Source organism: Pinus tabuliformis, chromosome 4_1 (genome assembly GCF_031772625.1).
Source record: "Pinus tabuliformis cultivar Carrire ecotype Pingquan chromosome 4_1, CPIR1, whole genome shotgun sequence".
Lineage (NCBI taxonomy): Eukaryota > Viridiplantae > Streptophyta > Pinopsida > Pinales > Pinaceae > Pinus > Pinus tabuliformis.
The window spans coordinates 666,166,937-666,239,025 of NC_142303.1; the positions used below are offsets into that span (position 1 = coordinate 666,166,937).

The 72,089-nt window shown below is 36.4% G+C and overlaps 1 protein-coding gene, 3 long non-coding RNA genes and 1 pseudogene across 7 annotated transcripts; 1 reads left to right on the forward strand and 4 right to left on the reverse strand.

Moving 5' to 3' along the window:
* Positions 1-19,905: 19,905 nt before the first annotated feature.
* Positions 19,906-36,851, reverse strand: LOC149177865 (uncharacterized). Of its 4 annotated transcripts, XR_016258144.1 has the most exons (5): positions 36,667-36,851; positions 36,321-36,578; positions 26,557-29,674; positions 26,020-26,277; positions 19,906-21,238 (listed from the first exon to the last, which is right to left on the reverse strand). It is a non-coding gene; the product is annotated as an uncharacterized LOC149177865 (long non-coding RNA). The 4 variants fall into 4 exon arrangements; XR_016258145.1 differs by lacking the exons at positions 36,321-36,578; positions 36,667-36,851 and adding an exon at positions 32,229-33,212 and having other exon boundaries at positions 26,557-32,016; XR_016258143.1 differs by having other exon boundaries at positions 19,912-21,238; positions 26,557-26,698; positions 36,371-36,851.
* On the reverse strand, positions 22,100-26,004 carry LOC149177866 (uncharacterized). Its single transcript, XR_016258146.1, has 2 exons — positions 23,789-26,004; positions 22,100-23,598 (listed from the first exon to the last, which is right to left on the reverse strand). It is a non-coding gene; the product is annotated as an uncharacterized LOC149177866 (long non-coding RNA).
* A 6,988-nt stretch (positions 36,852-43,839) lies between the features above and the next one.
* LOC149177867 (uncharacterized) lies at positions 43,840-45,086 on the reverse strand. Its single transcript, XR_016258800.1, has 4 exons — positions 44,976-45,086; positions 44,649-44,746; positions 44,203-44,279; positions 43,840-44,019 (listed from the first exon to the last, which is right to left on the reverse strand). It is a non-coding gene; the product is annotated as an uncharacterized LOC149177867 (long non-coding RNA).
* A 13,478-nt stretch (positions 45,087-58,564) lies between these two features.
* LOC149177868 (uncharacterized) lies at positions 58,565-59,254 on the forward strand. The gene is made up of 2 exons (XM_089421905.1): positions 58,565-58,991; positions 59,079-59,254. The coding sequence occupies exons 1-2, from the start codon at positions 58,565-58,567 to the stop codon at positions 59,252-59,254; spliced, it is 603 nt and encodes a 200-aa protein (XP_089278031.1).
* A 4,056-nt stretch (positions 59,255-63,310) lies between these two features.
* LOC149177869 (calcium-transporting ATPase, endoplasmic reticulum-type pseudogene) lies at positions 63,311-63,991 on the reverse strand (annotated as a pseudogene).
* Between the last annotated feature and the right edge of the window lie 8,098 nt (positions 63,992-72,089).

The window sequence follows — 72,089 nt, forward strand, 5'->3', positions numbered from 1 at the left end:
CCTCTTTAAGATGTTCAAAGGCCTTTGTTGCTTTTGGAGTCCATGAAAATGCATCTTTCTTCAATAATGTTGTTAGAGGTGCTGCTATTCTCCTATAATTCTTAACAAACTTGTGATAATACCCTGTCAACCCGAGAAATCCTCACAGATGCTTTATGGATGTGGGGATTTTCCATTCCTTAATGGCTTTAATTTTGCTAGGGTCTACCTTAACTCCTTCATGAGATACAATATGACCCACATATTCCACCTCTTGTACTCCAAAGAAACATTTGGATCTTTTTGCATATAATTGTTTCTCCTCCAATAGTTGTAGCACCCTGTCAACATGTTCAACATGATCCTTCCAAGACTTGCTGTAGATTAGTATATCATCAAAAAATACTAACACAAATTTTTTAAGGAAGGGTTTGAAAATGGAATTCATCAAACCTTGAAATGTAGAAGGTGCATTGGTAAGGCCAAAAGGCATGACCAAAAATTCATAATGACCCTCATGAGTTCTAAATGTTGTTTTTGGAATGTCTTCGGTCTTCATTCTGATTTGATGATATCCTGAATGAAGATCCAACTTGGTGAAGTAAATTGATCCATGCAATTCATCCAATAATTCATCAATGACAGGAATGGGAAACTTATCTTTAATAGTGAGCTTGTTGAGCTCCCTATAATCTGGACACATGCGCCATGATCCATCCTTCTTGTGCACCAATACTACTGGAGCAGAGAAAGAACTTTGACTAGGTTGAATTATACCAGCCTCTAGCATTTCTGTAACCATACGTTCAATTTCACTCTTTTGGGCATAGGGATATCTATACAGCCTGATGTTTGGAGGAACACTTCCTGGAATCAGATGAATAGCATGATCATGATCACGAATAGGTGGGAGACCTTTGAGAGTCTCAAATACCTTGGAATGATTGTCCAAGACTTTTTGGAGATCTGGAGAAATAGATGATTCCAATGTGGAAACATCTAGTGAAAATAATTGTGCAATTACACCTCTTTGTTCCTTTTTTAGAAGCTTTGTCATACCGTTAGAGCTGATTATCTTTCCCGGTTTCCCTATAATACCCCTTAATTCAACTTCCTTTCCTTCTGCAGAAAATTTCATGAAAAGTTCTTGAAAATTAAAAGCTATTGTACCCAAGGATTGTAGCCATTGGACTCCTAGTACAACATCAGCACCTCCCATTGGAATGGAAAGCATTGGGCTAGTCAATACATATTCTCCCATGGATAGCTTGATATTATGGCACTTTCCAGAGCAATTTATCGTTCCTCCATTTGCAATCATCACTTGACACTCTGGTGCTGGATATAGGAAGCAATTCAATTCTTTTGCTACCTTACAATGAATAAAATTGTGGGTACTTCCTGAATCAATCAACACTATTACCTTTTTCTTCTTGATTTGTCCTTCTATCTTGATGGTTTGAGGAGTGGTAATTCCAGCCAATGCATTACAAGATATGGTCGGATTCATTTCTTCTTTATCTAGGCTTTTTTCCTGGAGTATATCCTCTTCCTTTGACCTTTCTTGCTCCTTTTCTTCTTCCTCTTCACAATCTATGTAGAATAATTTCTTCTCAGCACACTTATGACCTTTAGTGTATTTGCTATCACAATTGTAACAAAGCCCTTTTGCTCTTTTTTCTTCCAATTGTTGTGGTGTCAACCTTATAGGTTGTGGAAGGCTAGGGGTAACAACACTTCCATCTTTATAGTTGTGACTGGTATGCTTCCTGGTTGCCATAATTTTTCTTTCCATTTTTCTTGCTAACCTGAATGCCTTCTCTAATGAATCAGGTTCCCAAAGGCGAACATCATGTTGGATATTATCCTTTAAATTCCCTATGAACACATCAATCCTATGCTCCTCTGGAATATTTTTTACCCTTATGTTCAATTTTTGGAACTCCTCAATGTGCTCCATTATTGAACCCTTTTGTTTGAGACTTATCAATTGGCTAAAAAAAGTGTTGCTTTTTGTATCCTCATAATGTGCTGTCAATTCTTCCGTAAAAATTGCCCAAGTGATAATTTGTTTACGAGAGCAAAGCCATTGATACCATACAAACTGATTTGGTTCCAAATATAAAGTTGCAATACGTACCTTTTGTGTGTTTTGCACATTTTTGAGATCGAAAAATTGCTCCATCTGTAATATCCATGTTGTGGGATCCTTGCCATCAAACTTCCTCATATCGATTTTTGGAATATGGTGGGTCTTCGATCCAACATTAGAGTCTATGGAATCATGATTAACATTTCTTTTGTTCTCATCATGAGTTTCCTTTACTACCCTTTCACCATTAGTGACCATTTCTTGTAGCAACTTATTCATATTTATCTTCAATTCTTCCATGTCTGTCTTCAAATCGTCCATCTTAGCTTCCACGTCATTCATCTTAGCTTCTACGCCTTTATTTAAACAATCCATCTTAGCTTCTACGCCTTTCTTTAAAACATTAATCTTAGCTTCTACATCTTTCTTTAAACCATCCATCTTAGATTCTGTTCCTTTTTGTGCAAGTGACACTTGTTGCACTTGGTCTCGTAATTTTGATATATCATGTTGCATTTCTTCCTCTTCTTCATGAGTCATGCTAGAGCTTTCAGGTTGCTTACTAGGTGTTTGCATTTTCTTTCCTCAGGGCATCAATTACCGATAATAATGCTTTACTATGCCCTTTGAATTCCTTCAAACTAATTTTTCAAACCAATCTTATTGAAAAATTTAAAAAAAACTACACACATTTTTTCACTTTGTAGGAGCCTGATATTGAATCTGATGTATCTCTGCAATTTCGAATCATCCAGTTTTGAAATTGCGATCTGTAGTAGCCCTCTGTGTCCTCTTTCCAATGCCACCAATCTGAACCAAATTGGACTCTCCAAGAAATAGTTATGCACAATCTCCCACAGTGACCTGATTATAGACTAGTTCAGTAGAGCGAACTTGTACGACATGCCACGAGTCACTGTTTCGACTTTTGGCTCTGAAAAATATATACAAGAAACTACAGTCCATCCTCTTTCTGTACCTTCTTATGAAATTTCAATCCAATGCTCAGAAAGAAGTTTATGACGATTTTCCCGAGGTCATCTGTTTGGAATGTAATTCAGGAGTCTGCAAAAAGACCAACTTCCTCAAATCATATCTGCGCAAATATAGTGCGAAAAGCTCTGAAATTTGGACTCGAGATTCAACGCGAATTCTTCTCAAATGGGTTTTTTTAGCTTCTGAAACGTCACAGAAAAAAAAGTTATAGTGAAAATGCCACGATGACCTGTTTGGAGCAGCGAAACCCTAGAATCCAAAGCTCTGATACCAAATGTTATGAAACCAGCTCAAGAAAAAGATAGAAAAGATAGATCAACGCCTTAGAATTCAGCCTCTTCGAGGGAGAAACCTCCTTTACATTTCATAAATGAGCAATTCTTGGATGATTCAAATGACAAAACCTCCTTTCTATATATAGGAGTCTAAGGAGTCACAATATAACCCAGCCGACCTAACAATAATAATATAAAGCCACAAAAATAACAATAGAGGGATTCTATGGGGCACAGTAATAAAAATATGGGGACAATAGGGGCACAACAATATTAATAAGGGATACAATTACAATAGTAATGGGGTAATCACTAGTATTATAGGGACCTATCACACATCCTACAATGGAACCGCTGATAATGCCCTAATTTGATGATACAACCATAAGCTGGAGACATGAAAATCCAGAGAACCATTTGATTTCATGGATATGTCAAAATGAATTCGGAATTTTTCATCACTACCTACCAATCCTAGCTAGATTAGGCCTTGGGAAATCTCCTCTTAGGTAAACAATGCTTTGAATCCTTCCATTCACGCCCAAGTCCACCATCAAGTGGAATCCTTATTTTAACAGAGCTACTATGGATAGGCTTCCCTTCAAAGTTATGAAGATATTCATAAAGTCTGGATGTGACTAGAAATTCCGTGTGCTTTTGGATATGTTTTTCCATTTAGTTAAAATTCTTAACCCCTAAAAGTCACACTAAAGCTAAATTTTGGATGGTAGTCTTATGACTTTGTTTTGGTGCAGGTAATGCAACCCCTTGAGCACCTGCTTGGTGACCTCAGCCAAATAGTGTTTTGGGACTTTTGAATGGCAACATGTGGCCTGAAATAGCTATTATGCAGTAATATGACTTTGCTAATCTACTAAAGATTTTCCAAAGCACATGCCTAACTTTTGAGAGACACTTTGTGTAATTGTTAACATTGGGTGGGAAGAAACCAAGCTATATTTCTTTGGAATATTGTTTATAAACCTATAATCAATAATACCTCTGTTTCTAAAATCTTTGAATGATACAAATTCTGCCCTACTGTCTTCTCTGTGTTTAAACAACAACGATAGACTCATGATCTAATTCAGTCAACTATGGAAGAAATAATTAACTGCTTTTTTCATATCTCCCTGCAATCAATTCTAATATATTCAAACCTTTAACAAGTCTTCTAGCAACGTCTTCCACCAAATCTTAGGATTTCTCAAGTGTTTCAACCTTCAATGTATAGGTCCCCCAAAAGAAGGTTACATGGATCGTGTGTGCTGACTTGGATTGACATGATTCTATTGCAGATGTGGTAGCTGTCTCGAAATTACGATTAGTTAATTGCCACTTTAATTGTTTTAGTTAAATATATGTATATGGAAACACCATAGAAGTTAAAGATCAAAATGTCTTGCTTTCAGGTTCTTATTATTTCTATTGTCTATAGATTATTAGACAAAGAATAAAGTATTAACCTATCAATATAATTTGAATTTTAAATTTCTAGGTAAATAAATGTCATATTTCGTATTTTTCCATTTCAAAACAGTTTCTAAGGAATGAAAGGTATATTAAGCTTCACAATCAAAAAATACATCATATAATCAAATCAAATTTGTCAATTAAAATCCATATATTATCCAGTTAAAATATCAATGGTAAATGGAAAGATAAGAAAAATAACAAAAAATGGATCCTATCCAAAACGCTGCATGAATCCAAAACCATAAGTTGGAAACATGAAAATCCTCTTAGGTAAGGAAGTCACTTCTTAGCCTTAAAGCAAGAGGCAAGGCCACTGAGGTGACAGTGCATGACTTGCCTGGAATTATGGGGAAGTATGAGGGAGTATCTAACTATAGTTAATCTTATAACTTTTACACCTAAAAACAAAGAATTGACATAGTCTAACTTGTCAGTCAATTTACTTGGTCTCATCTCCCATAGAGAGAGGAGAGGAGGATAGGTCTACAATAGTGACTGTGTAAATGAGATGTTAAAATGTCAATGGTAAATGGAAAGATAAGAAAAATAACAAAAAATGGAGCCTATCCAAAACGATGCATGAATCCAAAACCAATACTACCTATCATTTATATTAAGACAAACGTATATAAAGTAGGATATTAGCATGGCTTGTAGCAACTGTGTCATTTCTCATGCAGCCTATGCTAGGAAAGTAGCCAAGAGTTTTCACATAAGCACTCCATCTTACATTAAGGATGAAATTGACTCAAATATGGAAGAAATAATACAAGAGAAACATACCTCGGTTTCTAAAATCTTTGAATAATACAAATTCTGCCCTACTGTCTTCTTTGTCTTTAAACAACTAGGAAAATAGCCAAGAGTTTTCACACAAGCACTCCATCTTACATTAAGGACGAAATTCAGTCAACTATGGAAGAAATAATGCAGGGAAGAAAATAACTCTATTTCTAAAATCAAGGTGAAGAATTAAACATTGCTTCGAATCCTTCCATTCACGGCCATGTCCACCATCAAGCAGAATCCTTATTTTAACAGAGCTACTATGGATAGTCTTCCATTCAAAGTTATGAAGATATTAATAAAGCTAAATTTTGGACAGTAGTCTTATGACTTTGTTTTGGTGCAGGTAATGCAAGCCCTCTGTCTTTAAACAGCAGCAATAGACTCACGATCTAATTCAGTCAACTATGGAAGAAATAACTAACTGCTTTTTTCATATCTCCCTGAAATCAATTCTGATATATTCAAACCTTTAACAAGTCTTCTAGCAAGGTCTTGCTCCAAATCTTAGGAGCTCTCAAGTGTTTCAACCTTCAATGTATAGGTCCCCCAAACGAAGGTTACATGGATCATGTGTGCTGACCTACACTGACATGATTCTATTGCGATGTGGTAGCTGTCTCGAAATTACGATTAGGTAATTGCCACTCTAATTGTTTTAGTTAAATATATGTATATGGAAACATCATAGAAGTTAAAGATCAAAATGCCTTGCTTTCAGGTTCTTATTATTTCTATTGTCTATAGACTATTAGATAAAGAATAAAGTATTAACCTATCAATATAATATGAATTTTAGATTTCTAGATAAATAAATGTCATATTTCGTATTTTTCCATTTCAAAACAGTTTCTTAAGAATGAAAGGTATGTTAAGCTTCACAATCAGAAAATACATCATATAATCAAAACAAATTTGTCAATTAAAATCCATATATTAGCTGGTTAAAATGTCAATGGTAAATGGAAAGATAAGGAAAATAACAAAAAATGGATCCTATCCAGAATGCTGCATGAATCCAAAGCCATAAGCTGGAAACATGAAAATCCTCTTAGGTATGGAAGTCCCTTCTTAGGCTTAAAGTGAGAGGCAAGGCCACTAAGGTGACAATGGGTGGCTTGCCTATAGTTATGGGGAAGTATGAGTGAGTATCTAACTGTTGTTAATCATATAACGTTTACACCTAAAAACAAAGAATTGACATATTCTAACTTGTTAGTCAATTTACTTGGTCTCATCTGCCATAGAGAGAGGAGAGGAGGATAGGTCTACAATAGTGAATATGTAAATGAGTTGTTAAAATGTCAATGGTAAATGGAAAGCTAACGAAAATAACAAAAAATAGAGCCTATCCAGAACGCTGCATGAATCCAAAACCAATACTACCTATCTTTTATATTAAGACAAATGTATATAAAGTAGGATATTAGCAAGGCTTGTAGCAACTGTGTCATTTCTCGTGCAACCTAAGCTAGGAAAGTAGCCAAGAGTTTTCACACAAACACTCCATATTACATTAAGGACGAAATTGAGTCAAATATGGAAGAAATAATGCAGGAAAAACAATACCTCTATTTCTAAAATTTTTGAATGATACAAATTCTACCCTATTGTCTTCTCTGTCTTTAAACAGCTAGGAAAGTAGCCAAGAGTTTTCACACAAGCACTCCATCTTACATTAAGGATGAAATTCAGTCAACTATGGAAGAAATAATGCAGGGAGAAAAATAACTCTGTTTCTAAAATCAAGGTGAAGAATTAAACATTTCTTTGAATCCTTCCATTCACGGCCATGCCCACCATGAAGCGGAATCCTTATTTTAACAGAGCTACCCTTCCATTCAAAGTTATGAAGATATTACAAAAGCTAAATTTTGGACAGTAGTCTTATGACTTTGTTTTGGTGCAGGTAATGAAAGCCCTTGAGCACCTGCTTGGCAACCTCATCCAAATAGTTTTCTGGGACTTTTGAATGGTAACATGTGCCCTGAAATAGCTAATATGCAGTAATATGACTTTGCTAATCTACTAACGATTTTCCAAAGCACATGCCTAACTTTTGAGAGACACTTTGTGTAATTGTTAACATTGAGTGGGAAGAAACCAAGTTATATTTCCTTGGAGTATTGTTTGTGAACCTATAATCAACAATACCTCTGTTTCTAAAATCTTTGAATGATACAAATTCCGCCCTACTGTCTTCTCTGTCTTTAAACAACAGCAATAGACTCATGATCTAATTCAGTCAACTATGGAAGAAATAATTAACTGTTTTTTACATATCTCCCTGCAATCAATTCTAATATATTCAAACCTTTAACAAGTCTTCTAGCAAGTTCTTCCTCCAACTGTCTCGAAATTACAATTAGGTAATTGCCACTTTAATTGTTTTAGTTAAATATATGTATATGGAAACACCATAGAAGTTAAAGATCAAAATGTCTTGCTTTCAAGTTCATATTATTTCTATTGTCTATAGACTATTAGATAAAGAATAGAGTATTAACCTATCAATATAATTTGAATTTTAGATTTCTAGGTAAATAAATGTCATATTTCATATTTTTCCATTTCAAAACAGTTTCTAAAGAAGGAAAGGTATGTTAAGCTTCACAATTAGAAAATACATCATATAATCAAAACAAATTTTCCAATTAGAATCCATATATTAACCGGTTAAAATGTCAATGGTAAATGGAAAGATAAAGAAAATAACAAAAAATGGATCCTATCCAGAATGCCGCATGAATCCAAAACCATAAGTTGGAAACATGAAAATCCTCTTAGGTAAGGAAGTTGCTTCTTATCCTTAAAGCGAGAGGCAAGGCCACTGAGGTGACAATGCGTGGCTTGCCTGCAATTATGGGGAAGTATGAGTGAGTATCTAACTGTTGTTAATCTTATAACTTTTACACCTAAAAACAAAGAATTGACATAGTCTAACTTGTTAGTCAATTTACTTGGTCTCATCTCCCATAGACAGAGGAGAGGAGATTAGGTCTACAATAGTGACTGTGTAAATGAGTTGTTAAAATGTCAATGGTAAATGGAAAGATAAGGAAAATAACAAAAAATGGAGCCTATCCAAAACGCTGCATGAATTCAAAACCAATACTACCTATCATTTATATTAAGACAAACGTATATAATGTAGGATATTGGCAAGGCTTGTAGAAACTGTGTCATTTCTCATGTAGCATATGCTAGGAAAGTAGCCAAGAGTTTTCACACAAGCACTCCATCTTACATTAAGGACGAAATTGAGTCAAATATGGAAGAAATAATGCAGGAAAAACAATACCTCTGTTTCTAAAATCTTTGAATGATATAAATTCTGCCCTATTGTCTTCTCTGTCTTTAAACAGCTAGGAAAGTAGCCAAGAGTTTTCACAAAAGCACTCCATCTTACAATAAGGACGAAATTAAGTCAAACATGGAAGAAATAATGCAGGGAAAAAAATAACTCTATCTCTAAAATCAAGGTGAAGAATTAAACACTGCTTTGAATTCTTCTATTCACGGCCATGTCCACCATCAAGCAGAATCCTTATTTTAACAGAGCTACTATGGATAGGCTTCCATTCAAAGTTATGAATATATTAATAAAGCTAAATTTTGGACAGTAGTCGTATGACTTTGTTTTGGTGCAGGTAATGCAAGCCCTTTGTCTTTAAATAGTAGCAATAGACTCACAATCTAATTCAGTCAACTATGGAAGAAATAATTAACTACTTTTTTCATATCTCCCTGCAATCAATTCTAATATATTCAAACCTTTAACAAGTCTTCTAGCAAAGTCTTCCTCCAAATATTAGGAGTTCTCAAGTGTTTCAACCTTCAATGTATAGGTCTCCCAAATGAAGGTTACATGGATCCTGAGTGCTGACCTGCACTGACATGATTCTATTGTAAATGCGGTAGCTGTCTCGAAATTACGATTAGGTAATTGCCACTTTAATTGTTTTAGTTAAATATATGTATATGGAAACACCATAGAAGTTAAAGATCAAAATGCCTTGCTTTCAGGTTCTTATTATTTCTATTGTCTATAGACTATTAGATAAAGAATAAAGGATTAACCTATCAATATAATTTGAATTTTAGATTTCTAGATAAATAAATGTCATATTTCATATTTTTCCATTTCAAAATAGTTTCTAAAGAATGAAAGGTATGTTAAGCTTCACAAGCAGAAAATACATCATATAATCAAAACAAATTTGTCAATTAAAATCCATATACTAACCGGTTAAAATGTCAATGGTAAATGGAAGGATAAGGAAAATAACAAAAAATGGAGCCTATCTAGAACATTGCATGAATCCAAAGCCATAAGCTGGAAACATGAAAATCCTCTAGGTAAGGAAGTCCCTTCTTAGCCTTAAAGCGAGAGGCAAGGCCACTGAGGTGACAGTGGGTGGATTGCTTGAAGTTATGGGGATGTATGAGCGAGTATCTAATTGTTGTTAATCTTATAACTTTTACACCTAAAAACAAGGAATTGACATAGTCTAACTTGTCAGTCAATTTATTTGGTCACATCTCCCATAGAGGGAGGAGAGGAGGATAGGTCTACAATAGTGACTGTGTAAATGTGTTGTTAAAATTTCAATGGTAAATGGAAAGATAAGGAAAATAACAAAAAATGGAGCCTATCCAGAATGCTGCATGAATCCAAAACCAATACTACGTATCGTTTATATTAAGACAAACGTATATAAAGTAGGATATTAGCAAGGCTTGTATCAACTGTGTCATTTCTCATGCAGCCTAAGCTATGAAAGTAGCCAAGAGTTTTCACACAAGCACTCCATATTACATTAAGGACTAAATTGAGTCAAATATGGAAAAAATAATGCAGGAAAAACAATATCGTTGTTTCTAAAATCTTTGAATGATACAAATTCTACCCTATTGTCTTCTCTATCTTTAAATAGCTAGGAAAGTAGCCAAGAATTTTCACACAAGCACTCCATCTTACATTAAGGATGAAATTCAGTCAACTATGGAAGAAATAATGCAAAAATAACTCTGTTTCTAAAATCAAGTTGAAGAATTAAACATTGCTTTGAATCCTTCCATTCATGACCATGTCCACCATGAAGCGGAATCCTTATTTTAATAGAGCTACCCTTCCATTCAAAGTTATGAAGATATTACTAAAGCTAAATTTTGGATAGTAGTCTTATGACTTTGTTTTGGTGCACGTAATGCAAGCCCTTGAGCACCTGCCTTGCAACCTCAGCCAAATATTGTTCTAGGAATTTTGAATGGCAACATGTGGCTTGAAATAGCTAATATGCAATAATATGACTTTGCTAATCTACTAAAGATTTTCCAAAGCACATGCCTAGCTTTTGAGAGACACTTTGTGTAATTGTTAACATTGAGTGGGAAGAAACCAAGTTATATTTCCTTGGAATATTGTTTGTAAACCTATAATCAATAATACCTCTGTTTCTAAAATCTTTGAACGATACAAATTTTGTCCTGCTGTCTTCTCTACCTTTAAACAACAGCAACAGACTCATGATCTAATTCAGTCAACTATGGACGAAATAATTAACTGTATTTTTCATATCTCCCTGCAATCAATTCTAATATATTCAAACCTTTAACAAGTCTTCTAGCAAGGTCTTCCTCCAACTGTCTCAAAATTACGATTAGGTAATTGCCACTTTAATTGTTTTAGTTAAATATATGTATATGGAAACACCATAGAAGTTAAAGATCAAAATGTCTTGCTTTCAAGTTCTTATTATTTCTATTGTCTATAGACTATCAGATAAAGAATAAAGTATTAACCTATCAATATAATTTGAACTTTAGATTTCTAGGTAAATTAATGTCATATTTCATATTTTTCCATTTCAAAATAGTTTCTAAAGAATGAAAGGTATGTTAAGCTTCACAATCAGACAATACATCATATAATCAAAACAAAGTTGTCAATTAAAATCCATATATTAACCAGTTAAAATGTCAATGGTAAATGGAAAGATAAGGAAAATAACAAAAAATGGAGCCTCTCCAGAACATTGTATGAATCCAAAATGTTAGGTAAGGAAGTCCTTTCTTAGCCTTAAAGTGAGAGGCAAGGCCACTGAGGTGATAGTGGGTGGCTTGCCTGCAGTTATGGGGAAGTATGAGTGAGTATCTAATTGTTGTTAATCTTATAATTTTTCACCTAAAACCAAAGAAATAACATAGTCCAACTTTAAACATTGCTTTTAATCCTTCCATTCACGGCCATGTCCACCATGAAGCAGAATCCTTATTTTAATAGGGCTACCCTTCCATTCAAAGTTATGAAGATAATGCTAAAGCTAAATTTTGGACAGTAGTCTTATGACTTTGTTTTGGTGCAGGTAATGCAAGTCCTTGATCACCTGCCTGGCAACCTTAGTCAAATAGTGTTCCGGGACTTTTGAATGGCAACATGTGGCCTGAAATAACTAATATGCAGTAATATGACTTTGCTAATCTACTAAAGATTTTCCAAAGCACATGCCTAACTTTCGAGAGACACTTTGTGTAAATGTTAACTTTGAGTGGGAAGAAACCAAGTTATATTTCCTTGGAATATTGTTTCTAAACCTATAATCAACAATACCTCTGTTTCTAAAATCTTTGAATGATACAAATTCTGCCCTATTGTCTTCTCTGTCTTTAAACAGAAGCAATAGACTCATGATCTAAGTCAGTCAGCTATGGAAGAAATAATTAACTACTTTTTTCATATCTCCCTGTAATCAATTCTAATATATTCAAACCTTTAACAAGTCTTCTAGCAAGGTCTTCCTCCAACTGTCTCAAAATTACGATTAGGTAATTTCCACTTTAATTGTTTTAGTTAAATATATCTATATGGAAACATATTAGAAGTTAAAGATCAAAATGTCTTGCTTTCAGGTTCTTATTATTTCTATTGTCTATAGACTATTAGATAAAGAATGAAGTATTAACTTATCAATATAATTTGAATTTTAGATTTCTAGGTAAATAAATGTCGTATTTCATATTTTTCCATTTCAAAACAGATTCTAAAGAATGAAAGATATGTTAAGCTTCACAATAAGAAAATACATCATATAATCACAACAAATTTGTCAATTAAAACCCATATATTAACTGATTATAATGTCAATGGTAAATGGAAAGATAAGGAAAATAACAAAAAATGGAGCCTATCCAGAATGTTGCATGAATCCAAAACCATAAGCTGTAAACATGAAAATCCTCTTAGGTAAGGAAGTCCCTTCTTAGCCTTAAAGCGAGAGGCAAGGCCACTGAGGTGATAGTGGGTGGCTTTCTTGCAGTTATGGGAAAGTATGAGTGAGTATCTAATTGTTGTTAATATTATAACTTTTACACCTAAAAACAAAGAAATGACATAATCTAACTTGTCAGTCAATTTACTTGGTCTCTCCCATAGAGAGAGGAGAGGAGGATAAGTCTACAATAGTGATTGTGTAAAAATTATTCACTTTATAGTGATGATTCTTGGGGAATATCCCCATACTGCCTTCTTGAGGAGACAACTTACAGAGGGATATGCAATATCACAAGAAAAAAAATCAAGAAAATAATACTACCTATCGTTTATATTAAGAAAAACGTAACAAGGCTTGTAGGAACTGTGCCATTTCTCATGCAGTTATCCTTGCAATAAAATATTAAGACACAATAGTGAGAATGTAACAATCCTGCATTGTAATGAGTTGAGTGAACCTCATTGCAAAAATTATATGAAAGACACAAGCAATGAGCTGTTAAAATTTCAATGGTAAATGGAAATATAGGAAAATAACAAAAAATGGAGCCTATCCAGAATGTTGCATGAATCCAAATATATTCAAACCTTTAACAAGTCTTCCAGCAAGGTCTTCCTCCAAATCTTAGGAGTTCTCAAGTGTTTCACCCTTCAATGTATAGGTCCCCCAAACGAAGGTTACATGGATCGTGTGTGCTGACCTGGACTAACATGATTCTATTGCGGATGTTGTAGCTGTCTCGAAATTACGATTAGGTAATTGCCACTTTAATTGTTTTAGTTAAATATATGTATATGGAAACACCATAGAAGTTAAAATTCTCAACCCCTGAAAGTCACACTAAAGCTAAATTTTGCACAGTAGTCTGTCACAAGCTTATAAAGAAGCAATGAATTGAGTGAACCTCATTGCAAAAATTATATGAAAGACACAGGCAATGAGCTGTTAAAATGTCAATGGTAAATGGAAAGATAAGGAAAATAACAAAAAATGGAGCCTATACAGAACGCTGCATGAATCCAAAACCATAAGCTAGAAACATGAAAATCCTGAGAATTAGAGTTTAATCTCAATTATCGTCTTCACTTCTACATCCTATAATGGAACCGTTGATAATGCCCTAATTTGATGATACAACCATAAGCTGGAAACATGAAAATCCTGAGAATCATTTGATTTCATGGATATGTCAAAATGAGTTCAGACTTTTTCATCACTACCTACCAATCCTATAATGTTATTATTATAGGGGATATCAGAGCTAACGAATGAATGCCAAGTGGAGATTGAGGGATACGAACGTATGCCTGACAAGTGGCTCGACGGCAGGACACATCTGTGCCTAAAGCTGGTCGTAGCTGTCAATGTGGGATACATGGACAATGCCCTTGTTAGCTTCTCACGCAAATACACTTTACCAGCGCTGCATAGAGGTTAAAATTCAGAGTTTGTGTATTAATACAAGATGTTATCCTTTACTGCTCTGGAGCACATCTGTTTCAATGGATTATTGTTGAATGGAAGCTTGGTTTAATAAATGAAATAAACACCCGCGAACTGGGATAGGTTAGCTCAACGTTGAGAGTAGGTAGGGGTAGTGTGGAAACGATGGATCGTTACTCTCCGTCTTATTTATCCCGTTTTGAGCTTTCTTCAATCCCATATAGCCCGCTAAGAACAAACCTATTTTAAAGTGAATTATTATTATAAATTATAAATAAAGAGGAAATTTTAAAGTGAATTGTAAAATGTATTAGAAAATAAATTTAATGATATTTGACTATCAATGAATTGCTAACGTATTTGGCCTTTTCTTTTTTCTCACTTATCGGTGGATTTATTCTTAAACATTTCATATTGATAAAGGGAAATCTTTTTAAAATTGGTACCTGTCGATGTTTGTAGGAAACTAATCTAATTGGTGACAACAATAAAGATGAAAATGAACGCATAAAAACAATTGTTGATTAGTTCTTAAACTTAAAGCTATGAATCGAGTAAAAAACAATGTATAATTATTTCAACCAAAATTAAGTACATGACCTTGTAGCAATCAATTAGCATGAAATCAAGAGCAAGAAAAATGTCTCAATTGGTTCTTAAACTTAAAGAAATGACTCAAGTTACAAGAGGATATGTATCATTTTTGCAACCAAAATTAAGTACATGACTTTGTAGCAATCAAGAAGCATGAAAAACACATGTATCATGTATCATTTTTCCAACCAAAATTAAGTACATAACTTTGTAGCAATCAAGAAGCATGAAAAACACATGTATCATCTAGGTTTAGGTTTATGTTGTTGATCTTTTAATTGTTTGTTTTCATTCATTAATTTTATCTCTGAATATAATGATGTATAAACTTTAAGAAAAAATTTAAATTTAAAACCTAAAACACATTCAATTGAGTTAAATAAAGACACAGGTGGGTGGGCTACCTTTAAATTAGTTGTCTTAAATTTCTTCCATTTTATGTGTCATCCATTTAGCTAATTAGCTAGCATTGATCTTTTTCTACTTAGTTCTCTTTATCAATGAGTTGGCTTGGTGAGCGTTCTTCATTAATCCCACCTACGATCCCTATCCCTAGAGTTCTTTTTTATTCAATTTAAGATAAAACTCTCATTTTTGAGGAGTTTTTTTTGTCTCACTAAAGCTAATTTTTCTAAAAAGCATGAGAAATTTTTTCCCTTACCTCCTTTCATAAATAGCATTTCTCCTTTGTTGAAACTTAGTTGTTAAGGAGAGTAGGCTCTCTAACTTAGCTTGATGAGGACATAGACAATTGGACACTACTTACTATCATTGTAAAACATGAGTTCATGCCAGACAATTGGACGATGCTTACTATCATTGTAAAACATGAGTTCAAGTGTGCAAACAGTAGATCAAAATTTCAATTAATTACAAGCTTAAATGACATTAAATTTAATATAAGCAAACTTATTATATATTTATTCTCAAAAAATGATAAAAATGGTGCTTACAAAACCATGAATCATAAATTGCAATCCATCAATCTGGATCAATACATCTCGTGGGGGAGACGTAAAGAAAACGACTACTAACTAATATACTTGTTTCCATCAAGTAGCTACGAGATGCTCCCTGGGTGATGGATAGGTCCAGCAACAACTACTCTTGGGGAATAGTTTGTAGAGAAGCAGCTTGACAAGTCATGTCTTTTTGGGACACATCAATTTCTTTCTTCATAAAGATGTTTCTTTGGTCTCAACACATGTTTCATACTTATAGTTTTGAGTTGGAGCACTGGGTTGCATGGAAGTTTATGTATTTTCTTAATTCACTGCTAAGTTATATTTGTGTATTGATCTTTTCATTGTTTTGAATGCCTTTGAGAAAATTTCACCAAATAGAAACCCAAATGTAGCACATGTTCAAATGCCCCATAAAACTTAAGCATCAATTCAACACACATAATGTAATGTTAAAAATATATAATGTGATGTTAAAGGAACATGTGTCCAATGGCAAAATAGCTCTTTGAAAATAGATTATACAACCATGAATCATCAATTATGTTTACAAGTGAAAATCATATATCATTAAATCATGAGAGACCTCCAATAAAGTAACTCTATTTCAAGATAAAAGTAATTGCAACATTAAATATTAATCTTCAGTGCAAGATTAAATATTGATCTTAGTAACACTTTATCTGAACGAAGGAAAACATTGATTCATAAATATTGATCTTAGTAACACTTCATCTAAACCAAGGAAAACATTGATTCAATATACATTTTAAAGTGTGAAATTACATCTAAGTTACAGACCATGTTCATTATGACGATCAAAATTGTTTTTTAATGATGTCAATGATGTCTTATATTTCTAATATTTATGACCGTGTTCATTATGATGATCAAAATTGTTTTTTAATTATGTTAATGATGTCTTATATTTCTAGTATCAAATATTAATGATGTCAATGACCATCTTATGACATTCCAAAGTTCATGTAAATAGTGATTAACAAAATGCTTAATATTTCTAAAGTTCATATAAATAGTTATTAACAAAAAAACTAAATATTTCTAAGCACTCCAAAGAGTTAGTGTGAGGTAACTAGCGTGAAGTAAATAATGAAAACAAAAGGCTTAATAGACACCAATATCAAAACACTTATTATCAGTGTACTTCAGCACAGATTGTAATTACAAAGTTGCAACTACAAAAGCAGTGAATATCAAAACACATTTTTATCATGGTGCTTTAGTGAATATTAAAACACTTGTTATCAATGTGTTTCAAACACTTGTTATCAGTGAACGCAGATTGTAACTGCAATTAACTTCAAAGCAATGAATATCAAAACACTTCTTATTAGTGTACGGAACTTATACGGAACATATAAATAGTAGAATATATAATAGAGAAATGCACAGGAAATGCACTGTAAATTGCATCCATTATAACAGACATTGCCGCTGCACTGCTTTGATTGTAAATTGCATCCATTATAACAAGGAACTTATATAGAACATAGAAATAGTAAATTATATAACAAACAAATGCAGAGGAAATGCACTGTAAATTGCATCCATTATAACAGACATTGGCGTAATGGAAATGCGTTGCTTTGATTGTAAATTGCATCCATTATAACAAAGACATTACCTCATTGTGCCGACAATTGTTCATTCTTAACTCATTACACCGACAATTACCTCATTGTGCCGACAATGGTTCATTCTTAACTCATTACACTGAAAATTGTTCTTAAAAAACCAGCGATGTTTACAATAACGAGCAACGAAAGTAAGTTCCATAATATTTTTTTGTTTCTAAAAAAACAGAAAATCATTATCATAACCAAAGCAATTAGAACTAATTTCAGTGACATATTATGGTTTGATTTGCATCCTAAAAATGAGGAATGTTTAATAGAACTATTAAATCTATGTCAACATCAATAGTCATGTCAGCTTCAATAGACAAATTTATTAAAGCTATGTCAACATCAATAGTCACATCAGCTTCAATAGACAAATTACTTCAAATGGTTATGCCCTTGCAACGCAACAACATTACTCAGTTTAAGTTTCTATATATAATTCCAAACATTCAATTACATTACAGCTTCAATAGTCAAATTAATTCAAATGGTTATGCCCTTGCAATGCAACAACATACTCAGTTTAAGTTTCTATATATAATTCCAAACATACTTCAAATGGTTATGCCCTTGCAACGCAACAACATACTCAGTTTAAGTTTCTATATATAATTCCAAACATACTTCAAATGGTTATGCCCTTGCAACGCAACAACATACTCAGTTTAAGTTTCTATATATAATTCCAAACATTCAGTTACATTAATATCTAGGAATATACATGAGTAAACCTATTAAATTAAATTATCGTTTAAGCTATGACAGATACTAACAAGTCCTATCTATTCTAAAGCTAAATCAAAAGAAGTGAACTTGTATGTGCTTATAATCCCTGAAAATAACCTTAACAGCCTAAAGAACCTTAAAGGCTCCTATCTATTCTAAAGCTAAATCAAAAGATGCTTATAAACCCCGAAAATACTTAGCAGCCTACAGAACCTTAAAGGCTAAATAGTTTAAGGAAGCAAGATGACAAATACCGAAAATTTCTATATATTCTAATAGATAAATAAGACAAGTGAACTTAAATACTTGTAAATCCCGAAAATAATTGGCAGCCTACAAGAAATCACTAACTTTAGTTGTCGACTGTGCTATTTCTATTTGAAACCTGAAACTTCAAGGATCCCATTTAAGACACATTAGGAAGTGATGTTAACAAGCTAAAATACTTGTAAACTCCATTCAAGACACATTAGGAAGTGATGTTAACAAGCTAAAATACTTAAAAACTCCAAAAATACTTGGCAGCCTACAAGAAATCACTAACTTCAGTTGCCAGCTGTCCCATATCAAGACACATTAGAAAGTGATGTTAACAAGCTAAAATACTTATAAACTCTGAAAATACTCGGCAGCCTACAAGAAATCACTAACTTCAGTTGTCGACTGTCCCATTCAAGACACATTAGAAAGTGATGTTAACAAGCTAAAATACTTATAAACTCTGAAAATACTTGGCAGCCTAGAAGAAATCACTAACTTCAGTTGTCGGCTATGCTATTTCTATTTGAAACATGAAACTTAAAGGATTTCTATTTGAAACATGAAACTTCAAGCATCCCATTCAAGACACATTAGGAAGTGATGTTAACAAGCTAAAATACTTCAGTTGTCGGCTGTGCTATTTCTATTTGAAACATGAAACTTAAAAGGATTTTTATTTGAAACATGAAACTTAAAAATGATTTTTGTTTGAAACATGAAACTTCAAGGATCCCATTCAAGACACATTAGGAAGTGATGTTAACAAGCTAAAATACTTTATAAACTCCGAAAATACTTGGCAGCCTACAAGAAATCACTAACTTCGGTTGTCGACTGTGCTATTTGTATTTGAAACTTGAAACTTCAAGGATCCCATTCAAGACACATTAGGAAGCCATGTTAAGAAGCTAATCATGAAACATTGCTACTGAAGTTATTGATGTTGATATGCTAATTGCACAAATTTGTATCAGAATTTTCAATCTGAAATTATTGATGTTGATATGCTAATTGCACAAATTTGTATTAGAATTTCAATCTGTATTAAAATTTGAATCTGGATGAGCAGAGGAACATTAACACACAAAGGTAATCAAATATAATCAAGGGAAAAGGTTAGGGTGGTTACACAAAAGAGAGATCAAAAAAATTTCTGGTTTGTCTCATCTATGTAATTGGATATACAATTATGGAATACATCTTCTGATGTTTAGGAATAAATAAGCAAACATGTATCTACCAAATAGACCAAAAGAACTTCTTAATGTAGACAATAAACCCTAAACCTCTCTTAAGCAGGCTCGCACTAAATAAAAAAATGTTTCCAATAAAAAAATATTGACCAAGAACCACAAGAATAAGGAAGACAAAAAGGAACCATGCTGGATCACTGAAATCTAAGATACATCAGTCATGCGTAGGCAACAATCTATGGGCATTAACAATTCTCGAAAACAGAGTCCCATTGTGATTCATAGTCATAAATACACACCACAATAATATTATCTTGCCACACAATCATTTCTCGTAAGCATAAATCATACATGAAAATGTGACACTTGGACGTTGGAATGACAAGGCTGCTGCTTTCATAATAAAGATATAAATATTTGGTGAAATATCTGTTACTCTGACTCCCCAAAAGGGTGATGGCTTAAACTTGAGTACTTTTCAGGAGCCCATCAGCACCATATTACCCAGCATGATCAAGTGCTATATTCATATCTTAACTTCTTAATACATCTGCAAAACCATAACCTGAAATTACTAGGCCTGCAGCGATATTTATTCGAAGTAGTGCTGGCTTGAATCTTGGCCTAAAATCAGGTCTCCAGTTAGTGTCAAAGAACATTACAAGGAAAGGCAATTTGCAAAGAGGTTTCCCAAGCTTCATGCTGCGGAATTCAACTAACCTGCTCCCCAATCAAATCAAGGCCAACAAGGAGGAAAGAAATCCCTTCAAACAGTGAAAAGTAAAAATGAATTCCTTGAGCAGACAATAATCTCCTCGCAGAGGTTAAAAGAAGAAAAGATAAAGCCAATTTTTCTAATAAAGCCGATTGGCTAAGCTAAAGCCAACTCTTTCCAATAAAGCCGAGTGGCTTTCCTTTTAAAGGGCTGTTTCTGTTGTTGGGGTTGTTTCTGCTGTTGTTCGCTCAATTTGTTGAGTACATCAAGGGCCGACTCTGAAGCAACCCAATGATACTTTGGGTATTCTAATTGAGGACATGATTCCTTCTCCATAAAAGCAATTGAATCAGCGTCAGATGATCTGCCCAACTTTTTGGTCACCACCCATTCAAAAGCACTGCCAAGTTGAAAGGGCCCAGAGATCATGGAATTGAATTTTTTGTCACCACCCATTCACAAGCGCTACCAAGTTGAAAGGGCCCAGAGATCATGGCATTAAATTTTGTTACAGACATTTTGTTTTCAAAGAGAAGATATGGAACAATGAATGGGGAAGGGCCCAGAGATCATGGCATTAAATTTTGTTACAGATATTTTGTTTTCAAAGAGAAGATATGGAACAATGAAAGGGGACAATCTCAGCGCAGGAAGTATAGCAGGCATATAGCATATGACCCAAGATGGCAATTGAGCTTATGTCAAAAACATAGTCATTGGAAGGATGATGCAAAAATGAGTGAATGAATAAATAGAAAGGAGGAATGAGCTTTCGCAGCAACACAAAAAGGAATATTAAGTTCACCTTCTTTGAGAAACAAATCTGCAGACACAACAGAAAAGAGCAAAGAGTTGCAAATAAGAAACAAGAGGAGAGGAAAACCCATTCAGCAATTAAAATCAAAATAAACAACTTACAACTTCACCGCATAAATATCCATTAAAGCATATTGCGAAAAACATCTCCTTAATGTTTTAGTTTTCCTTAAAGCATGTATTATGGACTAAAAACAACCTCCTTAGAACAGATTATGTCTGGTTGACACTAACGGAATAACTGCATTTGACCCCAAGTTGTTATATCCAATAACCTTCTCACCAAAGCAGGCTGTGCTGCAATGTCGCCCAAGAGCCAACTCCAGAGAACAAGAAACTGGATACCACTGCTAACAACTACTCCAATATCTTCATCCTCCTTGGCAGAATAAGAAAGCTGGCTATAAAAGAACTGCTAACGACTACTCCAATATCTTCACCCACCTTGGCAGAATAAAGCTGGCAGTAAAAGACATTTGGGATCGAGTCTGGCGAAGATAAATAAGTATGGAAAATAATATTTTGAGATAAACACTGACATGACATGCTCTAGATTTGCACTGGAACGCTCAAATGACCCTCAGCTATTTTAGTTGAAATCGATAATCAGCATGCCTCTTCTGTCATAGTTCGAATCCCATATTAACTATTGGATAAAAGGCTAAAAGACTCTTGGAGTCGATAATCAGCATGACTCTTCTGTCATAGTTCGAATCCCATATTAACTATTGGATGAAAGGCTGAAAGACTCGTGGAATTGATGACAGCTGGTGTTTGAAATGCTATTCCCATATAGTAGAAGATAATCACTACCTGTGTGACTTGGTGCACTCCCTTTTATCATTCCCATATCGTAGAAGATAATCACTACCTGTGTGACTTGGTGCACTCCCTTTTATCATTTTGTATTGCATCAGATAATAATTGGATATACAAATATGGGATACATCTTCTGATGTTTAGGAATAAATAAGCCTACATATATCTGCCAAATAAGCCAAAAGAACTACGTAATGTAGACAATAAACCCTAAAACTCTCTTAAGCAGGCTCGCACTAAATAAAAAAATGTTTCCAATAAAAAATATTGACCCAGAATCACAAGAATTATGCTGGATCACTGAAATCTAAGATACATCAGTCATGCATAGGCAACAATCTATGGGCATTGACAATTCTCGAAAACAGAGTCTCATTGTGATTCATAGTCATAAATACAGGCCACAATAATATTATCCTGCCACACAATCATTTCTCAAAGCATAAATCAGACATGAAAATGTGACACTTGGACATTGGAATGACGAGGCTGCTGCTTTCATAATAAAGATACAAATATTTGTGAAATATCTGTTACTCTGACTCCCCAAAAGGGTGATGGCTTAAACTTGAGCTCTTTTCAGGAGCCCATCAGCACCATATTACCCAGCATGATCAAGTGCTATATTCGTATCTTAACTTCTTAATACATCTGCAAAACCATAACCTGAAATTACTAGGCCTGCAGCGATATTTATTTGAAGTTGTGCTGGCTTGAATCTTGGCCTAAAATCAGGTCTCCAGTTAGTGTCAAAGAACATTACAAGGAAAGGCAATTTGTAAAGAGGTTGCCCAAGCTTCATGCTGCAGAATTCAACTAACCTGCTCCCCAATCAAATCAAGGCCAACAAGGAGGAAAGAAATCCCTTCAAACAGTGAAAAGTAAAAATGAATTCCTTGAGCAGACAATAATCTCCTAGCAAAGGTTAAGAGAAGAAAAGATAAAGCCATTTTTTTCTAATAAAGCCAATTGGCTTTCCTTTTAAAGGGCTGTTTCTGCTGTTTGGGTTGTTTCTGCTGTTGTTCGCTCAAATTGTTGAGTACATCAAGGGCCGACTCTGAAACAACCCGATGATACTTTGGGTATTATAATTGAGGACATGATTCCTTCTCCATAAAAGCAACTAAATCAGCTTCAGATGATCTGCGCAACATTTTGATCACCGCCCATTCACAAGCACTACCAAGTTGAAAGGGCCCAGAGATCATGGAATTGAATTTTTTGTCACCACCCATTCACAAGCACTGCCAAGTTGAAAGGGCCCAGAGATCATGGCACTGAATTTTGTTACAGACATTGTGTTTTGAAAGAGAAGATATGGAACAATGAAAGGGGACGACTTTGAAGCAGGAAATATAGCAAAGAACGACATACGACATGATAGCAGGCATATAGCATATGACCCAAGATGGCAATTGAGCTTATGGCAAAAACATAGTCATTGGAAGGATGATGCCAAAAAGAGTGAATGAATAAATAGAAAAGAGGAATGAGCTTTCGCAGCAAAATGAAAAGGAATATTAAGTTCGCCTTCTTCGAGAAACCAATCTGCAGACACGACAGAAAAGAGAAGAGAGTTGCGAATAAGAAACAAGAGGAAAACTCATTCAGCAATTAAAATCAAAATAAACAACTTACAAGAACTTCACCACATAAATATCCATTAAAGCAGATTGCAAAAAGCACCTCCTTAATGTTTTAGTTTTCCTTAAAGCATGTATTATGGACTAAAACCAACCTCCTTAGAACGGATTATGTCTGGTGGACACTAACGGAATAACTGCATTTGACCCCAAGTTGTCATCTCCAATAACCTTCTCACCGAAGCTGAGCTGCAATGTCACCCAAGAGCCAACTCCAGAGAACAAGAAGCTGGATACCACTGCTAACAACTACTCCAATATCTTCATCCTCCTTGGCAGAATAAGAAAGCTGGCTATAAAAGAACTTCTAACGGCTACTCCAATATCATCACCCACCTTGGCAGAATAAAGCTGGCAATAAAAGACATTTGGGATCGAGTCTGGCGAAGATAAAGGAGTATGGAAAATAGTATTTTGAGATAAACACTGACATGACATGCTCTGGATTTGCACTGGAATGCTCAAATGACCTTCGGCTATTTTAGTTGAAATCGATAATCAGCATGCCTTTTCTGTCATAGTTTGAATCCCATATTAACTATTGGATGAAAGGCTGAAAGACTCGTGGAATCGATAATCAGCATGACTCTTCTGTGTTGAAATCGATAATCAGCATGCCTCTTCTGTCATAGTTCAAAATCCATATTAACTATTGGATGAAAGGCTGAAAGACTCGTGGAATCGATAATGAGCATGACTCTTCTGTGTTGAAATAGATAACCAGTATGCCTCTTCTGTCATAGTTCGAATCCCATATTAACTATTGGATGAAAGGCTGAAAGACTCGTGGAATCGATAATCAGCATGACTCTTCTGTCATAGTTCGAATCCCATATTAACTATTGGATGAAAGGCTGAAGACTCATGGAATTGATGACAGCTGGTGGTTGAAATGTCATTACCATATGGTAGAAGATAATCACTACCTGTGTGACTTGGTGCACTCCCTTTTATCATTTTGTATTGCATCAGATAATGTTGTCTGTCTGACTTTCTAAAGATTAATTTTGAAAAACATTGAAACTCTTTCAAGGTTATGAGTAGTGGAATCATCAAATATTCAGAGGGCTCAAAGTGGGTTGTGAGGCACCCACGTCCTATTTTCATTATCCAAATTATTCCTCATATAAGCTCTGGAGGAACCAATGGATATGACCACCGATCTGCACCTCTTATAGGGGATAGATGTTGTGGTTGCGCAGTCTACTCAAAGTGGGGTATCAGGCACCCACCTCCTATTTTCTTTATCCAAAATATTCCTGGTCAAAGCCCCAGAGGGGCCAATGGATATGAGCACCGATCTGCAACTCTTACAGGGGACAGCAGTGGTGGTTGCGCAATATAATGAGTCACTGAAAGGGTTTGGGTAGACAATGATACATGATAAAGGGGGAATTCCTATAAAACCCTGGCATTATGCATATTCCAGTAAAAAGGTGGATACATTTCTTCAACTATCTTGCTGAAGTTCTGGCACTCATTCTAGAGTGTCTGCTTTTATTAAGCTTGGTTTCAATAGAGCCCTTCAAACAGAGAAAAGGGTGGAGTGTAGATTCTTGATTGTTGTAGTAAGCAAGGGTTCATCGGTCATCAAGACTCTTTCCTGTGAAGATCAGACACTATTGGTCGGAGGGAATCCCGTCTTTGGCCTGGAACTTATCTTTGACATCTTTAACGGTTGCAAAGCTCTCAACCTCGAGAGTGATGGTCTACAAGAGTTTTGACAAACATCTACATCTTGAAACTGGAATATAACTAACAGATATACGTGTAAATCATCACAAGCAAATTTTTGTGGTCAAAATTTTTTATTTATCAACATATTACGAAAAAACAGTACCAAATTCCATAAGGAAATGAGAGACTGTTGCCTCCAAGGATGACAAATGCAATTCATAAACTAAGGAAAAACTCTCTAAAGCCAAAACTTTAAGTAATTGCCAAAAAAATAACTCCACATAAAATAACGACGAATGGGAACTCTAACTAGGGTGCATACAATTTTATACAATAGCTACAAAGACATTAAAATGCAGAACACAAAATAGCGTTGATAGCCAAATTTCCGTATTTCCGTTCTATATAAAATACAGGAATTAGTAAAAGGATTTCTAAGATTCGAGGGCTTAAACAGAAGAACCTATAAATAGAAACCCAGAAACCCTAACAGCTTACACATCGAGAAATATAAGCTACAGAAAATAAATGACCATCAATAACGAAATACAGTCAAAGGCACAGCGGAAACCGTAGAAACCAGAACAAAATTCAAAATTGACAAAATGTATTCCTACAATATTAATGGCATAAGTTGTCGGACGGTCACCTCAGATCTGAATCAGTGTGTTGGATATTTGACATGAAAGGGATACCATCCCCCAGATGTTGCAGAGTGAAGAAGTTGACAGGTCTGGCCTCCACCACCCCTGCAAGGCCGGCAGTCTGCAGTTGCCTGAAGAGTGTCTATTCCCAATTTCCCAACGTTAATTCAGCTGTCGTCTCTGGTCTTCCGTGCTCCTACGGTGTTAATCTTCCCTTCAAATTTACTCTCTAGACCAACTCACAAGTCACAACACATACCTTCCTGTATTACATATAGATCTTCAATGGAGAAATGCAGCAAAAGAAATATAAATATAAAAGACAAGAAATGATGTAAATAACTCCAATACCCAAAAGAAAGCTTTTATTAATGCTATCCGCTCAGAGTTGGCTCGAGGTTGATGATCCCGTCACCTCCTCCATGGGAGGGTTATTTGTATTCCCAGACCGATGGTGATCTCTCTACCATGGTGGATGTTTGAAACGCTCACAGAATTAATGAAAGTAGAGGAAAAAAGTGGATATGGTCACTGATCTCCACCTCTAATAGGGTGTACAGATGTCGCAGTTGTTGCAGTTATGCACTCCACTGAGCAATTGTTCCTGCTCTGCGAATGGCTGGGAGTTTCGTTGTGAATCCAACAGCTATTATGGATGGCTTTGAGCAGATACTGGTGAAATTCCTAAACCAGAGATAAACTTTGTTTACAATTACATATCAATGGTAAAGCAAAGGAGCATGAAACTAACAAAGTCAAGACTACCTCTATGTATTCTCAAATGCCAATAAATGTTTGCAACAGTGAAGTTACCTACCTCCCTACCTCCCTAAGGGTTTTGATTATATCCCAAAATCAATGTAATTCACTTTACATGCAATAAGAGAATTCGGAAAAAGGTTCAACTTAGAGAAGTTCTATTTGCAGGAAAGAAAATCTACCAAGTTGTTCATAAGCAAAGATCTTATGTCTCCTTCACTGTTGTTATGAGACCCATCATGCAAGAACATTTGCACCATATAAGAAAGGTTGGGAACAGGATCTCATTGCTGCCATGTAACACTACTCTTTTAAGGAACATATAACGCAAGAACCCCTATAATCACAGAATTCTATGTGTAACAGAATTCGAGGAAATCTGTTACTCATCCAATTGTATATCACATTGGAGGGGAATCTATTTGAATTCTATATCATAGGTACATAAATTACATTGTCTCATGATGGAAATTTTGCATGTAGTGAAATATGGCTCCATGGAAATTTCATGAAACGTATAAGGTTATTGATGTCGAGCATCCTGGGTCCCCTAATCGTTACAAAGTTGATTGGTGGGAAGAAAGTCCAAAACATATCTAGTTCTCCATATTGTAAAAGAACACGAGGACATGATGATGATGTTGTTCACTTACTCTCTAGAAGTAAAGAGAAGGAAGCGCATCAGCAGTTCATGCAGCCCAAAGAAGGGTGCCTTGGTATTTTTAAAGGTAAAAAAGGATTGCTAAGAAAAGGATTTCTATTTGAAACATGAAACTTAAAGGATTTCTATTTGAAACATGAAACTTCAAGCATCCCATTCAAGACACATTAGGAAGTGATGTTAACAAGCTAAAATACTTCAGTTGTCAGCTGTGCTATTTCTATTTGAAACACGAAACTTAAAAGGATTTTTACTTGAAACATGAAACTTCAAGGATCCCATTCAAGACACATTAGGAAGTGATGTTAACAAGCTAAAATACTTTATAAACTCCGAAATACTTGGCAGCCATCGAGAAATCACTAACTTCGGTTGTCCGAAAATAATTGGCAGCCATCGAGAAATCACTAACTTCGGTTGTCGACCGTGCTATTTGTATTTGAAACTTGAAACTTCAAGGATCCCATTCAAGACACATTAGGAAGCCATGTTAAGAAGCTAATCATGAAACATTGCTACTGAAGTTATTGATGTTGATATGCCAATTGCACAAATTTGTATCAGAATTTTAAATCTGAAATTATTGATGTTGATATGCTAATTGCACAAATTTGTATTAGAATTTCAATCTGTATTAAAATTTCAATTTGGATGAGCAGAGGAACATTAAAACACAAAGGTAATCAAATATAATCAAGGGAAAAGGTTAGGGTGGTTACACAAAAGAGAGATCAACAAATTTTCTAGTTTGTTTCATCTGTGTAATTGGATATACAAATATGGAATAAATCTTCTGATGTTTAGAAACAAATAAGCCAACATGTATCTGCCAAATACGCCAAAAGAACTACGTAATGTAGACAATAAACCCTAAACCTCTCTTAATCAGGCTCGCACTAAATAAAAAAATGTTTCCAATAAAAAATATTGACCAAGAACCACAAGAATAAGGAAGACAAGAAAGAATTATGCTGGATCACTGAAATCTAAGATACATCAGTCATGCGTAGGCAACAATCTATGGGCATTAACAATTCTCGAAAACAGAGTCCCATTGTGATTCATAGTCATAAATACACGCCACAATAATATTATCTTGCCACACAATCATTTCTCATAAGCATAAATCATATATGAAAATGTGACACTTGGACGTTGGAATGACAGGGCGGCTGCTTTCATAATAAAGATACAAATATTTGGTGAAATATCTGTTACTCTGACTCCCCAAAAGGGTGATGGCTTAAACTTGAGCACTTTTCAGGAGCCCATCAGCACCATATTACCCAGCATGATTAAGTGCCATATTCATATCTTAACTTCTTAATACATCTGCAAAACCATAACCTGAAATTACTAGGCCTGCAGCGATATTTATTCAAAGTTGTGCTGGCTTGAATCTTGGCCTAAAATCAGGTCTCCAGTTAGTGTCAAAGAACATTACAAGGAAAGGCAATTTGCAAAGAGGTTTCCAAGCTTCATGCTGCGGAATTCAACTAACCTGCTCCCCAATCAAATCAAGGCCAACAAGGAGGAAAGAAATCCCTTCAAACGGTGAAAGTAAAAATGAATTCCTTGAGCAGACATTAATCTCCTAGCAGAGGTTAAAAGAAGAAAAGATAAAGCCAATTTTTTCTAATAAAGCCGATTGGCTAAGCTAAAGCCAACTCTTTCTAATAAAGCCAATTGGCTTTCCTTTTAAAGGGTTGTTTCTGTTGTTGGGGTTGTTTGTGCTGTTGTTCACTCAATTTGTTGAGTACATCAAGGGCTGACTCTGAAGCAACCCGATGATACTTTGGGTATTCTAATTGAGAACATGATTCCTTCTCCATAAAAGCAAGTGAATCAGCTTCAGATGATCTGCCCAAATTTTTTGTCACCACCCATTCACAAGCGCTGCCAAGTTGAAAGGTCCCAGAGATCATGGAATTAAAATTTCTGTCACCACCCATTCACAAGTGCTGCCAAGTTGAAAGGGCCCAGAGATCATGGCATTGAATTTTGTTACAGACATTGTGTTTTCAAAGAGAAGATATGGAACAATGAAAGGGGACGATCTCGGCGCAGGAAGTATAGCAGGAATATAGCATATGACCCAAGATGGCAATTGAGGTTATGGCAAAAACATAGTCATTGGAAGGATGACGCAAAAAAGAGTGAATGAATAAATAGAAAGGAGGAATAAGCTTTCGCAGCAACACGAAAAGGAATATTAAGTTCACCTTCTTCGAGAAACCAATCTGCAGACACAATAAGAAAAGAGCAAAGAGTTGCGAATAAGAAACAAGAGGAGAGGAAAACTCATTCAGCGATTAAAATCAAAATAAACAACTTACAACTTCACCGCATAAATATCTATTAAAGCAGAATGCAAAAAGCATCTCCTTAATGTTTTAGTTTTCCTTAAAGCATGTATTATGGACTAAAAACAACCTCCTTAGAACGGATTATGTCTGGTGGTCATTAACGGAATAACTGCATTTGACCCCAAGTTGTCATCTCCAATAACCTTCTCACCGAAGCAGGCTGTGCTGCAATGTCGCCCAAGAGCCAACTCCAGAGAATAAGAAGCTGGATACCACTGCTAACAACTACTCCAATGTCTTCATCCTCCATGGCAGAATAAGAAAGCTGGCTATAAAAAGCCTGCTAACGACTACTCCAATATCTTCACCCACCTTGGCAGAATAAAGCTGGCAGTAAAAGACATTTGGGATAGAGTCTGGCGAAGATAAATAAGTATGGAAAATAGTATTTTGAGATAAACACTGACATGACATGCTCTGGATTTGCACTGGAACGCTCAAATGGCCTTCGTCTATTTTAGTTGAAATCGATAATCAGCATGCCTCTTTTGTCATAGTTCGAATCCCATATTAACTATGGGATAAAAGGCTGAAAGACTCGTGGAATCGATAATCAACATGACTCTTCCGTCATAGTTCGAATCCCATATTAACTATTGGATGAAACACTGAAAGACTCATGGAATTGATGACAGCTGGTGTTTGAAATGCTATTCCCATATGGTAGAAGATAATCACTACCTGTGTGCCATGGTGCACTCCCTTTTATCATTCCCATATGGTAGAAGATAATCACTACCTGTGTGACTTGGTGCACTCCCTTTTATCATTTTGTATTGCATCAGATAATAATTGGATATACAAATATGGAATACATCTTCTGATGTTTAGGAACAAATAAGCCTACATGTATCTGCCAAATAGGCCAAAAGAACTTCGTAATGTAGACAATAAACCCTAAACCTCTCTTAAGCAGGCTCGTACTAAATAAAAAAATGTTTCCAATAAAAAATATTGACCCAGAATCACTAGAATAAGGCAGACAAGAAAGAATTATGCTGGATCACTGAAATCTAAGATACATCAGTCATGCGTAGGCAACAATCTATGGGAATTAACAATTCTCGAAAACAGAGTCTCATTGTGATTCATAGTCATAAATACACGCCACAATAATATTATCCTGCCACACAATCATTTCTCGAAGCATAAATCAGACATGAAAATGTGACACTTGGACGTTGGAATGACAAGGCTGCTGCTTTCATAATAAAGATACAAATATTTGGTGAAATATCTGTTACTCTGACTCCCCAAAAGGGTGGTGGCTTAAACTTGAGCACTTTTCAGGAGCCCATCAGCACCATATTACCCAGCATGATCAAGTGCTATATTCGTATCTTAACTTCTTAATACATCTGCAAAACCATAACCTGAAATTACCAGGCCTGCAGCGATATTTATTCGAGGTTGTGCTGGCTTGAATCTTGGCCTAAAATCAGGTCTCCAGTTAAAGGCAATTTGTAAAGAGGTTGCCCAAGCTTCATGCTGCGGAATTCAACTAACCTGCTCCCCAATCAAATCAAGGCCAACAAGGAAGAAAGAAATCCCTTCAAACAGTGAAAAGTAAAAATGAATTCCTTGAGCAGACAATAATCTCCTAGCAGAGGTTAAAAGAAGAAAAGATAAAGCCATTTTTTTTCTAATAAAGTCGATTGGCTTTCCTTTTAAAGGGCTGTTTCTGCTGTTGTCCGCTCAATTTGTTGAGTACATCAAGGGCCGACTCTGAAACAACCCAGTGATACTTTGGGTATTCTAATTGAGGACATGATTCCTTCTCCATAAAAGCAACTAAATCAGCTTCAGATGATCTTCCCAACATTTTTGTCACCGCCCATTCACAAGCACTGCCAAGTTGAAAGGGCCCAGAGATCATGGAATTGAATTTTTTGTCACCACCCATTCACAAGCACTGCCAAGTTGAAAGGGCCCAGAGATCATGGCATTGAATTTTGTTACAGACATTGTTTTTTGGAAGAGAAGATATGGAACAATGAAAGGGGACAATTTTGAAGCAGGAAGTATAGCAAAGAAGGACATACGACATAATAGCAGGCATATAGCATATGACCCAAGATGGCAATTGAGCTTATGGCAAAAACATAGTCATTTGAAGGATGATGCAAAAAAGAGTGAATGAATAAATAGAAAGGAGGAATGAGCTTGCGCAGCAAAATGAAAAGGAATATTAAGTTCGCCTTCTCCGAGAAACCAATCTTCAGACACGACAGAAAAGAGAAGAGAGTTGCGAATAAGAAACAAGAGGAAAACTCATTCAGCAATTAAAATCAAAATAAACAACTTACAAGAACTTCACCACATAAATATCCATTAAAGCAGATTGCAAAAAGCACCTCCTTAATGTTTTAGTTTTCCTTAAACCATGTATTAGTTTTCCTTAAACCATGTATTATGGACTAAAAACAACCTCCTTAGAACGGATTATGTCTGGTGGACACTAACGGAATAACTGCATTTGACCCCAAGTTGTCATCTCCAATAACCTTCTCACCGAAGCTGAGCTGCAATGTCGCCCAAGAGCCAACTCCAGAGAACAAGAAGCTGGATACCACTGCTAACAACTACTCCAATATCTTCATCCTCCTTGGTAGAATAAGAAAGCTGGCTATAAAAGAACCGCTAACGACTACTCCAATATCTTCACCCACCTTGGCAGAATAAAGCTGGCAATAAAAGACATTTGGGATCGAGTTTGGGGAAGATAAAGAAGTACGGAAAATAGTATTTTGAGATAAACACTGACACAGTGTTGATAATATCGCCGAGATATCGGCGATATTTGGAAATATCGCGATATTTTTGGCTTTTTAAAATATCGCGCGATTTCTGAAATATCGCCGATATTTCGGAAAATATCGCGCGACAATCGAAAATATCACCCGGTGACTGTAAAAAATTTCTGCACGGCCTATAAAAATCCGATTTTGGTTTTTTTTCATATCATTTTCATTTCTGATTGTTAGAGAAGGAAGGGGAGAGCTATGTGGTCACTGCCAAGGAGGGTTTGAGCGTTCTAGGCCCCAGTATTGATATGCTATTCATGGTAATGTTAAATTCTTAAAGTAAAAGTGACATTCTCCTTAATCTTCATTTTCATCCTTTTACTTAAATTTTTAACATTACCATGAAATGACTCAGGATGTTTGAGAGTGGTTCCGGCCTCATTGGATTTCATATGGAGAAAGTAGAATTTTAGATTTCATTTAAAATGCAGCAGACTTATCAGTTTTTTAGGATTTTAGGATTGGGAGATTGTAATGTTTCCAGGTGACACCACCTGCCCGAGCTACCCCTGCCACCAGTAGAGGACGTGGTCTACCTCCTATAGCTCCTACTTCTAGTTCTTCAGCTTCTAGAGCATAGCAAACTCCACTGCCAACTCCACCAACACCACCATCTACATCTAGAGGGAAAGGGAAAGATGTGGCATTTTCTCGCAAGAGGGGCAGAGGAAATCAATAGGATTAGACTTTAGTTATTTTCTTATGTGCTTGTAAGTTGTACGTGAACAATGAACATTGAATATTCAAGAATCAAGACCAAGCATATCACATTCTAATTTCTAAATAGTAAATTTTGATTCTATTTATTTTTTTAAAGTGAACTATGAACTTTGAGAAGTAATTATATTTTAATTTGATTAGATAAGCTGCAACCTGCAATTTAATATGGATAAAAAACTATATATATATAAAACGTGTCCCCTGTGTCTTGTTTCCAGGTCATTGCATTTCGTATTGAATACTCGTATTTACGTGTCCTCCGTGTCTTGTTTCCAGGTCGTTGTGTTTCGTATTGAATACTCATATTTATGTGTCCTCCGTGTCTTGTGTCCTCGTGGCATGTGACTTAGCTTAGACAATATTGATGTATTGTCTCCGTGGAGGGTGGAGTCTGAGGATCCCCTCTTGGAGGAGTCACCTTCATGGTTAGAGCCAGTGGGAGGTGATCCATTAGAGCAGGGGCAGCAAGAGGAGGACTCAGAGTTAGAGGAGCAGCAGCACTCAGAGGAAGAACAGGAGGAGGAGGAGGAGGACACTGTAGGAGCATCAACATCAACACCATCTGCTATAGATATAGGAGAGAATAGCCCCATACCTAGCACTCATTATTTGATATTAGGTGCAGAGGCAGGGTCAAGGCCTCCTACTACTAGGGGCAGGCCTGACAAACAGCCCATCATGTTTTCCCGTAAAAGGGGGAGAGGGCAGTGATTTCAGATAGATAGCTGCTAGTTTTATTTGTTGTGCTACATATAACTCATGATGATGAGATAATTTTATATATGTGATGTTATTTTGTATTGGTTCTCCACATTTGAGTCCTTGAATGGACAATTATCAGGGATCAGCAGGATTTGGTATCGCCTTTGATGTATCATTTCTATTTGACGTCATATATATCAGTGTTTTCTTCATATTTATGTGCCAATGTGTTTATTTCATGTTGTTATTGCTTTATATGTTTAAAAATCTAAAAAAAAATGAATATATTATGCATTTTTTATGCTTGCCGATATTTGCCGATATTGTCGATAAGATATTTTATGGACCTTCGCCGATATTTTCCCGATACCGACATTATCAACACTGCACTGACATGAAATGCTCTGGATTTGCACTGGAACGCTCAAATGACCTTCGGCTATTTTAGTTGAAATCGATAATCAGCATGCCTCTTTTGTCATAGTTCGAATCCCATATTAACTATTGGATGAAAGGCTAAAAGAATCGTGGAATCGATAATCAGCATGACTCTTCGGTGTTGAAATCGATAATCAGCATGCCTCTTCTGTCATAGTTCGAATCCCATATTAACTATTGGATGAAAGGCTGAAAGACTCGTGGAATCGATATTCAGCATGACTCTTCTGTGTTGAAATAGATAATGAGCATGCCTCTTCTGTCATAGTTCAAATCACATATTAACTATTGGATGAAAGGCTGAAAGACTCATGGAATCGATAATCAGCATGACTCTTCTGTCATAGTTCGAATCCCATATTAACTATTGAATGAAAGGCTGAAGACTCATGGAATTGATGACAGCTGGTGGTTGAAATGTCATTCCCATATGGTAGAAGATAATCACTGCCTGTGTGACTTGGTTCACTCCCTTTTATCATTTTGTTTTGCATCAGATAATGTTGTCTGTCTGACTTTCTAAAGATAAATTTTGAAAAACATTGAAACTCTTTCAAGGTTATAATGAGTAGTGGAATCATCAAATATCCAGAGGGCTCAAAGTGGGGTGTGAGGCACCCACGTCCTATTTTCATTATCCAAATTATTCCTCATATAAGCTTCGGAGGAACCAATGGATATGACCACCGATCTGCACCTCTTATAGGGGATAGATGTTGTGGTTGCGCAGTCTACTCAAAGTGGGGTATCAGGCACCCACCTCCTATTTCCTTTATCCAAAATATTCCTGGTCGAAGCCCCAGAGGAACCAATGGATATGAGCACCGATCTGCACCTCTTACAGGGGACAGCAGTGGTGGTTGCGCAATATACTGAGTCGCTGAAGGGGTTTGGGTAGATAATGATACATGATAAAGGGAGAATTCATATAAAACCCTGGCATTATGCATATTCCAGTAAAAATGTGGATACATTTCTTCAACTTTCTTGCTGAAGCTCTGGCACTCATTCTAGAGTGTCTGCTTTTATTAATCTTGATTTCAATACAACCCTTCCAACAGAGAAAAAGGTGGAGTGTAGATTCCTGATTGTTGTAATAAGCAAGGGTTCATCGGTCATCAAGACTCTTTCCTGTGAAGATCAGACGCTATTGGTCGGAGGGAATCCCTCCTTTGGCCTGGAACTTATCTTTGACATCTTTAATGGTGTCAAAGCTCTCAACCTCGAGAGTGATGGTCTATAAGAGTTTTAACAAACATCTACATCTTGAAACTGGAATATAACTAACAGATATACCTGTAAATCATCACAAGCAAATTCTTTTGGTCAAATTTTTTTATTTATCAACATATTACGAAAAAACAATACCAAATTCCATAAGGAAATGAGAGACTGTTGCTTCCCAAGGATGACAAATGCAATTCATAACCTAAGGGAAAACTCTCTGAAGCCAAAACTTTAAGTAATTGCCAAAAAATAACTCTTCACATAAAATAACGATGAATGGGAACTCTAAGAAGGGTGCATACAATTTTATACAATAGCTACAAAGACGTTAAAATGCAGAACACAATATAGCCTTGATAGCCAAATTTCCGTATTTCCGTTCTATATAAAATACAGAAATTACTAAAAGAATTTCTAAGATTTGAGGGCTTAAATAGAAGAACCTATAAATAGAAACCCAGAAACCCTAACAACTTACACATCGAGAAATATAAGCTACAGAAAATAAATGACTGTCAATAACGAAATACAGTCAAAGACACAGCGGAAACCATAGAAACCAGAACAAAAATCAAAATTGACAAAACGTATGCCTACAATATTAATGGCATAAGTTGTCGGACGGTCACCTCAGATCTGAATCAGTGTGTTGGATATTTGACATGAAAGGGAAACCAACCTCCAGTTGCTGCAGAGTGAAGAAGTTGACAGGTCTGGCCTCCACAACCCCTGCAAGGCCAGCAGTCTGTAGTTGCCTGAAGAGTGTCTATTCCCAATTCCCCAACGTTAATTCAGCTGCCGTCTCTGGTCTCCCGTGCTCCTACGGTGTTAATCTTCCCTTCAAATTTACTCTCTAGACCAACTCACAAGTCACAACACATACCTTCCTGTATTACATATAGATCTACAATGAAGAAATGCAGCAAAAGAAATAGAAATATAAAAGACAAGCAATGATGTAAATAACTCCAATACCCAAAAGAAAGCTTTTATTAATGCTATCAGCTCAGAGTTGGCTCGAGGTTGATGATCCCGTCACCTCCTCCATGGGAGGGTTATTTGTATTCCCAAACCGATGGTGATCTCTCTACCTTGGTGGATGTTTGAAACGCTCACAGAATTAAGGAAAGTAGAGGAAAAAAGTGGATATGGTCACTGATCTCCACCTCTAATAGGGTGTACAGATGTTGCAGTTGTTGCAGTTATGCACTCCACTGAGCAATTATTCCTGCTCTGCGAATGGCTGGGAGTTTCGTTGTGAATCCAACAGCTATTATGGATGGCTTTGAGCAGATACTAGTGAAATTCCCAAACCAGAGATAAACGTTGTTTACAATTACATATCAATGGAAAAGCAAAGGAGCATGAAACTAACAAAGTCAAGACTACCTCTATGTCTTCTCAAATGCCAATAAAAGTTTGCAACGGTGAAGTTACCTACCTCACTAAGGGTTTTGATTATATCCCAAAACCAATGTAATTCACATTACATGCCATAAGAGAATTTGGAAAAAGGTTCAACTTAGAGAAGTTCTATTTGAAGGAAAGAAAATCTACCAAGCTCTTCATAAGCAAAGATCTTATGTCTCCTTCACTGTTGTTATGAGACCCATCATGCAAGAACATTTGCATCATATAAGAAAGATTGGGAACAAGATCTCATTGCTGCCATGTAACACTACTCTTTTAAGGAACATATAACACAAGAACCCCTATAATCACATAATTCTATGTGTAATAGAACTCGAGGAAATCTGTTACTCATCGAATTGTATATCACATTGGAGGGGAATCTATTTGAATTCTATATCATAGGTACATAAATTACATTGTCTCATGATGGAAATTTTGCATGTAGTGAAATATGGCTCCATGGAAATTTCATGAAACATATAAGGTTATTGATGTCCAGCATCCCTGGGTCCCCTAATCGTTACAAAGTTGATTGGTTGGAAGAAAGTCCAAAACATGTCTAGTTCTCCATATTGTAAAAGAACACGAGGACATGATGATGATGCTATTCACTTACTCTCTAGAAGTAAAGAAAAGGAATCGCATCAGCAATTCATGCAGCCCAAAGAAGGGTGCCTTGGTCTTTTTAAAGGTAAAAAAGGCATTGCTAAGAAAAGGATGAAGTATTAGTTCAAGAAGTTTCTTCTAACTCCCTTGAAGATAATGGCAATCCAGATTTAAAGAAAGTAAGTTTTGAAGTCCCTCTGAAGCATGATAATCTACTTTGGCGCAAAAGAAGCTAGGTACAAATTATAATGCTCCTCTATCTTCCAACCAACCACTAATCTTGGTAGTTAAAAAGGGGACTTGTAATTAAACATGAAGAAAATTTGGAGCTGAGACTCGTAATAATTTTCTCATCGATCTGGATCAGAATTTAGATTTGGGACAAAACAAAGGCAGATCATATCATATATATATATATATATATATATATATATATATATATATATATATATATATATATATATATTGTGCTTTGAAGGGCCACTAGTATTTGATGATGACCACCAAGAGGGAAGTCTGACTTTGACCCTATCACAGGTTTGTTATGAGATATGGTGGATATGGTGGATGTGATGACAGCAAAAGAGCAGATAATCAAGGAGGGCACTTCCCTTCTCATAAGAAGAATAGAATCTGATAAGCCAGTGTTGATGAAGATGACAAAACTAATATGAAAGAAAATCTCAAGGATTTTCAAATTGTTGTTCCAAATGATGATGACGACCCTCAATATGATAAGGAGGATGAATACTGCCAAGAAGCAGAGCACTTAATGAATTTAAAATTTTTTAATGATGAGGATTGTATTGTTAAAATGCCCATCAAAGATTTGAACCATTTTCAACATCTAGTATATGATTGTTTTCAAGCAAATAAAAGTCTTTTCTCAAGCAAGTATGAAGGTGGGCTTAATCTTACTACATATCGAAGTGTTGAATAAGGACAACTCAAATATGGGATTTGAACAAGACAGAGTATGATCTTTCAGTTGTGAACAAAACTGTCAGACCTCTCCAAAGTTCCAAAGTTGAAGTTTTGGATATGACATTGGTGTATAATGGAATTGAAATTTAGGGGATTGAAATTCCCACTTCTCTCCCAAGGTTAACAAAAGTTGAAGCCATGGACCACTGCAGTTTTGATGGACCATATCTATGTTTCAAGATGACGGAGGTAAGTATTAAAGAAATTTTCAGAAAAAAAAATATTTAAAAATTTTGAAGCATTCTGTACAATCGGGTGGGCTCATCAAGACTTTGGTTGTGCCTATGGAATCAAGCAAATGTTCAAAAACAAGTTTCAAGAATAAAATATCAATCGTTTCACTTTCCATTTTTTTGAGAACAAAATCACTTTTGAAGATGATAAAAATGGAGAAATGAAGTTTTGGACTGCATATAAATTTGGTAAATTCAGGCAATATGATGAGAAGGTTGATCTAGAGAATGTGACAGCTTGTGACTTGATGTGAAGAATGCAAATGCAAATGAGTATCAAATGATTGTGTAATGATAGCTTACAAAAAAATCAGAATGTTGATGGAAGGAACTAAGGTAAATAGATGCTCTAAAGGTGAAACATTTGAGGTCTAATAGGAACTTGCGTGCGGAAATTGATGCATTGCTAAATTTCAATTCCAGGACATAGAATACTTGTACCTTATAATGGGAGACCTAGCAAGTCGAGAGAATGTTGCACATTTCTATGTTTTAAAGAGTATCTTGCTTATTCACTCAATTTATGACAAAGTAGCAACATCTAATTATCATGGTTGATAAAAGCGTGTTAGAGGATTAGTACAACATTTCAAAGGGTGATAATTGAGATTACTACTATAGAAGTGAAGATAACAAGCATCAACCATATATACACAGGCCTCTTATAACTACAACACAACAACTCCTGTGGCATCTAGGAAACCAAAATTTGCTGAGCATATTTTGTATAGAAGAGCATAAACTCTAATTGCATCAAACACATCAGACTGAGGATATTAGAAAAGCAATGTCAACTTAACATTAATTGAGTATGAAATGCTTGTGAAACGACAACTTACAAAAAAAATCAAAATGTTGATGGAAGGAACTATGGTAAATAGATGCTCTAAAAGTGGAACACGAGGTCTAAAGGAACTTGCATGTAGAAATTTATATTCGATGCATTGTGAAATTTTCTTTCCAGGACACAGAATACTTGTATCTTATAGTGGGAGACCTGCTTGGTGATGATATAATGACTTTTTTATATGAGAGGGTGTTGCATGAGTAGAAACATCCAGTTATCATGGTTGATAAAAGTGATTAGTTCAACAATTCAAAAAGTGATTATTGAGATGCACTCAACCTGATGTACACAACAGGCCTTGTCAATTCTTTCAGACATATAGGAGAAATGTGCCTTGGTATGAGAAGGACAAATCCCTTGGGCATCTGTAAACAAGCTATAAGGCTGAGGTTTCATTAAAGGGGCATCCCACGTAAACACAAAACAACAATTTAAGGCACATATATGTAGAACGAAAATACTATTGTGACATATATATATATATATATATATATATATATATATATATGAAAATGCTTTTCTAACCGACCTTTGTTAAGCGCTACTGAATGTTTCAATTTAAAAGAACATGTAACATATTTGAAGGGCCGACCTACAACATGAATTTCGATCACTGAGCCAAACTATGGTTTAAAGGATAGATCCAACCCTTGCTTCAATTTATTGAAGGAAAAGATGCTAGTCTTCAGGTTGGTTTTTCAACACTTAAATGTCCAATTTGAATGATGACATAAAGTGTGGAAGACCTTGACATGGTGCTAGAACCCCATTTGGAGATATTTTTGCTAGTATTGACCCATGTGGAGCCCTTACATCCACATGTGAAGAAAGAATTCAGTTGTGGCATGCTTGGTTGGAGAAGAGGACAAGCCATTGAGAAATCTTTGAAGGGCAACCTATTTTGAGGAGCAGCCCTTCTGAAGGGTTCTTTGTTGTGACTTTAGGACATGTCTTCAATTGGAATCCCACAGGGATGGAGAATATTTCGGATGGGCCTTTAGAGCCTAGACATTGCCACTTTGAAGGGGCTTTGGAGGGATGGACACTAAATGATAAGGCCCCTTATAACCCTCACTTATGAAGAGGGGTCACTTGAGGGCTTTTTCCCCTAAAGTCAAGTGTCTTGAGAAGCCCTTCTTTTGTATCGTTTAGATTAATTAACTATAGAAAAGGGCCTTTAACTCCTCGATTGACTATTTAGGCCTAAGAAATTAATATTTTAATGTAAAGGAAGTTGAACATATCCTCTATAAAATTATAAATAGAGATGCACTTCCTCTCATTTTCTCATGGATGGATTAGGAAACAAATCCCTTAGCAAATCTCCAATTTCCATAATTAGCTATGCATGGATGAGTTGAGTTGAGCAACCACTTGGAGAGGCCTTGTTGATGTGGATAGTTTTCTTTTCATGTACAATTGTTGGTGAAGTTTGATGGATGCATGCTAAATTGAGTAAATTATCCTTTGTTTTATCTTGTTTAAGTTGATGAGTAATAATCAATAGTTCTCTTTTCATGTACAATTGTTGGTGAAGTTTGATGGATGCATGCTAAATTGAGTAAATTATCCTTTGTTTTATCTTGTTTAAGTTATTGAATAATGATTATTACGTAGTCACAAAAGTTATCGTAGTTGTTGGTATTTTTATCTCATTATCTTCCTTGAAGAAAATTTTCATCAAGTTCTTTCGAGGTTACCTATGTGAAAACTCCGTCTCTTTTATTTACCGTTGAAGATTGTAGGATGCCTAGGTCAAACCTCTAAGCACATGTCTTTGAACCTAAATCTATTCCAATTTTGCTTCAGGTTTGTTGATCATGTAACTCCATATGTCACAATATTGTTTTGAGTGTGTTGATCAAGTAACTCCATATGCCACAAAAACGTATTGGCATGCTAAGAATTGTTTCCATTTTAAAAACCCTTTAAATTGTTTTATTGGACATTGCATATTCTTGATTGTGTTTGTTTGGAGACATTTCTTGAGCTTATCTTGCTTGACCTAAGCCTTCCAATCAGCCATTGGAACCTTTGAACTCAAATCTAGAAATTACTTTCAAAGCCATAAAAACCCTAGCAATCATTTCTTAGGAAGAACCCCCTTGAGCCAGAGGAAAGCCAGCCAAAAGTGAGAAGAGGGTTGGTGAGATGATAGTGACCCCCTCTTAATTAGCTAAATTTTCACACTTAAAGTTTTAAAACTTTATCTTGAGAAATGCGAGACTTTGTTGTAACAAGACCTCCACCACAAACCAACAAAAATGAGTTGTTGTGCAAACTAAGGCCCAACTAAAGTTGATTCAAGAAATGGCAAAAATATGTATGTAGGATGAGGTTTGAAGCTTGGTTGCAAGGCAAGTTAGTGTGAAAATTGAGGACCAATTGAAGTTGATTGAAGAATGGTAGAAAGATGCTTCTAGGATGAGGTGAGAAGGGAATCGCTAGAGTGAGGTTGAAGGCCAAACCATGCACATACAAAGGTTAGAGTCTTTCCTAGCCTTCCAGGATATCAAATTCTTTCAACTCATTATATTGCCTTACTAGGGTAAGTTCTAGCCAAACGTGCTATGATGAGAGATGAACGGAATCCATGATGCTTTTGGCTCCTTCATCCATCATAGAGACATGATGTTTGAAACAAGGAACTATATGCGGGATCTAGAATCTAACTAACATGCAGCAACCAAACACAAAGTTGTAGATATTATGGCACTGACAGGATAAATGTGTCATGTTTTAATAAAATTGTTGAGATTGAAATATAGAAGTGAGAAATGTATGCCCGCCAATGGCACAAAGTTCCTTTTCCCCTTCCTAAATGTAGATGGAAACTAGTACGGTCATAAATAGGATTCAAAATTTTGTTTTGTTTCATCCATTTCTACAAAATCTACTCAATTAGAGGCAAGTTTTGCTTCCCTGTAAATTTCAATTACCATCATTTACTCACATTACACGTTATCTATAAATTCACATGAACACACATGATATAAGAAGCAAAGCAAAGAGTCCAATTTAAACATGGAATCATAAAATTGTGTAGTAGCTAACACGTAAATTCCCTCATACATACCTCCTTCACCTTTGTCAATTACATCCATGGAATCTAGATTGACCTGCCTTACTTTCCCCACCCATTGAATTAAAAACAAAAAGGCATGAAAAAAGGTAAGAAATATACAAGAGAAAATAAACACGAAAAGTAAAACATCAAACCACAAATTAGCATGGCCATGCTATTAAAAGCAAAAAAATAAAAAATAAAAAATAATAACCATAGTTATAGGAAAATAAAAATACAACAAGAAAAAGAAAAAGAAGCAAACAACAATAGCAATAAAAAAAGAAAAAAAATTATGTAAAATATACAATAACTAAAAATAAAAATAAAATAATAATAATAATAACAATGAATGGGGAGCTCCCTTCTATAAGCCCAAAAAGCTTCTATGGCCAATCAAGGGCATCCTGCATATAAAAAAAAAAAGATATTAAATATAGACCATAAAATCTTATGTGAAAGATTAAATACATATCAAATATCTTATGAGAAATATGAAACAAAGACCAACATCAAGAGTATTTCATCACAAGACCGCATGGATTTTACAACAAAATAGAACTCACCTCTGCCTCTATCTCTTCATTATAATGCAATGTTTCGCATAGATATTTCAAAAGTTCATTAGTTATCCTTCATGTTACTTTCCCTGCATTGTGTTGCACTCAATATTAATTAGAATTTTATCAAAAAACCATAAAAGACAAAATATATCATGAAAAACATTAAAAAGGTATTCAAATATGTAATGAGAAATCTTGATCAGTAACAAAAAAGATCTTATGCAAAACTAAGTATATTTTATGCAAAAGCCAATAATCGAAAACCTCAAATAGTTAAGGAGGGAGGAGCATCATTATAATTGAAACGAGCATTTCATAAGAGCGTGCATCTATTTTGCACAAAGAAAGAACTCACCATATGTTTGTACAACACACGATATAATGACATACAACAAATGCGTTATGTTCAACCGATATGGAATTAGCATACCTCCTACTCCGCAATCTTCTCCTCGCCCATTACACATGTGGAATCTACATCAATTCTAAACCCACAACATGCACTATTATTGATAATGGTAGAACTCACTATCTACCTATACCATTGCATATGCTAACAGTATCTTACATAGCCTTCACATGAGTATATTTCAACAGCATTGCTCCACCATCCTTTACCTACATTCCATTAATTTCAATTGATAAATAAATGACAAATAATATAATATGTGAGTATATTTCTACAATGTCATTAACACTAATTCCATCCTTTATTTACATTTCATTGAATTCTATTGATAAATAAATAACAACTAATACAATATGTTTCTACTTTAAATGAAGATACGAAACCATGTGTACCTCCTGCTCCGCCTTCACCTATTACATTGTGGAATATGCATCATCCCTAAAGAACATAGCTTAATTTATTTCTCCATCTATCGAGCCAAACAAAAGCCAAGGAAAAAAATACTAAATCAAGACCAAAAAATTCTATGAAATATCTTATGAGTAATCCTAAAAAAAAATGCAAAAGACAACTAAAATTTCATAAGAAATATTAAACCAATAATAAAGCATTTTCCTTCACCCATTACATTATCGAATCTGCGTCATCCCTAAACCCACAAAATGAGTTGTCATAAATTGGTTTAATTTCTCCACCTAATGATGCGATTAATCCGAACGACGTTATTATTCACAATAAAATGTATCATTAGAAATATTTAACCAATAATGAAATTTATTTTGTGAAATATTAAACAAATAATGAAAGACATTATCTTATAAGTAAAAAAGTAACTCACCTTCTATGCCATTGCCTCTACCTTTTCTATAATGCCCCCCACACGTCTGTCTCACACAAAGATATTCAGAGGTTTCATTATTGTTCCACCTTCCCTAACTGCATTGAATTTAAATTTAGACAAGCACAATGTAATTAAAAAACCAAATAGGTAAAATTAAAATGAGTATGGAATGATATAATTATGTAGAAGTGAACAAGCAAATTCCTCAATACATACCTTCATCACTTTCACATATATAATTAAAAAACCAAATAGGTAAAATTAAAATGAGTATGGAATGATATAATTATGTAGAAGTGAACAAGTAAATTCCTCAATACATACCTTCATCATCTTTCCCCGCTACACTTTCAGAATTAAACTCACAAAAGGGGTTGTAGGGACAAATTTAGTTTCTGCACACATTGAATCCAAAAAAAGATAATAAAAGAAAAACACTAAAAAATATTAAATTAAGATCAAAAAATTCTATAAAATATCTTGAGTAATGTTAAACAAAACACAAAAGACAAATAAAATTTCACAAGAAATATTAAACCAACAATAGAGCATTTTCCTTCACCCATTACATTGTGGAATCTGCATCATCTCTAAAGCCCCAAAATGAGTTGTCATAACCTGGGTTAATTTCTCCACCTAATAACCTATTGAGCCAATCCAAAAAATATTAAATTAAGACCGAAATTTTTTATGATATATCTTATGAGTAATGTTAAACAAAAACACAAAAGACAACTAAAATTTCCCAAGAAATGTTAAATGAATGATAAAATAGCTCAAATGCCAAGACAAAAAATATTAAATTAAGACCAATTTTTTTTAATGAAATATCTTATGAGTAATGTTAAACAAAAACACAAAAGACAACTAAAATTTCCCAAGAAATATTAAATGAATGATAAAATGCATTGTCAGATATATTTAACCAATAATGAAATTTATTTTGTGAAATATTAAACAAATAATGAAATACATTATCTTATGAAAAAAGGTAACTCACCCTCTATGCCATTACCTCTATCTTTGCTATAATGCCCCACTTCTATCTCACAAAAATATATTTAGGGCTTTCGTTATTGCTCCACCTTCCCTACCTGCATTGAATATAAATTTAAACAAGTACACATATAATTAAAAAGTCAAATAGGCAAAATTAAAATGAGTACGGAATGATATAATTACGTAAAAGTGAACAAGTAAATTTCTCAATACATACCTCCATCATCTTTTCCCACTATACTTTTGGAATTAAACTCACAAAATGGGTTGTTGGGACAAATTTAATTTCTACACACATTGAATCCAAAAAAAAAGAATAAAAGAAAAAACACATAAAAATAATAATAAATAATAAATATATATATCAAACCACAAGCTAGCATGGACATGCTCAAATTAAATAAATAAAAATCCATAAAAATAGAAAATCAAAAAAGAATCATAACAATAGCAAAAGTGTCATTACGACAAAACACAAAAAAAAAACAAAAAAAAAACAAGCAAAAAGAAACAATAAATAGAGACTTTAATATACAACTCCAAACTGTGTCGATGGCCAACCAAGTATACCTTGCACACCAAGAAAATATAATGAGAAATATTAAATACACACAAAATGGTGTGAGAAGTATGAAACGAAAATCTAAATATCTTATGAAAAATGTTAAAAGGAGACCAACAATATTATGAACAATCTTATGCACTAGAAATTACATCATATGCAAACATTAAATATCATCAATCGTAAATAGTTATGGAGGGAAAAAAAGTACTATATTTGGAGATAAAAAGATTTCATAACAAATCATACAGAAATTTTGCACCAAAAGTCAACTTACCTCTACTTTTGCCTCTGCACTCTACTACAATTTCTTTGTCATAATGATATTTCACTAGTTTCATTAGTGATCCTCCACATATAATTATCTACAAACAAATTTGTGAGATATATGAAGTATAAATGAAATATCTTATAAGTAATGTTAAACAACAACCAAAAATATAATAAATAATCTTATGCCCTAGAAAGTATATCCTCTGTAAAGACTAAAAATCATATACCTTAAATAGACAAGTAGGGGAATCGTATATAGGTAAATAAAGAATCACCTTTGCCTCTGCCTTCCTTGGCCTCTACAATCTCTCCCTCACAAATATTTTAGAAATTTAGTTAGTGATCCTCCACATTACTAACATTGCACTCAAAAATTAGATGAATGAAAATTTAAAAATAACGTAATATGCGTCGAATTTAAATAAAAGCACATGAACCATACATATAGCTGTAACTTTCACGTTCACCACTACAACTGAAAAGCAAATAAACCATACATATAGCCACAACCTTCACCTTCACCCACTACACCTATAGAATCATGGGTTGTTAGGACTTGCCCTGATTTTCCACTTAATGTACGAAATATAAACCAAAATAGACACTTAAATATATTATGAGAAATCATAAATCAAAACAAATTCTTATGAATAACATATGCATCAAAAGTACATCTTATGCAAGGACAAAAAATCATAATTCCTCAATAAAGAGGAAGAAGAACAATTGTACTAAAATGGGAAGATATCCATGTTGAAACAAAAAGAGAATTCACCTTGTGCCTTGTACTCTCCTACACTTCACGTGAATCTCACACAAATATTTCTGTGGTTTCATCCATGTTCCTTCACCTTATGTTATCTAAACTTATAGTGCACTCATCATATAAATAAATCCTAAATAATATAAAATGCATCTAATTTAAACAAACACGCATGGAGCTATACCTACCTCCTCCTCTGCCGCCTTACCCTTCACTGAATGTACATATGGAATTTTCACTTGCCCTAGAACATGGATTTATTTCCCCACTTCCTAAACCCAACAAAACCAAATTAGAAAATAGTAAATAAAGACCAAAAATACTTATGATAAACAACAAAAATCTTATGAGAAATGTTAAACTGACACTAAGAGATATTATGAAAGATATTAATCACAAGCCAAAACAAACAAACAAAATATTATTAATAATATTACGCAAAAGTACATCTTATGTAATGGCTAATAATCATAAACCCTAAATAAAGGAGGAGGAACAAGAACCATTTATTGAAAAAAAAAATATCTATATTGGAATTGAAAGAGAACTCACCCTTTGTCTTTGCACTACCCTACACTACTACAAGTCTCTTACATAAAAATAATTAAAAGCTTTCATCAATGCTCCTCCACATTTTACCTACATTTGCATTGTACTCAATAAATAAAAAAATTCCAAATACTATAAAATGCATCTAATTTACTCAAATACACAAAGAACGACACATACCTTCTTCCCCTTCACTAAATGAACTTATGGAATTTGCACCCTTTATTTCTCCACCTCTTAAACCCAACAAAAGCTAAACAAGAAAATATTAAACAGAGACCAAAAAAATTTATGACAAACAAAAATATCAACAAACACATATAATATAATGATGAAACAACAAATGAGTCAAATTAAAACAAGCACGAAACCATATAATTATGTAGTAGCGAATAGGTAAATTATCTCATGCATACCTCTTGCGCCTTTGCCCATAAATGATTAAACTGCTCCATACTTACCACTTTTGCCTTTGCCTACTACACTTGTGGACTCCGCCTTATCCCTAAATCCTTAATTTTCCCACACATTGAACCCAAAGAAAATAAGCAAAAGAAAAATAGATCAAGTGAAGAAAAACAAAATACTAAATCACAAATATGAAACAAAATAAATCACAAATTAGCATGGCCATGCTCACAAATGCAAAGATATAAGTCACAAGAACAAAAAGAGAGAAAAAAAAACAACAACAACAAATATAACCAGCAATACAAATAACAAAAGGAAAATATAAATAGACAAACAAGAGACAAACTGTACTCTACAACCCCAAAAGGCATCCATCAGCATCCAAGCACACCTTGCAAACCAAAAAATAGATAGGTATTAAATAAAGACTAGAAAATATTATGAGAAATATTAAATACAACAAAATTTGTGACAAAATATCTTATAAGATGGGAGACATTAAATTGATACCATAAAGAGAAATTTTAAACAAAGACCAAAATTAAGTATATTTTATTCAAAGACCAAAATATAAATAAGATGGGAGATATTAAATTGATATCATAAAGGGAAATTTTAAACAAAGACCAAAATTAAGTATATTTTATTCAAAGACCAAAATATAAAACTCTTAATAGCCCAGGGAGGAGAACCTTCTATTTGAAATAAAAAACGTACATGGTGTTACACCAAATAAAAACTTACCAATTTTCCTATGCCTCTACTAATTGGCCCATGATGTTCACACCGATATTTCAAGAGTTTCAAAAGTCCTCAACCTTCATTCACCTACATTACCTCAAACACACATTATATAATTATGTAGCATAAAATGAGATAAATTAACCATACATATTTCAGGCGTTTCAAAAGTACTCAACCTTCCTTTACCTGCATTACCTCAAACACACATTATATAATTATGTAGCATAAAATGAGATAAATTAACCATACATACCTGATTTTCAAAAGTCCTCAACCTTTCTTTACCTGCATTACCTCAAACACAGATTATATAATTATGTAGCATAAAATGAGATAATTAGCCATACATACCTTATTCTTAACCTTCGCTTACGCCTATTGTACCTATGGACTTTGCGTCAACTAGGTTGTTCTACTTTAATCTCCCCTTTGGCCCTCTTACACTAACATATTCAGCAATGCTCCTCCACCTTGTCTTACCTACATTACCTTTAAACTTATTATATCAAATAATAAAAAAACATAGATTATATATTTAGCTTATTATAAAAATTAAAAATAACAATAAAATAACACACATTATATAATTATGTAGCATAAAATATAGAAGTAGAAGGGAAAAATGTCAAGGAAAACATCAATTCTAGCATGTTCAAGGAATGGAGCTTATTACTAACATTAGTAAAGGGAAAAAGAGAAGAATCCAAAAAATCTTGCATACAATGGGAGCTTCAAAACATGAATTGTGGCCTCTTATTAGGTGGGGTATAGAGGAAGAGGTTAGGAAGAAGAAAACCTTGAAGAAAATCATCACAACCAAAAAGGAAAAGGTGAGAGTAGTATAGGATGAGGAGATGGAAATGGAAGAAATCACATCATGAATGGAAAATCCCTAATAGAGCAATTCATGGACAAACAAGTCTTGAAAGGACCAACACATGTGTGGATAGAGAGAGCTTGGAATAGAATATTATGGTATACTCTAATGTTTCATTTCCTCATTCAAATTTGGCTTGCATTTGAGTTACATTATATGGCATGTGTAAAAGTAATCATAAGTAGAAAGCGACACTAGAGATTATCCTTACTCAACCTTAAGATGTGGAGACCAAGATTTAATGCTTGAAAGGAAATGATGTATGTCCCAACCTATTTGAGTAAAACATCATCTTCCCAATGTTAAGAAAGAATGCAGTTGTTGCATGCTTGGTTAGAGAAGATGGCAAGCCCTTGAGCAATCTTTCAAGGGCAACCTATTTTGAAAAGCAACCCTTCTGAAGGGTTGTTTGCTATGACTTTAGGACATGTCTTCAATTGGAATCCCACGGGGATGGAGCATCTTTCGGAAGGGCCTTTAGATCCTAGACATTGCCACTTTGAAGGGGCTTTGGAGAGATGGACACTAAATGATAAGGCCCCTTATAACCCTCACTTATGAAGAAGGGTCACTTGAGGGATTTTTCCCCTAAAGTCAAGTGTCTTGAGAAGCCCTTCTTTTGTATCATATAGGTTAATTAACTATAGAAAAGGGCCTTTAACTCCTCCATTGATTATTTAGGCCTAATAAATTAATATTTTAATGTAAAGGAAGTTGAACATTTCCACTATAAAATTATAAATAGAGATGCACTTACTCTCATTTTCTCGTGGATGGATTAGGAGACAAATCCCTTATCAAATCTCCAATTCCCATAATTGGCTATGCATGGATTAGTTGAGTTGAGCAACCACTTGGAGGCCTAGATGAGATGAGTTGAGCAACCACTTGGAGAGGCCTTAGAAAATCTCCAATTCCTGTAATTGAGAATGCATGGATGAGTTGATTTGAGCAGCCACATGGAGGCTTGGATGAGATGAGTTGAGCAACCACTTGGAGAGGCCTTGTTGATGTGGATAGTTCTCTTTTCATGTACAATTGTTGGTGAAGTTTGATGGATGCATGCTAAATTGAGTAAATTATCCTTTGTTTTATCTTGTTTAAGTTAGTGAGTAATAATCAATAGTTCTCTTTTCATGTACAATTGTTGGTGAAGTTTGATGGATGCATGCTAAATTGAGTAAATTATCCTTTGCTTTATCTTGTTTAAGTTAATGAATAATGATTATTAGGTAGTCACCAAGGTTATCATAGTTGATGATATTTTTATCTCATTATCTTCTTTGAACAAAATTTTCATCAAGTTCTTTCGAGGTTACCTATGTGAAAGCTCCCTCTCTTTTATTTACTGTTGAAGATTATAGGATGCCTAGGTCAAACCTCTAAGCACATGTCTCCCCTAGTCTTTGAACCTAAATCTGTTCCAATTTTGTTGTTCCAATTATGCTTCAAGTTTGTTTATCATGTAACTCCATATGTCACATGTGAAAGCTCCCTCTCTTTTATTTTTGTTGTTCCAATTATTCTTCAGGTTTGTTGATCATGTAACTCCATATGTCACATGTGAAAGCTCCTCTCTTTTATTTACTGTTGAAGATTGTAGGATGCCTAGGTCAAACCTCTAAGCACATGTCTACCCTAGTCTTTGAACCTAAATCTGTTCCAATTTTGCTTCAGGTTTGTTGATCATGTAACTCCATATGTCACAATATTGCTTCGAGTGTGTTGATCAAGTAACTCCATATGCCACAAAAACATATTGGCATGCTAAGAACTTTTTCCATTTTAAGAACCCTTTAAATTGTTTTATTGGACATTGCATATTCTTGATTGTGTGTGTTTGGGGAATTTCTCGAGCTTATCTTGCTTGACCTAAGCCTTCCAATTAGCCATTGGAACCTTTGAACTCAAATCTAGAATTACTTTCAAAGCCATAAAAACCATAGCAATCGTTTCTTAGGAAGAAGCCCCTTGAGCCAGAGGAAAGCCAACCAAAAGTGAGAAGAGGGTTGGTGAGATGATAGTGGTCCCCTCTTAATTACATAAAATTTGACACTTAAAGATTTAAAACTTTATCTTGAGAAATGTGAGACTTTGTTGTAACAAGACCTCCACCTCAAACCAACAAAAATGAGTTGTTGTGCAAACTAAGGCCCAACTAAAGTTGATTCAAGAAATGGAAAAAAAATGTATGTGGCATGAGGTTTGAAGCTTGGTTGCAAGGTAGGTTAGTGTGCAAATTAAGGACCAACTGAATATGATTAAATAATGGAAAAAATATGCTTCTAGGATGAGGCGAGAAGGGAATCTCTAGAGTGAGGTTGAAGGCCAAACCCCAATCCAAACCCTACGCATACAAAGGTTAGAGTCTTTCCTAGCCTTCTAGGAGACCAAATTATTTCAAATCATTATATTGCCTTACTATGGTAAGTTCTTGCAAAATATGCTATGATGAGAGATGAATGGAATCCATGATGATTTTGGCTCCTTCATCCAACATAGAGACACGATGTTTGAAACAAGGAACTATACTCGGGAGCTAGAATCTAACTAACATGAAACAAACAAACACAAATTTGTAGATATTACGGAGCTAACAGGAAAAATGTGTCATGTTTTAATAAAATTGTTGAGATTGAAATATAGAAGTGAGAAATGTACGCCCACCAGTGGCACAAAGTGCCTTTTCCCCTTCCTAACTGTAGATGGAAACTAGTATGGTCATAAATAGGATTCAAAATTTTGTTTTGGTTCATCCATATCTACAAAATCTACTCAATTAGAGGCAAGGAGACCAAATTATTTCAACTCATTATATTGCCTTACTATGGTAAGTTCTTTCCAAATATGCTATGATGAGAGATGAACGAAATCCATGATGCTTTTGGTTCCTTCATCCAACATAGAGACACAATGTTTGAAACAAGGAACTATACTCGGGAGCTAGAATCTAACTAACATGCAACAAACAAACACAAAGTTGTAGATATTATGGAGCTGACAGGGAAAATGTGATGCAGGAGCATCTAGCTGACGAGTCATCATGACAGAAGGCAGTTTGGTCTTTGAAAGGACTGAGAAGGAAATTGCTAAATGAACACTGTGGTCATTTTTTATTTTTATTTTAATTTTGTAAAGAAATAGTATTTAGGAAGGAAGAGGATTAATTAGTCAAACTGTTACAAGTAATTATGTTTATTTTCATGTCAACTTTTACAGATTGTAGTGTAGGGAAATAAACAGTTTTTGAACTAAAAATGTAACCAACAATAGTTAGAAAAGAACAGTTTCCAGACAATTATTGAAAAGAGACAGAATGCAATTGTAAGAGGTTCAACCTTTTGAGAGGAAGAAATATAATAAAATATCTCTGAGCACACAATCTATTTTCTAATATCCTGTAACTGTCTATCTATCATCCTGTTAAATTGCCTGATACAGGGAAAGAACATTCTCTGGTTTTTTATTCCACAAGCATGTACACATATATGGTTCTATTTGTATTGATTAAAGCAGATCAATAAATCAAAGCATGCTTGCAAACATAACTATGGAGTACGTTACAGAAACGAGGGCATACATTTCTAGAATTTGTCAATCAAAAGAGTGTAGAGGAATCCTGGATGTTTTATTCATTTCGAGCATCAAAGACGGAGATAGGTCACATGCATTTCGAACAGTAAAGGCAGACAAGTCACACAGGTATTTCAGAAGAATAAACCCTCTCTGTTTTATTTACAAAATAATCACAGAACCTATGTTCTAATACATACAGTCACAAAACCTCTGTTCAAATATACATATAGTCCATGTAATAACGATGTACAAGTTTCAATGAGTTTATCATAGCAGACGGGTTTAGAAACCCTAGCTGTAATCCAAACCTACAACAACTACCCATAAAAGAAATAGTGCAAGTCTTGCGGACCTCGACTACATATTGTCGGTCAGTCACAAGTCATCACAACAAACTATTGTAACCTTAGCCTACGATGAACATGAAACAATTGACAAGAATAATAAGGAGCAACCCTACCTGGGTCTAGCCAGCACGCCATGAAACCGAGACCAAAACCCTCCAGGACGAAACCACCTGCAACGACAGCCACCAATAGCAAGCGTAAGCATTTTGTGACAGAAAAAGAAGAACCAGGAAAGAAAAAAAAAACAAATACCAAGACCAGGGTTTCAACTTACATTGCAGAAACAGGGCACCTAAGTTGCAGTCACCAAGGGTCACTATGCTCACGAAGGAGCAAGTGCGTTAGATGTAAGCGTGAAGAGGAGAAAGGACTAATAGCAAGGAATGAAGACTTACCTTGACATTGCGGAAGAAACCGAAGCCGAAGACCCTGAGACCACAACCTGTCCACGAAATAGAGAAATGTAACCAGAGAACTCAACAAACAGTTACATAGAAGAAGTCAAGACAAAAGTAGTCGCATAGTCCAGCAAAATAACTAGTATTAACCTTGTACACATAAAAGTTCCAAATCCTAACAAACAAGCTACTGTCCATAACTCAGCAGAGAGATTAAGCGTCAGGAAGAGAAACAAACAAAGGGAAACCAGTGTCAAATGAGAGTCCCTTACTAGACGGAGAAGCCAAATAAGTTTCCAGGTCAAAAGCTGAGGCAGAATACCAAAGGCAGCATAACATTTTACAGAGAAAACCACACAGAAGAAGCATACTGCGAAACCCTCAACCTCAATAGCTTGACAAGCAAAATGACTGGGAGATAGGGTTTGAGGACCTCTTACCAAAGCGGGAGTGAATTTTTCGAGGAGTGGACACTTGTCCAATAACCAGTAGCGTGGGTACAAATCATAAGTGCTGGAACCAAAATCAAAATTAAATCATTGTAATGAGCTGCTGAATGAACAAATATCACATTTAATCAAATTGCTCATCATTTAAATCCATTCCTAATCCTTTTCTTAACGTTGGTAAGTGTGACAAGGGGGTTGGAACCATCAAGTGGTATTAGAGCTGGAAATTTAAAGAGCTAGGATATGGAAGTTGGAAGACGAGGATGTGGGAGAGGTGTGCGCAGAGCAGCAGATGAAGGACTAAGGGAAGAAATAAGGATCCTTACTGCTCGTTTGGAGGCAGTGGAAGCAGGAAGGAGAAGGGATCCAGAAATAGGAGATGACAGCGGGGAAGAAGCCATAGTTATAACAGACAGATCAGATGAGGAAGGGCCAGAGATGAGGTTGTTGAGGTCAGTTTTGTTGGCCAACAACAAGTCCAAACCGGAGATTCCTAATTACGATGGCAGCCTGTCCACAGAAGTTCTGTTGGATTGGGTAAGTGAGTTGGACAAGTATTTTGAATGTGAAGAGGTCAGTGAGGACCGGAGAGTCAAGTTCGCTACAACAAAGTTAAAGGGACATGTAACCCTGTGGTGGGATAGTGTCCAAGCTGAGAGAAGAAGGATGAACAAGTTACCGATAAAGAAGTGGTCAAGAATGGTGGTCAAACTGAAAGGCAGATTTCTGCCTAAGGATTACTAGGTTGCACTGTATCGACAAGCGTAGAATTTAAGACAAAAAGGGATGACAGTAAGGGAGTATACAAAAGAATTATACCGAGTGAATTTGAGAGCTGGTTACACCGATGACACCCCGAAGAAGACAGAAATATACGTAAATGGTTTGAGACTGGAAATAATGGATGAAATCAGCATTCTTTCCCCGAGAAATATAGAAGAAGCCTATCAGAGTGCTGTGAAGGCTGAGGAAAAGATTACTAGAAAACAAAATGCTAGGAGAGGACGAGGAACCGGTAGAGGATGAGGATAGTCCTATGGCAGAGGACGAACTTCCAGTAATATCGAAGAGGGCAGCAACTCCAAGGCTTCAGGAATAGCAGAAAAAGGAGACAACACTAGAGGTGGTAGGCCATATCAGCGAGGAAGAGGGAATGGCCGAGGTAGAGGAGCAAATTATCAGTGCTACAGGTGCCACAAGTGGGGGCATAGATCGTTTGAATGCCCTGAAGCAGAACAAGCTGGCCAGAGAGAAACATTTGTTCCACAGCCTAAGGAAGCTGAGGCATCGCCCCAAGAAGCAGCAAATGTACCGGAAAGAGAGGAGGCCTTAGTTCTAAACAAAGTGTTGCTGAAACCAGCCAAAGAAACAGTTGAACAAGCCCAACAGAAAGCACTATTCCGGACAGTTTGCAAATCACACAGAAAGTGTTGCAAGTTGATCATCAACAGCGGGAGTATAGATAATTTGGTTGCCACTGAGATGGTAGAGAACTTGGGTTTGAAGCGGCTTAAGCACACCACCCCTTACAATGTGTCGTGGCTGCAGAAAGGCCACTAGCTGTTGGTTGATGAACAGTGTGAAGTTGAATTTCACATTGGCAGGTACAAAGACAAAGTTATCTGTGATATTATGCTAATGGACATGTGTCACATACTGCTAGGAAGATCATGGCAGTATGATCGGAAGGTAGTACACGATGGAAAAACGAACTGCTACAAGTTTTTTAAAGATGGAATCAAGCATATGCTTGTACCCATCAAGGAAGAGGAGACAACAGAAGCAAGCGGGATGAAAGCATTGCTAATAGGTGGGAAACAGTTTGTGAAATAGATCGAGGAAAGTGAAGTAAACTATGCTGTTGTGAGGAGGGCATAGATGGTGTTGTTGCACATAGAAATATCTGATTTGCCTGCAGAAATTCAAGAGATGCTGCAGGAATTCAGTGACATTGTAGTTGATGATTTACCAGACAAGTTGCCTCCCAAAAGAAGCATTAGTCATCATATCGACTTTATACCCGGAGCAAGCCTACCAAATAAGGCAACATATCGGATGAGCCCCAAAGATAATGAGGAGATCAGGAAACAGGTGCAAGAGTTGCTAGATAAAGGGTTGATAAGGGAAAGCTTGAGCCCTTGTGCAGTACCAAAAATTTTCACTCCCAAGAAAGGAGGATAATGGCGAATGTGCACGGATTCACGGGCCATCAATAAAATCACCATTAGGTACAGGTTTACCCTACCACGGATGGATGATATGATGGCATCATACTTCATGAAGATTGATTTAAAGAGTGGATATCATCAGATCCGGATTAGGTGGAAGACAACCTTCAAGACTAATGAAGGGCTTTACGAGTGGCTAGTCATGTCGTTCGGTTTGAGTAATGCCCCTAGTAATTTTATGAGATTGATGAACGAAATACTGAAAGAGTTTATCGACAAGTTTTTGATAGTGTACCTTGATGACATATTAATTTTCAGCAGGACTAAGGAGGAGCACCTTCGACATATTCGAAGAGTGCTGGAGAAATTGCAGCAGAATAAACTGCTGATAAATTTGAAAAAATATACTTTCCTACAAAGAGAACTGGTTTATCTGGGCTTTGTAATTGCAGAAAACGAGTTGAAGATGGACCTAGAAAAGATTGCAGCAATCATTAATTGGTCACCTCCGAAAAACTTGTTTGAGGTATGTAGTTTTCATGGGCTGGTGAGTTTTTATAGCAAATTTATAAGAAATTTTAGGGAAATCTACTCGCCTATGTTGGACGCTATTAAAAAGGCAAGTCAGCCTTTTTGTTGGACCAAGGCAGCAGAGGAAATCTTTCAGCTCCTAAAGAAGAAAATTATAGAAAGGCCAATTTTAAGGTTACCAGATTTTAATAAGCTTTTCCAGGTTCGCTGCGATGCAAGTGGTACAGCTATTGACGTTGTACTCAGCCAAGAAGACAAACTTGTTGCATTCTTCAGTGAGAAGTTGAATGAAAGTAGGCAGAAGTATTCCTCCTATGATAAGGAATTTTATGATGTCATCCAAGCTCTAAAGCATTGGAGACGCTACCTATTGGGGAGTGAATTTGTGTCATATTCTGATAATTCAGCACCGCAATATGTGATGCAACAGCATAAATTGAACCATAAGCATGCCAAATGGGTTGAGTATTTGTAGAGTTTCACCTTTGTGTTGAAACACATCAACGGGCAAGCCAACAAGGTGGTAGACACATTGAGCAGAAGAGCCCTGCTCTTACAGGAAAGTACAATACAAGTGCTAGGTTTCGAGCATTTGAAGGACTTGTATCAGACCGACATGGATTTCAAAGAGGCCTATGAAGCCTGTCAAAATCCCTTGCTGAGGAACAATAGTCCATGGTTGGACTACAACTTGTAGGAGGAGCTACTGCCTAGAGGGGGATAGTTATGTATTCCTGATTGTTCGATGAGAGAAAATATTATATGGGAGAAGCATAGTGGAGGTCTAGCCGGACATTTCGGCATAGACAAAACTTTGGATCAGCTCAGACACTTCTATTATTGGCCAAGAATGAGAAGGGATGTGCAGTGATATGTGAGTAGATGTAAAGTCTGCCAATTAGTGAAAGGACATAGTCAAAACATCAAACTTTACACACCACTCTTGTTCCAAGTAGACCATGGGACTCAATCAACATTGACTTCATCTTAGGACTGCCTAGAACACAATGAGGTTATGACTCGGTGATGGTGGCAGTAGATAGGTTTTCAAAAATGGCGCATTTCATCCCTTGTCGAAAAACTAGTGATGCCACTCATGTAGCTCACCTGTTTTTCACGGAGATTGTTAGATTACACGACCTACCCAGATCTATTATTTCTGATAGGGATGCAAAATTCACAGGACACTTTTGGCACACCTTGTGGAAGAAGTTGGACACACAATTGAACTTCAACTCTGCATATCATCCGTAGACTGACGAGAAAATGGAAGTGGTGAACAGGAGTTTGGGGAACTTGTTACGAAGCTTGACTGGGGAAAATTCACGGTTATGGGATCGTGTGCTCGCTCAGGCAGAATTCACTTATAATGATTCATTAAACCATAGCACTAGACACAATCCATTTCAGATCCTGTACGGCATGCATCCTCGCGGAATACATGAGTTGCGGGATCTAGGAAAGTTGGAGAAGAGAAGTGCTGATGGGGAAGATTTTGCCGAAGCGATGAATGAACTACACGAACAGGTGAAATCAAAGTTGCAGGACAACATTCAGAAATACAAACAACAGGCAGATCTAAAGCGACAAGAAGTACAATTCAATGTAGGTGATGAAGTCCTTGCACACTTACGCAAAGAATGGTTTCCTAAGGGCGCATATAACAAGCTAAAATTTAAGAAGATTGGTCCCTGTAAGATTTTGCGTAAATTCTCAGCCAACACTTATGAGATATAGCTGCCACCAGATATAGGCATATCACTTATTTTCAACGTGGCAGACCTGTTCCCATATACTGCCAACCCGGAAGATGACAGTGTGGTACGACCAGAACGGGACACCCAAGTTGGAGGCAGTTCTTGGATGAGGCACATGCCTTCGGCTCAACCCCATGAGATCGAGAAGATTCTCAACACACAGGTGGCTAAGAGGACTTGCAGGAAGGAGTATTTGTGATACCTTGTCAAGCGAAAGAACCGTCCAATCGAGGACAGGTCGTGGCTCGACGCGGTACAAACACAGAAGGCGAGTTATTCTATGGAGGAACTCATGGAACAGAGCCATGACTTTTTATTACTCCTAGAGCTTGATGCAGGAGCATCTAGCTGACGGGTCATCATGAAAAAAGGTTGTTTAGTCTTTGAAAGGACTGAAAAGGAAATTGCTAAATGAACATTGTGGTCGTTTTTTTATTTTTTATTTTAATTTTGTAAAGAAATAGTATTTAGGAAGGTAGAGGATTAATTAGTCAAACTGTTACAAGTAATTATGTTTATTTTCATGTCAACTTTTATAGATTGTAGCGTAGGGAAATAAACAGTTTTTGAACTGAAAATGTAACCAACAGAATGTAACCACCAACAGAATGTAACCAACAACAGTTAGAAAAAAACAGTTGCCAGACAATTATTGAAAAGAGATAGAATGCAATTGTAAGAGGTTCGACGTTTTGAGAGGAAGAAATATAATAAAATATCTCTGAGCACACAATCTATTTTCTAATATCCTGTAACTGTTTATCTATCATCTTGTTAAATTGCCTGATACAGGGAAAGCACATTCTCTTGTTTTTTATTCCACAAGCATGTACACATATATGGTTTTATTTGTATTGATTAAAGCAAGTCAATAAATCAAAGCAAGCTTGCAAACATAACTACGGAGTACGTTACAGAAACGAGGGCATACAGTTCTGGAATTTGTCAATCAAAAGAGTGCAGAGGAATCCTGGACGTTTTATTCATTTCGAGCATCAAAGACAGAGATAGGTCGCATGCATTTCGAACAGTAAAGGCAGACAAGTCACACAGGTATTTCTGAAGAATAAACCCTCTCTGTTTTATTTACAAAATAATCACAAAACCTCTGTTCTAATACATACAGTCACAAAACCTCTGTTCAAATATACATATAGTCCATGCAATAATGTTGTACAAGTTTCAATGAGTTTATCATAGCAGACGAGTTTAGAAACCCTAGCCATAATCCAAACCTACAGCAACTACCCATAAGAGAAACATTGCAAGTCTTGCGGACCTCAACTACATATTGTCGGTTAGTCACAAGTCATCACGACAAGCTACTGTAACCCTAGCCTACGACGAACATAAAACAAGTGACAAGAATAATAAGGAGCAACCCTAGCCGGGTCTAGCCATCATGCTGGTGGGCTCTAGAATTGTAGCAATAATGCTACAACTCCTGGGGCTCCCTATCTCTAATTTTATCAACCCGGTAGTTCGTACAAACTTGGAAGCGACGGTGTTGTATGCACAAGTACTAGCTCTTGTCGCAGCTGTCACTTGGTCAGCTGGCACAAGTCCGCTAGGGATCAAGACAACTTCTATATGCTCTCAGAAGAAGCTTGCTAAATGATGGACGAAGGCTATCTTGAAGGAAATTAATCTATTTTGCAAAAGTGAACTGAAAGCCAACCAAAACATGGAAACCCTAGTAAACCCTAATCTGACTAGCTTAACCTCTATGATGCAATGGGTGGAGTGAAAGTGTCTGGAAATGATGCCATTACTTCTAATGATGTGAAATGCATGAACTTAGACTATTCCCATCGAAAAGAACATTGTTTTTGTATTTTCGCTTAAGTGGTTGGAGTTATTATGACTTGTTTCTTATTAGGTTTTGACTTGCAGGGTTGGTTTGAAGGGAAAGAAAGCTTGGGAAAGGTCAGGAGGGCTAGGAGAGGTTCCAGGGGATCCAAAACATCATTCCACAGAATTCCACAACGTTCATGTGCTCGACAACCGAGTGTGCAGGCTTCTACAGGATGTCTGCAGGGGTTTCTACAGGATGTTCAGAGATTTCTACAGGATGTTCTGAAAAGAGGATTTTGGAGAATGGATGGAGGGAAAAAGGTGGAGGAACGAGTATGGAGGTGAAATAGGGGTGTGAAGAGGTCTAGGACTTGGTGGATGAGGCTAAGGAGCGATTGGATTTGTTCAAGGGAGAGTGAAGCAATGTTGCACAAAAATTAGGGTTTTGGGAGCGAATGGCAAACATGAAGCAAGGGTTCTAAGTAGAGGGTGGAGTGGATGGTGCTGATGGAGAATAAGCAGATGAAGGAGTGGTACAGGTGCTCTGCAAGTGGTTTTTCAAACTGACCAAACAAAGACATGCAAGAAAACGAAGATCTAGTTATAAAACCTATGACCTAGTTACTTCACTCTAATCTGACCTAATAGCAAAAGGAAATGAACAACAGTTTATTCGAAATGAAATGCATGAACTAACTTATGCCACTAAGAAATCATCAGCTGAAGCATTTAAACACTACTAATATCAACATCTACAAAAGAGGGTTCCAACACTAAGAATTGCATGGAAAAGCAAAACAACGTTTTTGTTGGCAGCAAAGTCACGTTGGTCCCAGCTCATGATTCCACTGAGGGGGAGGTGAGATCCAAGGTGTTTGGTAGCCTTTTTCTTGTTATTATCCTACCAATCTATTCTAACCGTGATAAGCTACTTTAACCATCAAAAGAAATCCAAATAACAATGCAAGATTTAAATACAAATAGCAGATTTTATTTCAAGAACGCAACAAAACACATAAAGATAAACAAGGGAGGTACTGGGCACTTGAGATGGGCCCAACCCCAAGAGCTATAGCCTCCCAAGAGAGATTTAGAGCTGGTGCAAAGCTGGATTCATCTTTATTAAACAAGAATGAAGAGTTACATCAAAGTTGTCCATAAGGAGAGCTTGAGAATGAGCTGAAAGCAAAGCTAATCCATGGCCTACAAATCGAATTACAAAATGACTAACTACTGGCTAACTACTAGCTACAAAATGACTACCAACTAGCTCCCCAAAATGACTAACTAAAATGAGGTCTTAAGCCCTCTTATTTATACAATTTGAGGGCCCAATAGTCCTCCTAAAATTTAGGGACTTGGCTGCCCAAGACTTGTAGTTAACAGCAGTCCAACTTGACTTGCTTGGCTGCCCATGTGCTCATTGATTTGGTGGCCTTTGAACTCCGAGCTGATGGTGGAGAATTCGAGGTAAGGGCCCATAAATGAGGGGGACACCTTCCTACAAATCCTCTAGCTTGTTCTCCCACGAATTTGGCTACCAAGTGCTCATTAAGACCTTCAATTTTGTCTCCAAGTTGACCAAAAAGGCTACACAAAGCACCCATTAGACTTGTTGGCATAATGACTAACCAAATTCACTCTATTAACATAAATATAATAAAAAACATGCAATAAACTAATGAGAATGGTGGACTAAGCCAAATTAAGAGGTTGAATGAGCCCAAATAATTGTACATTTTTGGGGCTCATCATCACCCCCCTACTGAAAGTGTTGCTCATCCTCTGAGCAACCAATCTCTCTCCTCGTCTTTGATGGCCCTGGTGGCTTCTTTGGCTAACATCTCGGCCGATTCTTCCTTTGGCTTCCCTCTTTTCAAACTTCCTGTAGAAACAGTTCGCTGGCTTCTTGTAGAAACAGTCCTCTGTCTTCCTGTAGAAACAATCTTCACTGTTTTGGTCTGCTTGGCTGAGGGTGCGTTCTCCTTTCAGCTTTGCTGTGGCAGCCTTCATCTTCTCCCCCTTTCTGCTCTTCCCATTGTCTGCTCCTTTTCCTAGAGAATTCTCAGCCTTGGTATGATTGTGTAAGTATATTTAATATGATGGTTGAAATGGTGGTGAAAGGAGATAAAACCCATGGAGAATGTAAGAGAAGAGTGGTTGCATGCCTCCTCAACAGACTTCAAGCTTCAAATCCCTCTCCATACTTGATTCTGGCCTGCCCAAAGGCTTCTACAGGATGTTTCTGGTAAAAATACAGAACTTCCTGTAGAAAGTCCTGTAGCTTCCTGTAGAAGGTTGAACCATGACTAAATTGTGCCCGAACCCTGAAAAAATGAGTGTTCATGGAGGGGATGGATGTGCTTAGGGTGGCCAACACAAGTGCTGCCTCCTTAGCTAAAATATCGACCAGTTTCTCCTTCTGTTGCCCTTTCTCTGAACTTCCTGTAGAACTGCCCAATCAACACAAAGCCTTTGATTTCATTTGATGAAACTTGCTCAAGAGTAATTCCCTTGATGCATCATCTAATTCAACAACTGATCCATCTGCAAGTTGTTGAAAAGCACTCCTTTCAAGCAAGTTTTCCATGGCACCTTTTACTAGCAGACGATTTTGTCCCATTGGTTCCATGACAATAACACCCATGGATTTTCGATCACAATCAAACTCCAATAAAGCCAGCCTCTTTGATCTTTGTATCCACCAATCATAATTGCCCAATTGCGCTGTGCCACTGTTGAAAATGGCACTTGTATCACCTGCCATTGGGTCTAGAACTCCCATTTTTTCAACCAATACCTTCAAGGCTGCCTCAATGGGAATACCAGTAGCATGGAACTGGTGACCTTGACAAGATATCCCTGCATCATTGCAAACTGTAGCAACTTCTGCCAGAGTTTCTAAATCTTCCCCCATATTATGTGCAGGCCAATCCAATATTTTTCCATCCTCAGGATTATATGTTGTTCCTTCAACAGTAAACTCTCTAAGTGAACCAGCACTGTGCCCTATGACTATAAACTCACTGACAGACGTCTGAATGGTTGTAAGAGTACCTGTCTTATCAGAGCAAATTACTGTGGTGCAACCCAAAGTCTCCACGCTCGGTAACTTACGCACAATAGCATTCGTTTGTGCCATTTTACGAGTGCCAAGAGCCAATCATGTAGTAATCATAGCAGGCAATCCCTCTGGTATAGTAACAGCTGCCAGAGCAACAACAATCTTAAAGTAGTACGTACATTTCTCAAAGGAAAACCTGATATTGTTTTAGCCACCCATCTATGACTTCCCATGAAAGAAAATATTTGTAGTTCATGATCCAGACAAGAATACAAATGGCACCAATCACTGTTGTTAGTCTTTCACCAAATTCATCTAACTTCCTTTCAAAGGGGGATCATGACATTCCATTGAAGCTTCCTGAATTTGTGCCTGAATTTTACCTATTTCTGTAAACATGCCAGTGCTCACAACAATGCATGTGCAGCAGCCATTGGTAACTGTAGTTCCTGCAAACACCATGCATGCTTTTGACTGCAACTCACAGTCACACAAGGTGGCTGGATAAGTTCTTTTGATCAGATTCTGAATTCAAACAGATTGCTCCATCATTAACAGATCTATAATGCGTTTTAAAAAAACTCTGAAATCAATGCTTTCAAGAACCCTGGTAACCTTGGACACAAGCTTTAACTACTTTTCTCATTTCAAGCTTGAATTTTGACAAAAATCTCGGGTTTTCCTTCTGCAGAGCTGTTTTCTGCCTTTCCTGTAGATGACTTCCTGTAGAAACGCCTTTAGAGTGCGACAGGCGGGAATTTTTTAAGGAACTGAAGAGATCTCGAGAATAAAAGGCAGAAATCGGTAGAGCACCATTGTTTAACTGATCTGGAAATGGTGGACATGCGCTTCAGTTGACCGCAGTTGAACAAAGAGTGGTGAGAGTTTCAGCCGAGCGTCCCTTGAATTACTGCGTGATTTGTGGTGAGGTGGCAAAAAAACATGCGCGCTGGCTTTTTTCGAACTGAAGTGATGTTATGAACTGCATGTCTTCTATTTGTTAATCAACTGATGCCCTGTTCACTGGAGTTCAACACATCTACCATTGCTTGTGTTTCTCAACTTCCACGTGAATGGCTATCCACGCATGCTACGTGATTTTTCATGAGTGCTAGAGGACTGGATGTCGGGTTAAACTTATTCTATTCGTGGCTTAATTCCACCATCCCATCAATTCATGCAGTTTTCAAATTAAATCTATGCAATAGAAGAACGAGATCAGTCACATACCTCGAAGTTGAATGGCTGCCGTGAGCTGTTGTGGGCTGTCATTGCTGCATGCATTTGATTTTATGGTTGCATGATGGCTTGGTTGCTGATTCATGGCTGGTTTCCTTGTGCAGGTGTCCTCTGGCCAGATGCATGCAACAAGAGTTCATTTCCACGTTCAGATCTGCACCCTCAAACTGCTGCCATTGAATTTTCACAGGATCAGAACTTGTTTTCACCATTTCTCCCAAATGGTGAAGCGGATTGATCTGAAACTTGGTGAGCATGTTCCTATCATCACTATGCATCTCCCATAGCAAAATCGTGATCAATGGATGCACGGATTTCGAGAAAAATGGAAAATGGATGAAGATTTCAGAGCTCGATTTCTCGGAATCCGTGCATCAGAATCGGCTGAAACTGCTTGGGTAGGCTACTATCAACCATGTGCATCTCCCCATGAAACAGGTTTTAAAACGGATTCACGGATATGGAGAAAACGCAAAAATGGTTGATGGTGATGGAGGCTGATTTCTTGGAAACCGTGCACCAGAATTGGCTGAAACTGCTCAGGCATGTTGTCATCAACCTTGTACAATTCCCCATAAAACGGTTTGTTAAATGGATACATTGTTTTCAAGTTATGGAAAAAACAAATTTTGCTCTATGGATTTTTGCTTCAAGGCACTTTGCATGTGTTTGCATGGTATGACAAAATGAATTTTGGCTGTGATGCAGGTATGGAGATGATGGAGGAGGAGTTGGAAGATTGCATGAGGACTTCTGAACCCTTGAGGAAGCTACCATGTTCGCCAAACCACTTTTTGAAATGCATGCCTAGTTTCCCACAATTTCTACAGGAAGTTCCTGTAGAAGCACAATGAGAAGCACAAGGAGGTGGAAAAAATGATGGATGAAGGCGAGGGATGGACAAACAAGTGCTTGTAGGCCTAATCAATAGATCCCCACCATTAGATTCACTTTTGAAATTGGATTTGGCTCGTCCAAAGGTTCTACAGGATGTTTCCTGTAGAAATACAGAGCTTCCTGTAGAAGGCACAAGAAAAATTACTTTGACCTTGATTTGAGTGCTCCTCCTGTCATGAAACGTCCTTCTTGCAACCTGCAATGTCATTGCTGCAACATGAAATTATTCAATGGAGATTAGCTTTATTTTTCTTTTTCTTTTTTCTCTTTTTTTTTTTTTTTTTTGAAAAACAACTAGGGCGCCTCATGGAGGTTTTCACCCTAATTGCCTGCCTTGGGCGCCTCCAAGGGAGGTTTTCACCCAGAGATCTTATTCTCTTTTCTCTTTTTTTTTCAACCCATTGATCGCCTCATGGAGGTTTTCAATCAATGAGCCAATCTAAGGCGCCTCCGAGGAGGTTTTCACCTTAGATTTTTATTTTTCTCTTATTTTCATTTTTTTTTTTTTTTTCTTCTACCCTACCCTACTTGAAAAACAAAATCATTTTCAAGTATAAGAATACTTCCAATGGAGCCATGTGCACATCGAGATTAGAGAAAAAATGATGTGAAGGCTCGAAATGCATGCTTGGACAAGTATCCAGATCTCAGAGACCAAATGATCTGGCTTTGAAGGGATCAAACGAAGTTGAGGAAGAAAGTACTGCTGCAACTTAGTGACCTTCTGAAACCATATCTCAATATAGCTTTGATATCCTTGGTTCTTTTGCTGATCTGGATCATTCTTCATGTCACCTTCTATCATGACCTTCTGATCTTCCTCTTTTTGTTGATCTTTCTCTTGAATACATGGAAGATTTGATGGTAACCATGAAGGAACTCTCTCGATCTCTGATTCTGATCTCTTCTCTTCATTAAGTGCATCCCATGGTCCTTTGATCTCCTCTTTGGAATCTTCTTTTGCTTTTGGTCCTTCAATGTTGTCAATAGATTCTCTCTTTTGCAACACTATTCCTGAGCTTTGGTGAACATCATTGAGCTCAAAAGGAGTCATTTGCACATGTTGTGCCTCAGCTTTGCAATTGGGTTGAGCTGCTCCATTGCAAGGTTTTGGAAATGGAGGTACGGGTAGCTGAGTGGGGGTGTGAAATTGAGATGGAGATGGATGGAATTGTGGTTGGGTAGGCATTTGGGGTTGCCTTGGTGGAGGAGGAGGCGATGGTTGTGGATGAGCAGGTGGTGGAGGAAAATGAGCGGGATGAGAGTTGTACTAGGGCCTCCACTCCTGATAAGGTGCATTCCACTGAGGCTGTGGCTGAGCATAAGAGTGAAACGAATGAGCAGCTGGTTGGGCATAATATGGATCTGTGAAGGAATAAGGAGGAGGTGTGAACCAGGAAGGATGAGCAGGGGGACCCCAAGAAGGCATGAAGGTGGCTTGGTAAGGGTCATAATAGGTCTCGGGTGTCCCTTGTAGTTCCTGCTGGTAGGGTACGGGTCCATGTGGCCTCCTTTGGTTCATATAACAGAGTGATTCAGTGGCTCCTTTGGCTCTCTGATATGCAGCTTTGAATCTGGGTAAAGAAGGGCACTGATCTGTAGGATGGTATTCTTCACAGATGAAACACACTTCTAGAGGGTGCATTGGACATTCGTTCCTAGGATGCTTTCTAGTGCACCTAGGACAAAAAATGGCCAAAGCCCTCTTGGCTTCTTCTTGCTTCTTTTGGATCCACAAGGTATCCAGTTGCATGGAAAGAAACTGCCTCATATCACTCTTGAAATCTTCGATCTGATTTGCAAATTCATCTTTGGACAAGGGACTGCTCCCAACATTTCTGCTTGTAGCCATTTGCTTCAGAGGAATGTTTCTTCTTCTTCTCCCCTAGAGGTTCTTCAGATATGTCTTGATGTCCACCCAGGGGTTCTTTCATCACAGCCATCGAAGAAGAACATTGGCTGTGTGAAGCAGTGGGGGTGTTGTGCAATCATTTTTCTAACTTATCTCTACTCCTACAAGACATGAAATGAAATCTTTTTGGTTGATTTTTTTTGGCTTTTTTTTCTATTTCTACTTGCAAAACTGAAATAGATTGAACTGCAACTAACTATCTTTCGAAAATGAAAATGCGGAATTGAAATGAAAGCAGGAAAGGACTAATCTATTTTGCTCAAATGAAATTGCAGGAATGAGATGCTAGGCTACGCTTGCGAAATTGAAATGCTAATCTACGCTTGCAGAAACAAAATTGCGGAATTGAAATGCTAATCTATGAAAGCAGGAAATGCTAATCTATGAAAGCAGGAAATGTCTATGCTACTTTTGCAGAATGGAAATGAAATAAACTACTTAGCAGAAAGTTGTAGTAGAAAATAGAAGAATAGCAACAATCACCAATACTCTGCCGCTTCCCCAGCAATGGCGCCAAAAAGATGGTGGGCTCCAGTATTGTAGCAATAATGCTACAACTCCTGGGGCTCCCTATCTCTAATTTTATCAACCTGGTAGTTCGTACAAACTTGGAAGCGACGGTGCTGTATGCACAAGTACTAGCTCTTGTCGCAGCTGTCACTTGGTCAGCTGGCACAAGTCCGCTAGGGCTCAAGCCAACTTCTATATGCTCTCAGAAGAAGCTTTCTAAATGATGGACGAAGGCTATCTTGAAGGAAATTAATCTATTTTGCAAAAGTGAACTGAAAGCCAACCAAAACATGGAAACCCTAGTAAACCCTAATCTGACTAGCTTAACCTCTATGATGCAATGGGTGGAGTGCAAGTGTCTGGAAATGATGCCATTACTTCTAATGATATGAAATGCATGAACTTAGACTATTCCCATTGAAAAGAACATTGTTTTTGTATTTTTGCTTAAGTGGTTGGAGTTATTATGACTTGTTTCTTATTAGGTTTTGACTTGCAGGGTTGGTTTGAAGGGAAAGAAAGCTTGGGAAAGGTCAGGAGGGCTAGGAGAGGTTCCAGGGGATCCAAAACATCATTCCACAGAAGTCCACAATGTTCAGGTGCTCGAAAACTGAGTGTGCAGGCTTCTACAGGATGTCTGCAGGGGTTTCTACAGGATGTTCAGAGATTTCTACAGGATGTTCTGAAAAGAGGATTTTGGAGAATGGATGGAGGGAAAAAGGTGGAGGAACGAGTATGGAGGTGAAATAGGGGTGTGAAGAGGTCTAGGACTTGGTGGATGAGGCTAAGGAGCGATTGGATTTGTTCAAGGGAGAGTGAAGCAATGTTGCACAAAAATTAGGGTTTTGGGAGCGAATGGCAAACGTGAAGCAAGGGTTCTAAGTAGAGGGTGGAGTGGATGGTGCTGATGGAGAATAAGCAGATGAAGGAGTGGTACAGGTGCTCTGCAAGTGGTTTTTCAAACTGAACAAACAAAGACATGCAAGAAAACAAAGATCTAGTTATAAAACCTATGACCTAGTTACTTCACTCTAATCTGACCTAACAGCAAAAGGAAATGAACAGCAGTTTATTCGAAATGAAATGCATGAACTAACTTATGCCACTAAGAAATCATCAACTGAAGCATTTAAACACTACTAATATCAGCATCTACAAAAGAGGGTTCCAACACTAAGAATTGCATGGAAAAGCAAAACAGCGTTTTTGTTGGCAGCAAAGTCACGTTGGTCCCAGCTCATGATTCCACTGAGGGGGAGGTGAGATCCAAGGTGTTTGGTAGCCTTTTTCTTGTTATTATCCTACCAATCTATTCTAACCATGAGAAGCTACTTTAACCATCAAAAGAAATCCAAATAACAATGCAAGATTTAAATACAAATAGCAGATTTTATTTTAAGAACGCAGCAAAACACATAAAGATAAACAAGGGAGGTACTGGGCGCTTGAGATGGGCCCAACCCCAAGAGCTACAGCCTCCCAAGAGAGATTTAGAGCTGGTGCAAAGCTGGATTCATCTTTATTAAACAAGAATGAAGAGTTACATCAAAGTTGTCCACAAGGAGAGCTTGAGAATGAGCTGAAAGCAAAGCTAATCCATGGCCTACAAATCAAATTACAAAATGACTAACTACTGGCTAACTACTAGCTACAAAATGACTACCAACTAGCTCCCCAAAATGACTAACTGAAATGTGGTCTTAAGCCCTCTTATTTATACAATTTGAGGACCCAACAGTCCTCCTAAAATTTAGGGACTTGGCTGCCCAAGACTTGTAGTTAACAGCAGTCCAACTTGACTTGCTTGGCTGCCCTTGTGCTCATTGATTTGGTGGCCTTTGAACTCTGAGCTGATGGTGGAGAATTCGAGGTAAGGGCCCATAAATGAGGGGGACACCTTCCTACAAATCCTCTAGCTTGTTCTCCCACGAATTTGGCTGCCAAGTGCTCATTAAGACCTTCAATTTTGTCTCCAAGTTGACCAAAAAGGCTACACAAAGCACCCATTAGACTTGTTGGCATAATGACTAACCAAATTCACTCTATTAACATAAATATAATAAAAAACATGCAATAAACTAATGAGAATGGTGGACTAAGCCAAATTAGGAGGTTGAATGAGCCCAAATAATTGTACATTTTTGGGGCTCATCACATGCCGAGAAACCGAGACCAAAACCCTCCAAGACAAAACCACCTGCAACGACAGCCACCAACAGCAAGCATAAGCATTTTGTGACAGAGAAAGAAGAACCAGGAAAGAAAAAAAACAAATACCAAGACCAGGGTTTCAACTTACATTGTGGAAACAAGGCACCTACATTGCAGTCACCAAGGGTCACTTTGCTCACGAAGGAGCAAGTGCATTAGATGAAAGCGTGAAGAGAAGAAAGGACTGATAACAGGGAACGAAGACTTACCTTGACATTGCGGAAGGAACCGAAGCCGAAGACCCAGAGACCGCAACCTGTCCACAAAATAGAGAAATGTAACCAAAGAACCCAAGGAATAGTTGCACAGAAGAAGTCAAGACAAAAGCAGTCGCATAGTCCAGCAAAATAACTAGTATTAACCTTGTACACAGAAAAGTTCCAAATCCTAACAAACAAGCTATTGTCCATAACTCAGTAGAGATATTAAGTTCCAAGTAGAGAAACAAACAAAGGGAAACTAGTGTCAAATAAGAGTCCCTTACCAGGCGGAGAAGCCGAATAATTTTCCAGGTCAAAATCCAAGCCAGAATACTAGAGGCAACGCAACATTTCACAGAGAAAACCGCACAGAAGAACCATACTGTGAAACCCTCAACCTCAACAGCTCGACGAGAAAAATGACCTGGAGATAGGGTTTGAGGACCTCTTACCAAAGTGGGAGTGAAGTTTTCGAGGAGTGGACATTTGTCCAATAACCAGTAGTGCGGGTACAAATCATAAGTGCCGGAACCCAAATCAAAATTAAATCATTTTAATCAGCCACCGAATGAAAAAATACCACATTTAATCAAACTGCTCGTCATTTAAATCCATTCCTAATCCTTTTATTAACGTTGATAAGTGTGACAAGGGTGTTGGACCCATCAAAATGTGTCATGTTTTAATAAAATTGTTGAGATTGAAATATAGAAGTGAGAAATGTACACCCGCCAGTGGCACAAAGTGCCTTTTCCCCTTCCTAACTATAGATGGAAACTAGTATGGTCATAAATAGGATTCAAAATTTTGTTTTGGTTCATCCATATCTACAAAATCTACTCAATTAGAGGCAAGTTTTGCTTCCCTATAAATTTCAATTACCATCATTTACTCACATTACACGTTATCTATAAATTTACATAAACACACGTGATATAAGAAGCAAAGAAAAGAGTCCAATTTAAACATGGAATCATAAAATTGTGTAGCAGCAAACACGTAAATTCCCTCATACATACCTCCTTCACCTTCTTCAATTACATCCATGGAATCTACATCGACCTGCCTTACTTTCCCCACCCATTGAATTAAAAACAAGAAGGCATGAACAAAGGTAAGAAATATACAAGAGAAAACAAACACGAAAAGTAAAACATCAAACCACAAATTAGCATGGCCATGCTATTAAAAGAAAAATAATAAAAGA

Bases quoted from the DNA above. Each gene is read 5' to 3' on its own strand.
- LOC149177868 (XM_089421905.1), top strand. From the start codon at position 58,565: ATGGAAGTGGTGAACAGGAGTTTGGGGAACTTGTTACGAAGCTTGACT. The intron at 58,992-59,078 runs GTAAGATTTTGC...TCAACGTGGCAG, and splicing joins ATTTAAGAAGATTGGTCCCT to ACCTGTTCCCATATACTGCC.